A 72089-nucleotide genomic window follows, 5' to 3' on the forward strand; every position below is an offset into this window, starting at 1 on the left:
GGCCTGAGGATCTGCAGACTGGATAAGTGTAGGAGGATCTGTCTGCTGCAGTAGAGGTGCTGACTGGAGAGCGATCTCTGGGTCTGCGGCCTGAATCTGGTGTGGCTCCTCCTGCTGTGATGCGGCCTGCTCTGGTCCTGCCTGCTCAGCCTCTCTCTGTGCATGTGTCTCATCCTCATGATCATCTGCCTCCTCCTCAGATGGCTCTGATGGTGTGTCAGGCTCGGAGGGGATGTCGCCGCCAGGTCGGATCATCAACTTGAGGTGCTCATAGAGTCACTTGTTGCAACGCTCAGATCTCTCATATCGCCGTCGGTTGCGGTGCTCCATCTGGTCCAGCTGCTAAAATAAGCGGTGCACGAGGTGATAAATGGGCTCTGAGGCAGGTGGAGGTGTAGTGGGTGGGGTTGGTGCATCAGTAGAAGAAGAAGGGGCAGCTGATGGTGTGGCTGTCTCATCAGAAGCGGTGAGGAATGGAGGTCTGTTGCCTAAAGCCTCAAACTTCCTGCTTTGAGGGATAATCTTCTTACAGTCTGCAGCAGGTGGCTTCTCATCAGCCAACTCCCAAGGCACATCAGCTCGACGGCCGAGTTGGGTAATCAGATATGGGAAAAGGGAGAGTGCCTCTGACATGGACCCTGGCCATGTAATAATGGATAAATCGTGGAAGATACAGGTCCTTACCCTACATCACACACCAGAGGAGGGTGATCATAGGAGCAGGCAGCTCCGTCTCATGAGTGCTCGGCATAACAAAGTTGCTCAGGATTTGGTGCCAGAGCCGAGCTTCATCATTCAGATACATCAGCTTGATTCCCTTAGGCATTGCTGTGTTCTTTCCCATGACCCATGGGACAGTAAGGTCAAGTGCTATCCTCTACTTGATAGCATCCCAGTCAAATCTCAGAAAGTGCATGTCCTCTTCAGCCTTTTGGTAACCATCAGGCTGATCTGATTTAGGTTGAAGCTGCAGAATATCCTCAATGGCTTCTTCAGTTACCAATATCTGTTTCCCTCGGAGGTGCACTGCATCCAGGGTAGTCTTGAAATAGTTGCAGTAAAACTCTCTGACCCAGGAAGCATTAACCTCTGTCAGGTTTCTCTCTAAGAAGAACCAGCCTCTTTGTTTTATTTGATCTGAGGTGTACTGCTGTAGTTCTTTTGGAATTTTTAGAGTTCTCTCCAGGTACAGGTTCCTGGAGGTGGCAAACATTGGATACTTCAGCTCACAGTATTTGTTTGCAAATTTTACCGGATCATTGGCAGTGAAGAGCTGGTCAGCCTTCTCTTGCGGGGTAAAGTGCTTTTCCTGCCAGAAGTCATCATGCATAATGTCCAAGATAGACATAGAGGATTCACCTCGTTTCCTTTTACCAGTGGTTGCCTTTCCTTTTCCTTTTTGTTGAGGGTCAGACATCCTGGTAGGCGTATGAATGAAGGTAGGGATCAGAGAGATGGCGGTGGTGAAGTGGCGGTGCTGGGAGGGGGCACGGTGGCGCTGTGGCGGAACAGGGCGGTTGGCGCGGCGGTGGGCGGCTGTTCGGTGGTAGGGGGTTCGGATAGGGTTTAATGGTGGAGGGGTAGGTGGGTAAGAACAAAGGGGGTGAGGGTGGTGGTGGTGGGAGGCGGCGCTGGTGGCGGGGCGGTCGTGGCTGGTCGCGGTGGGGGGCAGTGGCGGAAGGGAGAGAAGAGAAGGGAAGAGAAGGAGGGGAGAAGAAAGAAGGAGGGGGGGTGCGCGTCGCGGTGGGTCGGGTGGTTGGGGGTGGTGTAGTGGGCGGAGTGGTGGTTGGGAGTGGTGGTGTTTGGGTGGGGAGCAGAGAGGGAGCAGAGGGGAGGTTGGGGGGGAAGAGAAAGGGGGCGCGATGGGGTTAGGGTTTCGCGTGACTGGGGGTTAATGGATTTGAATCCACGCGAACGCGTGGAGCACGCGATTGCGTGGCTAGGGTGAAATGGGGTTGACGCGGTCGCGTGGTTGACACGATCGCATGGAATGGGTAAAAGATGAATGACGCGGTCGCGTGAGGCATGCGACCGCGTCGCTGAAAATTGTGCTAAACGCACAATTTCGGCGTCATTTCAGCGCAACTCTCTGTCTCCATTTAGGGTGCCATGCTATCCATGCGACGCGGACGCGTCGCTCACTCTTTCGCGTGGGATGGGTGTTTTGCAAGTGATGCGTTCGCGTCAAGGATGCGAACGCGTGGGCCGTTTTGTGCTAAACGCACACCAGCCGCACGATTCCAGCCCAAATTTCTGGGCATTAGATTTTTACGCCGATTTCCAGATCACGCGTTCGTGTGAGTGACGCGGACGCGTGGGTGGTATTTTTCGCGACTGACGCGAACGCGTTAGCGACGCGGTCGCGTCGCACGCTTTATTTTTTTTTTGGTAATTATGCAGTATGCTATGCTGATACAAATGTTATGAATAATATTCAGGTTCAATAATATAACATAAAAACAAACAACATGAAATAAAATTGAAAAAGAAATGACCATACCATGGTGGGTTGTCTCCCACCTAGCACTTTTAGTTAAAGTCCTTAAGTTGGACATTTGATGAGCTTCCTGTTATGATGGCTTATGCTTAAATTCATCCAGAAATCTCCACCAATGTTTGGAATGCCGATAGCCTCCGGGGTCCCAAACTAGGCATGTAAAGCTTTTGAGCAGCTTCAAACAGATTCTCAGACTCCCGGGGTGACGAATGTCAGAATAGATTCCAGGATCCCAAACTTTGCTTTTAAACCCGCCGTTGTCTTGATCTATATTCTTCGATCCGGGCGGTTTAGAAATTGTATTCTCACCAAGATGACCAAACGTCTTCCGAGACCCATTTAATTGAACTTGATACCAATCCTTGCACTTCGAATCGAAGCGCGGAACCTTATTGAATCTTGCACACCAGCTCTGAGTACGAGCCATTTCCCTCTTACTCCTAAAGCCGCAGAGAGTACTAAGCTGGCCATCTATTTCAAGCAAACCATATTCAAGTAGAAAGGTAAAGATAAAGGTTAAGGATTGTACCCACTTGAAGCTTGTGTTAGGTGGTAATGGCCTTGGGATAGGTGTTTTCAGTGGTTTTGTAAGTTCTACTCCCTTGTATTCTTCTGTGAATTTCTCCACTTCTTTGCAAAATTTTTCAACTGCAACTACGTCCTGATCAAAATCTTCTATGTCTTCCTCGTCACTCAAGTCATACGTTGGAGGTTGAGAGAAACCTACCTCGACATCGTCTTCGTATTCACTTGGATAAAATTCTTTAGGCTCAAGGAGTTCAGTTGCGGATGTGAGTTCGTGATTAGGAGAGCTTAATTCATGATCATCATTGCCTATGGAATCAACTTCTTGGTCTGTTCCGTCCAATTTTTTACAAGGTATATGCTTTGGAGGTTGTGCACTGTCCTCTTTGGCATCAATTTCTAACTTCTCAGCAGAATCCTTTACAGTTCTCGATTCCCATGGAGGTTCAGCATCGCCTAAATCTTCAACCACTTCTTCCTCTACAACTATCATGGCTTCCTCCACTTGTTCCAATACAAAGCCATGCTTCTCATTGTCCACCGGAGTTTCTAGTGTTTTCCTCATGATACGCTCTTCTTTTGATTCTCCACATGCAGCCATGGGAGTGCTTTGAGCACTCAGATGTCGGGAAGCTATTATATGTACTACCTCAGTTAAGGCAGTAGTGAGTTCCAGTACACCCTTTTGCATCCTCGCTTGCCCTTGAAGAAGAACACGAAGTTTGTCATTCATTGGAGGTTGGGGTGGGTATAAGGGTCCATTGGTTGGGGAAGAGGGCTCAAAATTAGAATGTGGTGGTTCTTGGGAGTAATTGGATTGGAATTGTGGTGGATAAAGGTCATATGGTGGTGAATGGTGAAAAGGAGCTTGTGAGTGTAGTGGTTCAAAGCTACATTGAGAGGATGGTCTATAAGCATAGGGTGAGGCTTATTGGTAATTACAAGGGGGTCTACCATATCTATCAGCTTGGTATGCATTGTAGAGTGGTTCTTGCCTATGATATCTTGGAGGGTGTTGTTGCCTAAAGGATTGATCAAGTCCTCGTGGCTCCATCCATCTTTGATTGCTCTGACCTTGATGCATGTTCCTGCTATAGCTTTCATTCCCTTCAACAATATTAGAATCAAACTCAAAGCGAGAGGGGTGAGAATTCATAGTAGCTAGTTGAAATAAAAGGGAAAAACAAAAACAAATAAACAAATAAAAAGAAAAATATTTACAATAACCAATAATAAGGCACACGTTTGCAGTTCCCCGGGTCACAAGTGATTTATGATAAGAGATGTGTTGCAATGCCTAAGGGAATCAAGCTGATGTATCTGAATGATGAGGCTCGGCTCTGGCACCAGATCCTGAGCAACTTTGTTATGCCGAGCACTCATGAGACGGAGCTGCCTGCTGCTATGATCACCCTCCTCTGGTGTGTGATGGAGGGTAAGGACCTGTATCTTCCACGATTCATCTGGTATTAAATGGCCAGGGTCCATGTCAGAGGCACTCTCCCTTTCCCATATCTGATTACCCAGCTCGACCGTCAAGCTGACGTGCCTTGGGAGCTGGCTGATGAGAAGCCACCTGCTATAGACTGCAAGAAGATTATCCCTTATCGCAGGAAGTTTCAGGCTTTAGGCTACAGACCTCCATTCCTCACCGCTTCTGATGAGACAGCCACACCATCAGCTGCCCCTTCTTCTTCTACAACTGCACCAGTCCCACCCACTGCACCTCCACCTGCCTCAGAGCCTGTTTATCACCTCGTGCACCGCTTATTTCAGCAGCTGGACCAGATAGAGTGCCACAACCGACGGCGATATGAGAGATCTGAGCGTCGCAACAAGCGACGCTATGAGCACCTCAAGTTGATGATCCGATTTGGCGGCGACATCCCCTCAGAGCCTGACACACCATCAGAGCTATCTGAGGAGGAGGCAGACGAGCATGAGGATGAGACACATGCACAGAGAGAGGCTGAACAGGCAAGACCAAAGCAGGCTGCGTCACAGCAGGAGGAGCCACACCAGATTCAGGCCGAGACCCAGAGATCCCTCTCCAGTCAGCACCTCCACTGTAGTAGACAGATCCTCCTACACTTATCCAGTCTGCAGATCCTCAGGCCACCTCAGAGACTCCAGCAGCCCATCCTTCCAGTGTTGACACTCCTTCACACCCAGCTTGAGTGAGCATCGAGGACGATACTTTATTTTAAGTGTGGGGAGGTCGCCATCCCTGGTGTATTTTTTTGGTGAACCACTACAGACTCTTTTATCTTATTTTGTTATTTTCTGTATTTTAATCTTTATTTTTATTTTTATTTTTCAGTACTTATACATTGTTCTTTTGCTATATTTTTACTTTGTTTCCACATTTTGCACTTTAGTTCATATTTTAGCCATTTAGTTTAGTTTGCAATTCTAAACTTATTAGTTATAGAATATGTGGATTCATTAGTATAGTTTACCCTTTTAGCATATGATAATTTGGTTTAATTGAAAATAAAAGGAGTAAACCAGAAACTTTAGTAAATTAAAACAATCCACACACCTTGTATATATAGCATTACATGTTAGTTAGTTAACAACATTTCATCAATGAACAACACTAAGATTTTAAGGGCCACCCTAAGATTTACATTGAGAATAATGGGAACTCCTAATTTTTACTTGTATGACATGTATAACTGATATATGATTTTTGAGCTAGAGAACACACAGCCTGTGAGTTTTGAGCTTAATTGTATGGTTACATTCAAACCATAAATTTCATTCCTGTATGTTTTGCCCTTCTTTTTCATTCTGACGTTTTTTACTTTGTTTTAATCTATATGTCCAATTATAGAATATAAATACATACCAATAGATGATTGAGGCCATCATTTGAATTTTTCCTCACTTATCCCAAATCAGCCTACCTTTTACATCACCCTTGTTAGTCCCCTTTGAGCTTTTTAATCCCCTCTTGCTCTATAAACAACATTACTAGCCTTAAGCAGAAAAACAAAATAAAAATCCCAAGTTGAATCCTTAGTTAGCTTAAGATAGAATTTGTGTATTGTTTAAGTGTGGAGAATTTTATGGGAACATGGGATGATAGAAACAAAGTAGGAATTTAAAAAAAAAAGGAATGAGTTGTTGCAAAAACAAAATTTGGGAAGCATGCTCATGTGAAATCAAGACAATTGAATTACCATGTGCATTCAAAATTTTTTTTTCATGTATTTAAATAAAAGGGATAAAAAAATTCCCTAATTGTAAAATAAAAAAGAATCAATGCACATGGGACAAAATTAAAATTTAATGAGTTTGCAATACAAGGAGGAAAATTTGGGCAAATAGGTTAAGAAACTTTGATTTATAAAATATGTATGTTAGGTGAGATCTTAGACTAATCAAGGATTCACTTATTAGCTCACTTAACCTTATACATATACCCTTACCTTTACCTTGGCCCCATTACAACCTTGACAAAGACCTCATGATTTTTGTATGTCTGTATTCTATAATTGTTGATTGGTTAGATGAAGAACAAAGTTATAGAAAGTAAGGATAGAAAAAGAATAAAGTGATTAACCCAATAAACACTGAGTGACTAAAGAATAAACACCAAATTCAGTGAGGGTTCAATAGCTCATCACCATGTATCTCTGCTTAAATTGTTAACTGTCTTGCAAGTTTGTGAAATATTTTGACCCATCTCAATTGTAAAAGTGCTTTAACATTATCTAAGGTTTGGCTATGCATATATGATTACTTGAGAATATGAATTAATTTAACTACATGTAAGCTTTATATACAAGTGAATAACAATTAGAATTGCATGATTCATTTAGGTAGTTGCATTTAGAATAGATTGCATTGCATGAGATTCCACCACTTTAACCTTACCTTACTCTTTATCTTGGATTTAACATGAGGACATGCTATTGTTTAAGTGTGGGGTGGTTGATAAACCCATATTTTATGATATATTTTGTGCTCAATTTAAGTGATTTATTGAATCCTTCACCCACTTATTCATGTGAAATTGCATGGTTTTACTTTCCCTTCCTTATTATGTGATATATGTGAAAAACATGTTTCTTATGCTTTAAAAATAATTATTTTAATTACCCTTTATTACCATTCGATTCCGTGATTTGTGTGTTAAGTATTTTCAGATCTCCTAAGGCAGGAATGATTTAAAGGATGGAAAGGAAACATACAAAAATGGAAGGAAAGCACAAAATGGAGTTTTTGAAGAAATTGGCAGCGACGCGAATGCATGGACGACGCGGCCGCATGCCTAGCGTGAAAAGGCAGTGACGCGAACGCATGACTGACACGGACGCGCGCCTTGAGCAGAATGCAGATGACGCGTACGCGTGACCGAAGCTAACGCGTGATAAGGAAAACTCCCAGATGACGCGACCGCGTGACCCACGCGGACGCGTGACAGACGCTACGCACCAGAAACTGCAGAAAATGCTCCCAGGGATTTCTAAAACTCTTTTTGGCCCAGATCCAAGTACAGAAAGCACAGATTATAGGTTATAAAGTGGGAGAATGCATCCATTCATAAAAAAGTCAAAAATTATTCACTTTTCATACTTTAGATGTAGTTTTTAGAGAGAGAGGTTCTCTCCTCTCTCATAGGTCTTAGGATTAGGATTAGGATTTCTCTCAATTTTAGGACTGCTTATCTTCATTACAAGTTCAATGTTCATTTTCTTTATTTTTCCAATTTAATTTATGAACTTTTCCATGTTAGATTTGGATATTCTATTTAATATAATTTGAGGTATTTTCAGATCTATGATTTGTTTCTTTTATTTATGATATAAATAATTTAGAATTTTCCCTTTTGGCTTTGGTTGATTAATTGGTAACTCTTGAGTTGTCAAACTCATCGTGATTGATAATTGTTATCTTTGCTGATTAATTTAAATTCCTGTAACTCTAGTCTTTCCTTAGGAGTTGACTAGGACTTTAGGTGGTAAATTGATTCACCCACTCTTCCCCAAAAATCCCACCCACCTCACAATTCAAATTCAAACCCTTTCCCTCCCAAACCCAACCCCCCTCTCCACTCCTATATAAACCCCTCATTCCCCCTTCATTTCCACACATCATAAACACTTCTTTCCCCCTTTGGCCGAACCACTCACACCTATACATCTCCTCCATTTTCTTCTTCTTATACTCCCTTCTGTCTTCTTTTGCTCGAGGACGAGCAACCATTCTAAGTTTGGTGTGGGAAAAGCTAAAGCTTTTTATTTTTCCATAAACATCAATGGCACCAAAGGCCGGGGAAACCTCTATAAAGAGGAAAGGAAAGGCAATTGCTTCCACCTCTGAGTCATGGGAGATGGAGAGATTCATCTCAAAGGTGCATCAAGACCACTTCTATGAAGTTGTGAATAAAAAAAAGGCGATCCCCAAGGTTCCCTTTAAGCTCAAAAAGAGTGAATATCCGGAGATCTAACATGAGATTCGAAAAAGAGGTTGGGAAGTTCTCACCAACCCCATTCAACAAGTCAGAATCTTAATGGTTCAAGAGTTCTATGCTAATGCATGGGTCACCAAAAACCATGATCAAAGTGTGAACCCAAACCCAAAGAATTTTGCTTACAATGGTTCGGGAGAAATACTTAGATTTCAGTCCGAAAAATGTAAGGTTGGCATTCAACTTGCCAATGATGCAAAGAGATACATGCCCCTACGCTAGAAGGGTCAACTTTGATCAAAGGTTGGACCAAGTCCTTATGGACATTTGTATGGAAGGCGCTCAATGGAAGAGAGACACAAGAGGCAAGCCGGTTCAACTAAGAAGGCTTGACCTCAACGCTCAATCATTCCTACTAGCAACCGGTCTGAAGTTACTATAGACCGGGCTATCATGATCCATAGCATCATGAATAGAGAGGAAGTAGAAGTTCATGAGATTATATTCCTAGAACTCTACAAGGTGGCGGACAAGTCCTCTACTTTGGCAAGGTTAGCCTTCCCTCATCTCATTTGTCACCTCTGCAATTTAGCTGGAATTGACATAGAGGAAGACATCCTCATTGATGAGGACATGCCCATCACTAAGAAAAGGATGGAGCAAATAAGAGAGCCCACTCATGGACCTCAACAAGAGCATGAGGAGATTCCTCATCATGAAATCCCTGAGATACCTCAAGGGATGCACTTTCCTCCACAAAACTATTGGGAGCAAATTAACACTTCCCTAGGAGAATTAAGTTCCAACATGGGGCAACTAAGGATGGAGCACCAAGAGCATTCCATCCTTCTCCATGAAATTAGAGAAGACCAAAGAGCCATGAGGGAGGAGCAACAAAGGCAAGGAAGAGACATTGAGGAGCTCAAGCACTCCATAAGATCTTCAAGAGGAAGAAGTAGCCGCCATCACTAAGGTGGACCCGTTCTTTAATTTCCTTGTTCTTTACTTTCTATTTTTTGTTTCTTATGCTTTATGTTTTGTCTATGTTTGTGTCTTTATTACATGATCATTAGTGTCTAGTGTCTATGTCTTAAAGTTATGAATGTCCTATGAATCCATCACCTTTCTTAAATGAAAAATGTTTTTAATTGCAAAAGAACTAGAAATGCATGATTTCAAATTCTATCTTGAAAATGGTTTAATTATTTTGATGTGGTGACAATACTTTTTGTTTTCTTTAATCTCCTTGCTCTTATTTTTCTATTTTTCGAAAATTATGCTTTATGTTTTATTTATGTTTGTGTCTTTACTACATGATCACTAGTGTCTAAGTGTCTGTGGCTTAAAGCTATGAATATCCTATGAATCCTTCACCTTTCTTAAATGAGAAATGTCTTAATTGCAAAAGAAAAAGAGGTACATGAATTTTGAATTTTAAAATAGTTTAATTATTTTGATGTGGTGGCAATACTTTTTATTTTCTGAATGAATGCTTGAACAATGCATATTTTTGAATTTGTTGTTTATGAATATTAAAATTGTTGGCCCTTGAAAGAATAATGAAAAAGGAGAAATGTTATTGATAATCTAAAAAATCATAAAATTGATTCTTGAAGCAAGAAAAAGCAGTGAATACAAAGCTTGCGAAAAAAAGGGGCGAAAAAAAAGAAGAAAGAAAGAAAAAGAAAAAGCAAGCAGAAAAAGCCAGTAACCTTTTAAACCAAAAGGCAAGGGTAAAAAGGATCCAAGGCTTTGAGCATTAATGGATAGGAGGACCCAAAGGAATAAAATTCTAGCCTAAGCAGCTAAACCAAGTTGTCCCTAACCATGTGCTTGTGGCGTGAAGGTGTCAAGTGAAAAGCTTCAGACTGAGCGGTTAAAGTCGTGGTCCAAAGCAAAAAGAGTGTGCTTAAGAGCTCTGGACACCTCTAACTGGGGACTTTAGCAAAGCTGAGTCACAATCTGAAAAGGTTCACCCAGTTATGTGTCTGTGGCATTTATGTATCCGGTGGTAATATTGGAAGACAAAATGCTTAGGGTCACGACCAAGACTCATAAAGTAACTGTGTTTAAGAATCAACATACTGAACTAGGAGAATCAATAATACTATCTGAATTCTGAGTTCCTATAAATGCCAAACATTCTGAACTTCAAAGGATAAAGTGAGATGCCAAAACTGTTAAGAAGCAAAAAGCTAAGAGCCCCGCTCATCTAATTAAGACTGATCTTCATAGATGTTTTCGGAATTTATTGTATATTCTCTTCTTTCTATCCTACTTTGTTTTTAGTTGCTTGGGGACAAGCAACAATTTAAGTTTGGTGTTGTGATGAGCGGATAATTTATACGCTTTTTGGCACTGTTTTTAGGTAGTTTTTAGTATTATTTAGCTACTTTTTAGTATATAATTATTAGTTTTTAAATAAAAATCACATTTCTGGACTTTACTATGAGTTTGTGTGTTTTTCTGTGATTTCAGGTATTTTCTGGCTGAAATTGAGGGACCTGAGCAAAAATCTGATTTAGAGGCTGAAAAAGGACTGCAGATGCTATTGGATTCTAACCTCCCTGCACTCAAAGTGGATTTTCTAGAGGTACAGAAGCTCAATTGGCGCGCTCTCAATTGTATTGGAAAGTAGACATCCTGGGCTTTCCAGAAATATTTCATAGTCTATACTTTGCCCGTGATTTGATGGCCCAAACTGGTGTTCAAAGTCAGCTCAAAACATCTTGGCGTAAAATGCCCAAACTGGCACCAGAATTGGAGTTAAATGCCGGAACTGGCACCAAAGCTGGCGTTTAACTCCGGGAACAGCCCAAGCACGAAAAAGCTTCAAGGCTCAGCCCGAGCACACACCAAGTGGGCCCCGGAAGTGGATTTCTGCATTATTTACTTATTTTTGTAAACCCTAGGCTACTAGTTCATTATAAATAGGACCTTTTACTATTGTATTTTCATCTTTAGATAATTTTTGAGACTATCCTTGTATCACTTTTGATCTCTTGATCACGTTTGGGGGCTGGCCATTCGGCCATGCCTGGACCTTCATCACTTATATATTTTCAACAGTGGAGTTTCTACACCCCATAGATTAAGGTGTGGAGCTCTACTGTTCCTCATGAATTAATACAAAGCACTATTGTTCTTCTATTCAATTCAAGCTTATTCTTATTCTAAGATATTCACTCGCACTTCAACCTGATGAATGTGATGATCCGTGACACTCATCATCATTCTCACCTATGAACGCGTGCCTGACAACCACTTCTGTTCTATCTGCAATAGCTTGAGTGTGTATCTCTTAGCCTCCTAGTTCACGACGCATGGTTGCCTCTCTTGAAAACAGAGCCCTCTATTCTGTGAGATCAGAGTCTTTATGGTATAAGCTAGAATCAATTGGCAGCATTCTTGAGATCCGGAAAGTTTAAACCTTGTCTGTGGTATTCCGAGTAGGATCTGGGATGGGATGACTGTGACGAGCTTCAAACTCGCGAGTGTTGGGCGTAATGACAGACGCAAAAGGATCAATGGATCCTATTCCAACATGAGTAAGAACCGACAGATGATTAGCCCTACGTAACCCGTAGCCAGACCATTTTCACTAAGAGGACGAACGGTAGCCATTGACAACGGTGATCCCCCAACATACAGCTTGCCATGGAAGGAAGTACGCATGATTGGATAAAGGCCATAGGAAAGCAGAGGTTCAGAAGCAACAAGCATCTCCATACGCTTATCTGAAATCCTACTAATGAATTACATAACTATTTCTATCTTATTTTCTGTTTTAATTATATTTCAATTATCAAAACCTCAAAACTATTTGAACTCGCCTGACTGAGATTTACAAGGATGACCATAGCTTGCTTAAAGCCGACAATCTCCGTGGGATCGACCCTTACTCACGTAAGGTATTACTTGGACTACCCAGTGCACTTGCTGGTTAGTTGTGCGGAATTGCAAAAGTGTGATTGTAATTTCGTGCACCACATACTCTATTCTATCATAATGCTTGCTCTCTCCAATGGTATGATATATGTTCTTCCACTGATATAGATTGTAAGTGTACTCCCCATACTTGGCTTAACTCAGGAACAATCTGTCATATGACTCTTGAAAATTTGTTGATTGTTCCCTTTGCCCCTCAAGAACCTTTGTTTGGAATTCTTGTTGTTGAGCCATCATTTGTTGCTGCCAGTTCTCTTGTCGCTCCTCCATTTGGCGCTGCCAGTTCTCTCTTCCTTCTCTATCATTCATGTACTACTCCTGTTGTTGCAAATATAGCTCTTGCTGCCTTAAATACTGCTCTTGTGCTCTCGTGTTTTGTTGAGATATTTCCTCAAGAGCTCTTTGCAATTGGCTCATGTCTATAGCACCAGGAGCTTGCTCTTCCTCCACTTGTGGTCTTTTTCTTCTTGATACGCACAAAACTTGTCTCTCAACAAATTTTCTTCGGCAAGTGTACCGAATTTGTCGTCAAGTAAAAACTCACAATAGAGTGAGGTCGAATCCCACAGAGATTGATTGATCAAGCAACTTTAATTAGAGGAATGTTCTAGTTGAGCGAACCAGAATTTGATTTGAGATTTGCAGAAAATTAAATGGCGGAAGAGTAAATAGCAGAAACAGTAAATGCTAGAAATAAAGAGCTGAATGTAAATGGCGGAAAGTAAATTGCAGAATCTTAAACGGGAATGGGGTAATTGCTCATAAAAGTAAATGGTAGAAATTAAAGAGAATGGGTAAGATCAGAAATGGGGAGTTCATTGGGCTCAGGAGATGTTGCATTCTCCGGATCAAGTTCATTTTCATCTCGTCCTCAATCAATACATTTATTGATCTCCTTGGCAATCTTAAGTGATCGAATTCCAATTTCTTGGTAATTCAATCTCTCAAATCTTGATCAATAGCCAATTCCTTGGTCAATTGCTCATGAGAAGAGATAAAGTATGGTCACTGATTATACCACATGCATTTCCCAAATCAAGTGTTGGTAGGATTATAGTCACATATCCATCCAAACCCAATTTGGTCCAGCATAAGAAAGCATTTCTAGCATGATCTCTTCATTCCTCTTTCAAAGTTCAGAAGAGATCCAAGTATGAATAGCTTCTTTTCCAAGATAACTACCCAATTGGATGAAGATCGAAAGCTTTCTAGTAAAATCAAGAGAAAAGATAGAAGAAGGAGAATGAAAAATAATATTGATCCATCAAATTACAACAGAGCTCCCTAACCCAATGAAAGGGGTTTAGTTGTTCATAGCTCTGGAAAATGAAAACCACGATTGAGAATACTTGATGAAAGTAAAACTAGAAGTGCAGCGAAAGTAAAATACAGAGAGTAGTTCTATGCCAAAGGCTCCCTAAAGTTTCCAACTCATTCAATGCTACTCCTATATATAATGCTCTTCTCATCTTCTAGTTGGCTCTTCAAGTCTTGGGTATGGGCCTCTGAATCTTGAGTTTGAAGCAGTTATCCTTTTCATTGGGCTTAGGTTTGCTTGCAGAGAGAAAAGGTAAAGTAGGCAGAGACTTTGACTAAGGACGTTAGTGGTGTCAACGTTAAGTAAAAGTGTGGGTTCGAGAACGTTAGTGACAATCACCTTTTTCACTAACGTTCCTAACCCAAATATGATCACGTTGACTTCAACGTTAGTGGCACTAACGTGACCACTAACATTGCCTCTTGGTCCTTCGCACACGTTATTGGGACTTACCTTTCCCAATAACGTGGAGAGTCCCCCCTTGTCCCTTCGTTAGAGTCCACGTTAACTAGGTTAACGTGGCTTCTAACGTAGCAGTGCCAATTCTTCGAGAACGTTAGTGACACTTACCTTTGTCACTAACGTTCCAATATGCCCCTTTCCCACATTAGAGTCCACGTTAACTAGGTTAACATGGCTTCTAACATAGTAATGCTAGCCATCCCCAACGTTAGTGACAAAGGTGAGTGTCACTAACGTTGGCTCATCATCTCTTTATCCACGTTAGCTTCCACGTTAACTAAGTTAACGTGGGAGTTAACGTTGCTCATGGTGGTTCACCCCAACGTTAGTGATGAAGGTAAGTGTCACTAACGTTGGCTATCAATTGCTCTCTCCACGTTAGCTTCCACGTTAACTAAGTTAACGTGGGAGTTAACGTGGCTTATGGAGGCTTGGCCAACGTTAGTGACAAAGGTGAATGTCACTAACGTTGGCTTCTCTTTTGCTTCTTAACGTTAGAGTCCACATTAACTGAGTTAACGTGGCAACTAACGTGGCCAATTATGAGCTTGGTCCAACGTTAGTGACAAAGGAGAGTGTCACTAACGTTGGCCTTGTTATCTTCTTCCACGTTAGAGTTCACGTTAACTTAGTTAACGTGACTCTTAACGTGGGCTTATGATGGCTTCGAGGGCGTTATTGGCGATTACCTTTCTCATTAACTTTGCAAGTTAGCACCCATTCCATGTTAGAGGTCACGTTAGTGGGACTAACGTGACTGCTAACGTGGTTCTTCTTTGCTTCCTTTTTCCTGAAATCAAGCAACAAAGTGCATCAAAGTTCTAGTCCAAGTCATGAGTCATGCATCATCCAATTTGTCATATAATTCATGCAAAATTCTCATGAAATCATGTAAAGTGCACAATGTATGCTTGAATCAAGATGTAAGTGAATATCTACCCAAAACTAGCTTATTTTCTAAGAAAATGCATGAAACTACCTTAAAAACAATAAAGAAAAGGTCAGTGAAACTGGCCAAAATGCCCTGGTATCACAACACCATACTTAAAGCTTGCTTGTCCCTAAGCAAGTACTGGAACAAGAGAATGATGAATGGAATGCCAAGAGAAATGAGTCATTCTTGTCGAAGTCATGTTCCTGGTTTTATGGTGGTTTCATGCATAGCAACTTAGGTTCATTCCTTCACTAGCTTTCAGACCATTATCATGTTCTAGAATACTCACTTGATTGCATCCCATGAGACTTTTATTCATTGATCCTTTTGTTGTCAATTCAGGGCTTATTTGTGTTCTTAGGCTAAGTGCTTTGTAAGGGGGCAACTCTTTAGAATAAACTTTCAGCCAACACTCCCGAACCAGTTGGTTCAAGGTGCTAGGTGCTGAAGCACCCCTAAGGACTTACTTCCTCAAGTCTCTCCCCCATACATACACACCACAGGCACATGGTTTGTTTATTTTCTTTCCTTGAGGTCTTGGTGTCCAGCACCTCTTTGGGTTACTAAATGTTCTGTAGCAAAGATTGCTCTTGATAGTGGACTTTCAGTTGATAATCCTGGGTTAGTTAACCCAAGTTACCAGGTGATAAAGCACCCCTGAGAGCTTAGTAATCCAAGCAGATCCTTGGTACAGGAACACCACAGACACATCCCTCAAGACTCAAACCCTTGGTGCCTAGCCTCTTTTCTTGCTATTTTTCTTTTATTCTTCAACTTTGATTGTTCTTTCCCTTTTTCTTATTAGGATCTTGTTATTCAGTTAGTCTCATGGGGTGTGTTCAAGCATATGATTCATGACAGATAGTTGTCTTCCTACCTTGTGGTTGAACCAACTTAGCTAACTTATGACCACACCACAAACTCAGGAACTTACTCCATAGTATGAACTCCACTCTGGTCTTTTATAAAACACTCATTCTCTTTTCATTTGATTCAAAAGGACAAGTATATAATTAAGTAAGGAAATGATGCAGTAATGACATTCAGACTAGAAAACACAGCTCTAATCAACAAAAAGTTTAAAAGACAGAATTGAAAAAGGTTCAAACTAACATGGAAGCATGTTCTATTTCATACAAGATCTTCCTTATTTAAAGCATAGAAAAAAATGGACCAAAGAAGGAACTCCACCACCTTTTACTCATGTGGATGCCCATGCTCCCCTCCTTGTTTGTCCTTTTTGTGTCCCTCTTGAGTGCTTGTACTCCCACTCCCTTTGCTTTTTCCAATCAACTTCTTCCAGAAACCACCATCTTCCATCTTCTTCTTTAGTGTTTCCTTCTGCTGTTTCACCTTCCTTTCTTCTTGTTCTACAAAATCTTTTTGGACCTCATCATATGTGGGGATAGCATAGTGTAGATGATGCATATGACTAGACATGTAGTTCAACTTGGCTTGAGTGTTTACGTTGAACTCCTCCCTATGTAGTTGCCGTCCTTTATTAAGTACATTGAACTCATTGAATGCTTTCATCTGAGCTATTTGCCGCTGGTTGAGTTCTTGCAAGTGCTTATCTTGACGTTCTTGCCTCTCAGTAACTTGGTGGATGGCTTGAGTGAGTTGGGAGTAGTGTTCCTGTTGCTGCTCCATTTGTTGTTTCTGCCACTCCTCTTGTTGTGTCCGAACCTTCCTCGTTTAATTGTCCAATCAATTCCCTTCAATGCTCCTTTCCCTTTTCCTATAAAAATAAGGAAAATTAATATCATTGAGAAATTAAACTTTATGGCTAGAATAATAAAGAAAACGAACTAGATTGTTTATTCATGAACACCAACTAACTAACTAACTGTGTATCCTTATATGCACATTGGTGGCACCTTGGGTGACACCAAACTTAGTTTGTAACACTGTGATGAAAAAGTTTTGTTCAAGGCTCCAAGATTAGCATGCTCTGGTTTGCATTCATGCTCTCTCGGCATGCTTTGAACACCAAACCTATTCTTCACTATATACTGCCTAATAAGGATTTCACCAAGTATTTGTCAAGTTTGGGTTGGAATTCATGAATATTGACTTATTCACTATTTTCTAAAAGCATATAAAACATGGATTTCCTCCCATGGAGCGCTTCTTTAGCGTCACTAGCTTGACGGTTCTCCTTCATCAGGGAGGTTGATAATGCTTCAAGTCTTCTCCTCTGGCAGTAGACCTATATCCAGTGGTTGTATCAATGATCTCTACATGTTCCAAGGAGAGAACTCTGTTGATAGTGAAGACCTTAGGTAACTGAGATGGTACAGTGGGGAGATTAGGGGGGATATCTGGGAAGTAAGCTGAGATCACTTTATCCCCTGGAGAGAAATCCTTGGTAGGGATCTTTTTGTTCTTCCACCTCCTTGGTACCTTCTTCTTCGTTCCTTGTGATGTTGTATTACTCTTTGTGACCTCCTCCTCTAAGGAAATGTGGTTACTGGTCTCATATGATTCTGGTGGTTTGGGTTCCTCCTGATTTTCTTTGAGCTATGGCAATTGCTGTTTGCCTTGTTCATCAATCAAGGGAGTTCCCAGATGTGCTGGTTGTGCTTCAGTGCTTGTTTCTTCCTTCAGTATATCACTGTGATTCTTCCTTGGTTCCTTGTTCTCTTGATCTGTTTCTTGTGAGAGTTTGAAGACATTAAAGCTGAGTTGTTCATCATGGATCCTCAAGATTAGCTCCCCTCACTCTACATCTATGAGTGCTCTGGCTGTAGCTAGGAATGGTCTTCCCAATATGATTGGGTGAGTGTGACTCTCTTCCATGTCCAATATGACAAAGTCTGTTGAGAGGAAGTATTTCCCAACCTTTACCAACACATTTTCCACCACTCCTATTGCTTGCTTTTGAGTTTTATCAGCCAGCCTGATGACTACATCCGTGGGCATTATCTCATTGATTTGCAGCCTCTTCATAAGGGATAAGGGCATTAAGTTGATGCTTGCTCCCAAATCGCAGAGTCCCTTATCAAACATGGTTTCTCCGATGGCACAAGGGATGTAGAAACTCCCTGGGTCCTTTCTTTTTGTAGGCAACTCTGGTTGAATGAGGGCGCTGCACTCCTTGTTCATCACTATAGTTTGGCCTCCCTTGAGTGAGCTTTTCCTGGGAAGCAGTTCCTTCATATACTTGATGTATGCAGGCATTTGTTGGATGGTCTTGATGAATGGTATGTTTACATGCAGAGATGCAAACAAGTCAAGAAATTTTGAGTATATTCTCTTCTCCACAGCACCATTGAGTAGTTGGGGAAAGGGTGCGTAGAATCTCAGCAGCTCCTGTTGTGAGATTTTTGGTTCTTGGTGATCTTTTTCCTTCTTCTCTGCTGAGGTATCTCCAGGTTGTTCTGACGGCTTGTTTGGCTTGTCCTCAGTCTCCTTACCACTTATAGTGACCATCTTGCAATCTTCCCATCTTACTTTCTTTGTTTCACCTCTCGGATTTGTCTCTGTGTCACTTGGAAATTCATCTGTAGGTTTGGGAATCTGCTCAGAGAGATACCCCACTTGAGATTCCAACCTCTTGATGGTGTCTCCCTGGTTCTTAAAATTTGCTCGTACTTCCTCCTTGAACACCTTGTTGTCTTGAATCTCTTTGCATATGCCTTCAAGCAGGTTCTCAATCCTTGAGAGTCTGTCATCAGATGATGGTAGGTTGGGATTGGAGGTAGAAGGATGAGGAGTGTTATTTTGGTTTTGATATGGATGTGGAGAGGTGTTGTTATGGTGGTGTTGATATGTTCTCTGTGTGAATTGTTGGTGAGCTGCATTGTTGTTGGGGTTGTGACGTCTCTGATCTTGGCTTTGATCTTGTTGATTCCCCCACCCAAAGTTTGGGTGATTCCTCCAACCAGGGTTGTAGGTCTTGGAGTATGGGTCATGATTTTGTCTAGGTGAATTCTCAATGTAGTTGGCTTGCTCCTGTTCACTCTCTGCCTCTGCATTCACTCCCTCTTGGGTTGTTGATGAGGTGGTGATTGCAACTACTTGGTTCCTCTCCATCTTCTTGGTGAGGTCAGCTAATTGCTTGGTAATGAGCTTGTATTGTGCCAGCAGAGCATCTACATTGTTTAGCTCCATCACTCCTCTAGTGTTCCCTCTTTCGGAGGCATAGAAGTAGTCATTCTCTGCTACAGTTTCAATGACATCTATGGCCTCCTCAATGGTCTTCTTCTTGTTCAGAGATCCCCCGGATGAGTGGTCTACTGCTTTCTTTGATTCATAAGAAAGGCCTTCATAGAAAATGTGTAGCTGCACCCATTCATTGAACATATTTGGTGGACACCTCCTTGTTAGGTCCTTAAACCTCTCCCATGCTTCATATAGAGTCTCACCATCCTGCTGCCTGAAAGTTTGAACCTCAGCTCTCAGCCTGTTAATTCTTTGAGGAGGATAGAATCTAGCTAAAAATTTGTTCACCACATCTTCCCAGGTTGTCAAACTCTCCTTAGGGAAGGATTCCAGCCATTTAGATGCCTTATCCTTAAGTGAGAAAGGGAACAAAAGTAGTCTATAGGTGTCAGGATGAACACCATTAGACTTCATAGTATCGCATATCCTCAGGAAGGTGGTTAGATGTTGATTGGGGTCTTCTTGGACGCTCCTCCGAATGAACAGTTGTTCTGAACAAGGGTGATGAGTTGTGGTTTTAGTTCAAAGTTGTTGGCATGTATGGTTGGCTTTTGAATGCTACTCCCACAGTTTCCTGGGTTTGGGTTGATGTAGGAGCCTAGAACTCTTCTCTCTTGCCCAGCATGATTTGCTAGACCTTCTCTGCCATGGTTGTGAGCCTCTTCTTCATGAATGTTCTCTATATTCTCCTCCATGTCTAGTTCAAAGTACTCTTCCTCTTCCTCAGCACCCACTACTCTTTTTCCTCTTGTTTCCCTCCTTAATCTAAGGAAGGTCCTCTCAGGTTCAGAATCAAAGGAAGTTGAAGCCCCGCTTCTCCTCCCTGTCATACAATCAACAAAGTACAAGCAAGGAAACAGATCCAGAAAGTATTCTGTTAGAATTACTGTTAGTGTGAGTGATGCAATATATCAAACAGTTAGTGAACTGAATTGTAAATAACTAAAAAAAAGTAAACGCAAAAGTAGGGGGAAGGGAAGAAATTAACTAATACTGAAAGCGAATTAACTCAACAGAAATTTAAATCAAACAAAAGAAAAATGCTCAATCTAGTTATCCTCCAATTTAATCATTGTTGATTCAAAATCAATCCCCGACAACGGTGCCATAAACTTGATACGCACAAAACTTGTCTCTCAACAAATTTTCTTCGGCAAACGAATTTGTCGTCAAGTAAAAACTCACAATAGAGTGAGGTCGAATCCCACAGAGATTGATTGATCAAGCAACTTTAATTAGAGGAATGTTCTAGTTGAGCGAACCAGAATTTGATTTGAGATTTGCAGAAAATTAAATGGCGGGAGAGTAAATAGCAGAAACAGTAAATGCTAGAAATAAAGAGCTGAATGTAAATGGCAGAAAGTAAATTGCAGAATCTTAAACGGGAATGGGGTAATTGCTCATAAAAGTAAATGGCAGAAATTAAAGAGAATGGGTAAGATCAGAAATGGGGAGTTCATTGGGCTCAGGAGATGTTGCATTCTCCGGATCAAGTTCATTTTCATCTCTTCCTCAATCAATGCATTCATTGATCTCCTTGGCAATCTTAAGTGATTGAATTCCAATTTCTTGGTAATTCAATCTCTCAAATCTTGATCAATAGCCAATTCCTTGGTCAATTGCTCATGAGAAGAGATGAAGTATGGTCACTGATTATACCACATGCATTTCCTAAATCAAGTGTTGGTAGGATTATAGTCACATATCCATCCAAACCCAATTTGGTCCAGCATGAGAAAGCATTTCTAGCATGATCTCTTCATTCCTCTTTCAAGGTTCAGAAGAGATCCAAGTATGAATAGCTTCTTTTCCAAGATAACTACCCAATTGGATGAAGATCGAAAGCTTTCTAGTAAAATCAAGAGAAAAGATAGAAGAAGGAGAATGAAAAATAATATTGATCCATCAAATTACAACAGAGCTCCCTAACCCAATGAAAGGGGTTTAGTTGTTCATAGCTCTGGAAAATGAAAACCAAGATGGAGAATACATGATGAAAGTAAAACTAGAAGTGCAGAGAAAGTAAAATACAGAGAGTAGTTCTATGCCAAAGGCTCCCTAAAGTTTCCAACTCATTCAAAACTACTCCTATATATACTGCTCTTCTCATCTTCTAGTTGGCTCTTCAAGTCTTAGGTATGGGCCTCTGAATCTTGAGTTTGAAGCAATTATCCTTTTCATTGGGCTTAGCTTTGCTTGCAGAGAGAAAAGGTAAAGTAGGCAGGGACTTTGACTCAGGACGTTAGTGGTGTCAACGTTAAGTGAAAGTGTGGGTTCGAGAACGTTAGTGACAATCACCTTTTTCACTAACGTTCCTAACCCAAATATGATCACGTTCACTTCAACGTTAGTGGCACTAATGTGACCACTAACGTTGCCTCTTGTTTCTTCAAACACATTATTGGGACTTACCTTTCCCAATAACGTGGAGAGTCCCCCCTTGTCCCTTCGTTAGAGTCCACGTTAACTAGGTTAACGTGGCTTCTAACGTAGCAGTGCCAATTCTTCGAGAACGTTAGTAACACTTACCTTTGTCACTAACGTTCCAATGTGCCCCTTTCCCACGTTAGAGTCCACGTTAACTAGGTTAACATGGCTTCTAACGTAGTAATGCTAGCCATCCCCAACGTTAGTGACAAAGGTGAGTGTCACTAACGTTGGCTCATCATCTCTTTATCCACGTTAGCTTCCACGTTAACTAAGTTAACGTTGCTCATGGTGGTTCACCCCAACGTTAGTGACAAAGGTAAGTGTCACTAATGTTGGCTATCAATTGCTCTCTCCACGTTAGCTTCCACGTTAACTAAGTTAACGTGGCTTATGGAGGCTTGGCCAACGTTAGTGACAAAGGTGAATGTCACTAACGTTGGCTTCTCTTTTTCTTCTTAACATTAGAGTCCACATTAACTAAGTTAACGTGGCAACTAACGTGGCCAATTATGAGCTTGGTCCAACGTTAGTGACAAAGGAGAGTGTAACAAACGTTGGCCTTGTTGTCTTCTTCCACGTTAGAGTTCACGTTAACTTAGTTAACGTGACTCTTAACGTGGGCTTATGATGGCTTCGAGGGCGTTATTGGCGATTACCTTTCTCATTAACTTTGCAAGTTAGCACCCATTCCACGTTAGAGGTCACGTTAGTGGGACTAATGTGACTGCTAACGTGGTTCTTCTTTGCTTCCTTTGTCCTGAAATCAAGCAACAAAGTTCTAGTCCAAGTCATGAGTCATGCATCATCTAATTTGTCATATAATTCATTCAAAATTCTCATGAAATCATGTAAAGTGCACAATGTATGCTTGAATCAAGATGTAAGTGAATATCTACCCAAAACTAGCTTATTTTCTAAGAAAATGCATGAAACTACCTTAAAAATAGTAAAGAAAAGGTCAGTGAAACTGGCCAAAATGCCCTGGCATCACATCTTTAGGGTCTTTCTTCTTGATCATCATCTTCAGTGATGCCTTCCATGCTTCTCTTTGTGATTCCCTTTTCTCCTTTTACTTTCTCTGTGTCCTCATCTTCAAAGAGCACCCCAGCCCTGTTGCATAGCCTTAGAATGGTGCTTGGATGACCAAGCCTACTCGATTTGTTTGTGCTTTCAGCCATCTCCTGAATACTGTCGGTTATGAATTGTGAGAGGTTAATTTCTCCTCCATGTAGGATGCAGTATGTCAAGAGTGCTCGCTTGACTATGACCGCTTAGGTGTTTCTAGTAGGGAGTATAGATCTCCTTACTATCTTATACCACCCCTTGGCCTCAGGAGTGTGATCTAGTCTTTTTAAGTAGCTTGGGACTCCCTTTGAATCTCTTTCCTAGTCTGTGCCTTCCAAACATATCCCCTGTAATATCTCATCGGGGTCATTTTCTCCCTGCAGTCTATCCTCAAAGCTAAGCTCTCCATAGGTTATGGTTCTCAACTGTAGGACCCTTGTAATTGATGATGGACTAAAATCCACCTCAACACCTCTGACATAACTTTTATAAGGGGGGCTGTCCTTGCTCTCTTTCACAGCATTGGCATAAAATTCCCTTATCATAACCGCACTAATGTCAGTGAGAGGATGGCATAGAAGCTCCCACCTCCTTTCCTTAGTAATTTTCCTCATGATGGGATACTCCCCCTCCCTCAATCTGAAGCCCATCTCAGGAAAGACATGCTTTGATTTCATGAGCCTATGATATCTTGCTTCATGAATCTGAGATTTAAATTTCTTTGTATCATAGGTTGGGGGTTCGGCCACCATTGGTGCTTTTCCTTTTCTTCTACTAGAACCTGATGAGGCCATGAGTTGGGAGAGAGAAGTGAGGAAAGGTGGGTTGTGTTTTAGGCCACGGTTTAGCTATGGAGGGAATGGAAAGTGGAGAAGGCAATGTTGCTACTGAGTAAGGACGGGAACGTGTTTTTGGATGAGTGAAAGGTTAAACAAAGGCTTACAGATGTGGGGAAAGCTTGTATGAATGTGTATCTCATGAAGTGTCTCAAACTATTTATAGACAAGGCATCAAGGTTTTGAACAAAAACACACTTGAAGGCAGCAATTCAGTTAAGAACATGAAGGGTGAGGATTGAGCTGAACATTATGGGAAACTCATGAGATGAACGGTGATGAGCGGATAATTTATACGCTTTTTGGCATTGTTTTTAGTATGTTTTTAGTAGGATCTAGTTACTTTTAGGGATGTTTTCATTAGTTTTTATGTTAAATTCACATTTCTGGACTTTACTATGAGTTTGTGTGTTTTTCTGTGATTTCAGGTATTTTCTGGCTGAAATTGAGGGACTTGAGCAAAAATCAGATTCAGAGGTTGAAGAAGGACTGCTGATGCTGTTGGATTCTGACCTCCCTGCACTCAAAATGGATTTTCTGGAGCTACAGAACTCAAAATGGCGCGCTTCCAATTGCGTTGGAAAGTAGACATCCAGAGCTTTCCAGAAATATATAATAGTCCATACTTTGCCCGAGTTTAGATGACGCAAACTGACATTCAACGCCAGCTCTCTACCCAATTCTGGCGTTCAGCGCCAGAAACAAGTTGCAAAGTGGAGTTCAACGCCCAAAATGGCACAAAAGCTGGCGTTCAACTCCAAGAATGACCTCTCCACGTGTAGACTTCAAGCTCAGCCCAAGCACACACCAAGTGGGCCCCGGAAGTAGATTTATGCATCAATTACTTACTTCTGTAAACCCTAGTGACTAGTTTATTATAAATAGAACTTTTTATCATTGTATTCGTAGTCTTGGTTACTCCGGTTCCCCTCTGGGGCCGAGACCAATGAACTCCATTATCACTTATGTATTTTCAACGGTAGAGTTTCTGCACTCCATAGATTAAGGTGTGGAGCTCTGCTGTTCCTCAAAGATTAATGCAAAGTACTACTATTTTCTATTCAATTCATCTTATTTCGCTTCTAAGATATTCATTCGCACTTCAACCTGAATGTGATGAACGTGACAATCATCATCATTCCCTATGAACGCGTGCCTGACAACTACTTCCATTCTACATTAGATTGAATGAGTATCTCTTAGATCTCTTAATCAGAATCTTCGTGGTATAAGCTAGATTGATGGCGGCATTCATGAGAGTCCGGAAAGTCTAAACCTTGTCCGTGGTATTCCGAGTAAGACTCTGGGATTGAATGACTGTGACGAACTCCAAACTTACGAGTGCTGGGCGTAGTGACAGACGCAAAAGGATAGTAAATTCTATTCCAGTATGATCGAGAACCTCCAAGATGATTAGCCATGCAGTGACAGCGCATCGGACCATTTTCACAGAGAGGAATAGGATGCAACCAACGACAAGGGTGATGCCTCCAGTCGATTAGCCGTGCTGTGATAGAGCATTTGGACCATTTTCCCGAGAGGATTGAAAGTAGCCATTGGCACCGGTGACATCCTTACACAAAGCCAGCCATAGAAAGGAGTAAGACTGATTAGATGAAGACAGCAGGAAAGCAGAGGTTCAGAGGAATGAACGCATCTCCATACGCTTATCTGAAATTCTCATCAATGATTTACATAAGTATTTCTATCCTTATTTTAGTATTAATTTCGAAAACTCCATAACTATTTTATATCCGCCTGACTGAGATTTACAAGGTGACCATAGCATGCTTCATACCAACAATCTCCGTGGGATCGACCCTTACTCACGTAAGGTTTATTACTTGGACGACCCAGTGCACTTGCTGGTTAGTTATGCGAAGTTGTGAAGATATGTGTAGACCATGGTTCTGTGCATCCGTTTTTGGTGCCATCGCCAGGGAATCAATTTCGAACAATAATTCACAACCTGAGTAACAATTTCGCATACCAAGTTTTTGGCACAGTTGCCGGGGATTGTTCGAGTTTGGACAACTGACGGTTCATCTTGTTGCTCAGATTAGGTAATTCTCTTTTTGTTTTATTTTCAAAAATTTTTCAAAATTCTTTCAAAAATTTCTCTTTTGTTTTCGAAAAAAAAATTTAAAATAAAAATGTTTTCAAAAAAATATATTTTTCTTCAGAATTTTTAAGAATGAATTCTAGTGTTTCATGAAGCATGTGGAAACCTGGCTGGCTGTAAAGCCATGTCTAATTCTTCTGTGTAGGGCATGTCAGGCGTGTCATGTCTGAGTTACATACTAAAGCTTGGCTGGCTATTAAGCCATGCCTGACCCTTTGATTGGAGCTTTAGGCTAAAGAGCATAAGATTCCTGGAATTCATATTAAAAATTTTGGAATCCATATTTTTCTTTTTCAAAATAATTTTCGAAAAAAATTCCAAAAAAATTTAGAAAATCAAAAAAAAAATTCAAGAATATTTTTTATGTTTCTTGTTTGAGTCTTGAGTCATGTTATAAGTTTGGTGTCAATTGCATGTTCATCTTGCATTTTTTGAAAAAATTCATGCATTCATAGTGTTCTTCATGATCTTCAAGTTGTTCTTGGTAAGTCTTCTTGTTTGATCTTTGCATTTGCATGTTTTGTGTCTTTTCTTGTTTTTCATATGCATTCCTGAATTCTTTATGTCTAAGCATTAAAGAATTCTAAGTTTGGTGTCTTGCATGTTTTCTTTGCATTAAAAATTTTTCAAAAATATGTTCTTGATGTTCATCATGATCTTCAAAGTGTTCTTGGTGTTCATCTTGACATTCATAGCATTCTTGCATGCATTCATTGTTTTGATCTAAAAATTTCATGCATTGCATCATTTTTCATGTTTCCCTCTCTCATCATTAAAAATTCAAAAATCAAAAAAATATCTTTCCCTTTTTCTCTCTTAAAAATTCGAAAAATAGATTTGACTTTTTCAAAAATTTTAAAAATCTAGTTGTTTTTATGAGTCAAATCAAATTTTCAATTTAAAAATCTCATCTTTTTCAAAATCTTTTTCAAAAATCAAATCTTTTTTCAATTTTTTTAGTTATTTTCGAAAATTTCAAAAATTTTTTTCAAAAATTTTTTTCTTAATTTTACATCATATTTTCGAAAATAACATCATCAATTAATGTTTTGATTCAAAAATTTCAAGTTTGTTACTTACTTGTTAAGAAAGATTCAAACTTTAAGTTCTAGAATCATATCTTGTGATTTCTTGTGAATCAAGTCATTAATTGAGATTTTAAAAATCAAATCTTTTTTCAAAAACTAATTTCTATCATATCTTTTCAAAAATATCTTCTTATCTTACCTTTTTCAAAAAAAAAAAGTGATTGGAAAATATCTTTTCTAACTTCCTAACTTCTTATCTTTTCAAAATTTGTTTCAACTAACTAACTAACTTTTTGTTTGTTTCTTACCTTTTTCAAAACTACCTAACTAACACTCTCTCTCTAATTTTTGAAAAAATCTTCCCTCTTTTTCAAATTTTTTTTAATTAGACTAATTATTTTATTTTTTATTTGAATTTTCGAAAAACTACTAACCTTTTTTCAAAAACTATTTTCGAAAATCACTAACTCTTCTTCAAAAATTATTTTCAAAAATTCTCTCCTCCTCTCATCCCTTCTATTTATTTATTCATCTACTAACATCTCTTCCTCACATCACTCACCAAATTCGAACCCCCTCTTCTATCTGTGTTCGAATTTTTTCTTCTTTTCTTCTTCTACTAACAATAAGGAACCTCTTTACTGTGACATAGAGGATTCCTCTTCTTTTCTTTTTCTCTTCTCTTTCTTATGAGCAGGGACAAAGAAAAAGGCATTCTTGTTGAAGCTGATACAAAACCTGAAAGGACTCTGAAGAGAAAACTAAGAAAAGCTAAATTGCAACAATCCAGAGACAACCTGATTAAAAATTTCGAACAAGTAAAGGAGATGGCAGCCAAACCCAACAACAATAATGCAAGGAGAATGCTTGGTGACTTTACTGCACCTAATTCCAATTTACATGGAAGAAGCATCTCCATTCCTACCATTGGAGCAAACAATTTTGAGCTAAAACCTCAGCTAGTTTCTCTGATGCAGCAGAACTGCAAGTTTCATGGACTTCCATCTGAAGATTCTTTTCAGTTCTTAACTGAATTCTTGCAGATCTGTGATACTGTTAAGACTAATGGAGTAGATCCTGAAGTCTACAGGCTCATGCTTTTCCCTTTTGCTGTAAGAGACAGAGCTAGAATATGGTTAGACTCTCAACCCAAAGACAGCCTGAACTCTTGGGATAAGCTGGTCACGGCTTTCTTAGCCAAGTTCTTTCCTCCTCAAAAGCTGAGCAAGCTTAGAGTTGATGTTCAAACCTTCAGACAGAAAGAAGGTGAATCCCTCTATGAAGCTTGGGAAAGATACAAGCAGCTGACCAAAAAGTGTCCTTCTGACATGCTTTCAGAATGGACCATCCTAGATATATTCTATGATGGTTTATCTGAGCTATCAAAGATGTCATTGGATACTTCTGCAGGTGGATCCATTCACCTAAAGAAAACGCCTGCAGAAGCTCAAGAACTCATTGACATGGTTGCTAATAACCAGTTTATGTACCCTTCTGAGAGGAATCCTGTGAGTAATGGGACGCCTATGAAGAAGGGAGTTCTTGAAATTGATACTCTGAATGCCATATTGGCTCAGAATAAAATATTGCTCAGCAAGTCAATATGATTTCTCAGAGTCTGAATGGAATGTAAGCTGCATCCAATAGTACTCAAGAGGTATCTTCTGAGGAAGAAGCTTATGATCCTGAGAACCCTGCAATAGCAGAGTTAAAATACATGGGTGAACCATATGGAAACACCTACAATCCATCATGGAGAAATCACCCAAATCTCTCATGGAAGGATCAAAAGCCTCAACAAGGCTTTAATAATGGTGGAAGAAACAGGTTTAGCAATAGCAAGCCTTTTCCATCATCCACTCAGCAACAGACAGAGAATTCTGAGCAGAATCCATCTAGCTTAGCAAATTTAGTCTCTGATCTATCTAAGGCCACTGTAAGTTTTATGAATGAAACAAGGTCCTCCATTAGAAATTTGGAAGCACAAGTAGGCCAGCTGAGTAAAAGGATCACTAAAATCCCTCCTAGTACTCTCCCAAGCAATACAGAAGAAAATCCAAAAGGAGAGTGCAAGGCCATTGACATAACCAAAATGGCCGAACCCAAAGAGGGAGAGGAGGACATGAATCCCAAGGAGGAAGACCTCCTGGGACGTCCAGTGATCAATAAGGAGCTTCCCTCTGAGGAACCTAAGGAATCTGAGACTCATCTAGAGACCATAGAGATTCCATTGAACCTCCTTATGCCATTCATGAGCTCTGATGAGTATTCCTCTTCTGAAGAGAATGAGGATGTTACTGAAGAGCAAGCTGCCAAGTTCCTTGGTGCAATCATGAAGCTAAATGCCAAATTATTTGGTATTGAAACTTGGGAAGATGAACCTCCCTTGTTCACCAATGAACTAAGTGATCTGGATCAACTGACATTGCCTCAGAAGAGACAGGATCCTGGAAAGTTCATAATACCTTGTACCATAGGCACCATGATCTTTAAGGCTTTGTGTGACCTTGGTTCAGGAATAAACCTCATGCCCCTCTCTGTAATAGAGAAACTGGGAATCTATGGGGTGCAAGCTTCTAAAATCTCATTAGAGATGGCAGACAATTCAAGAAAACAGGCTTATGGACAAGTAGAGGACGTGTTAGTAAAGGTTAAAGGCCTTTACATCCCTGCTGATTTCATAGTCCTGGATACTGGAAAGGAAGAGGATGAATCCATCATCCTAGGAAGACCTTTCCTAGCCACAGCAAGAGCTGTGATTGATGTGGACAGAGGAGAATTGATCCTTCAATTAAATAAGGACAACCTTGTGTTTACAACTCAAGGATCTCTCTCTATATCCATGGAGAGGAAGCAGAAAAAGCTTCTCTTAAAGCAAAGTCAACCAAAGCCCCCACAGTCAAACTCTAAGTTTGGTGTTGGGAGGCCACAACCAAACTCTTAGTTTGGTGTCAAACCCCCATATCCAAACTCTAAGTTTGGTGTTGGGAGGTCTCAACAAAGCTCTGCACATCTGTGAGGCTCCATGAGAGCCCACTGTCAAGCTATTGACATTAAAGAAGCGCTTGTTGAGAGGCAACCCAATGTTTATTTATCTAATTTTATTTTTGTTTTTCATATTTTCTTAGGTTCATGATCATGTGGAATCACAAAATAAACGAAAAATTTAGAAACAGAATCAAAAACAGCGGAAGAAAAATCACACCCTGGAGGAAGCACCTGCATGGCATTCAACGCCAGAACAGAGCATGGTTCTGGCGCTGAACGCCCAAAATGGGCAGTATCTGGGCGCTGAACGCCTAAAATGGGCATTATCTGGGCGCTGAACGCCAGAATTGCACCCTGGAGAGGAGCTGGCGCTGAACGCCCAGAACAAGCATGGTTCTGGTGTTCAACGCCAGAAATGAGCAACAAATGGGCGTTGAACGCCCAAAATGGGCATCAACCTGGTGCTGAACGCCCAGAGTTGTGTGCAAGGGCATTTTACATGCCTAATTTGGTGCAAGGTTGTAAATCCTTGAACATCTCAGGATCTGTGGACCCCACAGGATCCCCACCTACCTCCACTCACTCTCTTCTCTCTTCTCAATCATCCTCTATTCCCAATAAACACTCTTCCCCAAAACCCTTCACCTATCACCTCCATCTCTTTTCCCTATTAACCCTTCACCACTTACAACCACCCACTCTTCCCCATAAACCTACCCAATAAACTCCACCTACCTTCAAAATTCAAATCAATTTCCCACCCAAACCCACCCATATGGCCGAACCTTAATCCCCCCTCCATTCCCTATATAAAGCCTTCCATTCTTCCTCATTTTCACACAACACAACCCTCTCTTCTCTTCTTGGCCGAAACACACCTCCCCCCTCTTCTCCATCTTTTCTTCTTCTTCTTCATCTAATTCTTTATTTTCTTGCTCGAGGGCGAGAAATATTCTAAGTTTGGTGTGGTAAAAGCATAAGCTTTTTGTTTTTCCATTACCATTGATGGCACCTAAGACCGGAGAATCCTCTAAAAAAGGGAAAGGGAAGACAAAAACTTCCACCTCCGAGTCATGGGAGATGGAAAGATTCATCTCCAAAGCTCATCAAGACCACTTCTATAATGTTATGGCCAAGAAGAAGGTGATCCCCGAGGTCCCTTTCAAACTCAAAAGAAATGAGTATCCGGAGATCCGACATGAAATTCAAAGAAGAGGTTGGGAAGTTCTAACAAATCCCATCCAACAAGTCGGCATCCTAATGGTTCAAGAGTTCTATGCCAATGCATGGATCACCAAGAACCATGATCAAAGTAAGAACCCGGATCCAAAGAACTATGTTACAATAGTTCGGGGGAAATACTTGGATTTTAGTCCGGAAAATGTGAGGTTGGCGTTAAACTTGCCTATGATGCAAGGAGATGAACGCCCCTACACTAGAAGGGTCAACTTTAATCAAAGGTTGGACTAAGTCCTCATGGACATATGTGTGGAAGGAGCTCAATGGAAGATTGACTCTAAAGGCAAGCCGGTTCAACTAAGAAGATTGGACCTCAAGCCTGTGATGGTTGGAGTTCATCCAACGCTCCATCATCCCCACTAGCAACCAATCTGAAGTTACTGTGGATCGGGCCATCATGATCCATAGCATCATGATTGGAGAAGAAGTAGAGGTTCATGAAGTCATCTCCCTTGAACTCTACAAAATAGCTGAAAAGCCCTCTCCTGGGGCAAGGCTAGCTTTTCCTCATCTTATCTGCCATCTATGTTACTTAGCTGGAGCTTCCATAGAAGGAGACATTCACATTGAGGAAGAAAAGCCCATCACTAAGAAAAAGATGGAGCAAGCAAGAGAGCCTATTCATGGAGCTCAAGAGGCGCAGGAAGCTCATCACCATGAGATCCCGGAGATGCCTCATATGCATTTTCCTCCACAAAACTATTGGGAGCAAATCAACACCTCCCTAGGAGAATTAAGTTCCAACATGGGACAACTAAGGGTGGAACATCAAGAGCACTCCATCATCCTTCATGAAATAAGAGAAGATCAAAAAGCAATGAGGGAGGAGCAACAAAGACAAGGAAAAGACATAGAAGAGCTCAAGGACATCATTGGTTCCTCAAGAAGGAAACGCCACCATCACTAAGGTGGACTCATTCCTTGTTCTTACTTTCTCTGTTTTTCGTTTTCTCTATGTTAAGTGCTTATCTATGTTTGTGTCTTCACTACATGATCATTAGTAGTTAGTAACTTTGTCTTAAAGTTATGAATGTCCTATGAATCCATCACCTCCCTTAAATGAAAAATGTTTTAATTCAAAAGAACAAGAAGTACATGAGTTTTGAATTTATCCTTGAACTTAGTTTAATTATATTGATGTGGCGACAATGCTTCTTGTTTTCTGAATGTATGCTTGAACAGTGCATATGTCTTTTGAAGTTGTTGTTTAAGAATGTTAAATATGTTGGCTCTTGAAAGAATGATGACTAGGAAACATGTTATTTAATAATCTGAAAAATCATAAAAATGATTCTTGAAGGAAGAAAAAGCAGCAAAGAACAAAGCTTGCAGAAAAAAAAAAGAAAAAAACAGGCGAAAAAAATAGAAAGGAAAAAAAAAGCAAGCAGAAAAAGCCAATAACCCTTAAAACCAAAAGGCAAGGGCAAATAAAAAGGATCCCAAGGCTTTGAGCATCAGTGGATAGGAGGGCCTAAAGGAATACAATCCTGGCCTAAGCGGCTAAACTAAGCTGTCCCTAACCATGTGCTTGTGGCGTGTAGGTGTCAAGTGAAAACTTGAGACTGAGCGGTTAAAGTCAAGGTCCAAAGCAAAAGAAGAGTGTGCTTAAGAACCCTGGACACCTCTAATTGGGGACTTTAGCAAAGCTGAGTCATAATCTGAAAAGGTTCACCCAATTATGTGTCTGTGGCATTTATGTATCCGGTGGTAATACTGGAAAACAAAGTGCTTAGGGCCACAGCCAAGACTCATAAAGAAGCTGTGTTCAAGAATCATCATACTGAACTAGGAGAATCAATAACAATATCTGAACTTTGAGTTCCTATAGATGCCAATCATTCTGAACCTCAATGGATAAAGTGAGATGCCAAAACTATTCAAGAGGCAAAAAGCTACAAGTCCCGCTCATCTAATTGAAGCTATGTTTCATTGATAGTTTGTAATTTATAGTATATTCTCTTCTTTTTATCCTATTTGATTTTCAGTTGCTTGGGGACAAGCAACAATTTAAGTTTGGTGTTGTGATGAGCGGATAATTTATACGCTTTTTGGCATTATTTTTAGTATGTTTTTAGTAGGATCTAGTTACTTTTAGGGATGTTTTCATTATTTTTTATGTTAAATTCACATTTCTGGACTTTACTATGAGTTTGTGTGTTTTTCTATAATTTCAGGTATTTTCTGGCTGAAATTGAGGGACTTGAGCAAAAATCAGATTCAGAGGTTGAAGAAGGACTGCTGATGCTGTTGGATTCTGACCACCCTGCACTCAAAATGGATTTTCTAGAGCTACAGAACTCAAAATGGCGCGCTTCAAATTGCGTTAGAAAGTAGACATCTAGGGCTTTCCAGCAATATATAATAGTCCATACTTTGTCCTAGTTTAGACGACGCAAACAGGCGTTCAACGCCAGCTCTCTACCCAATTCTAGCGTCCAGCGCCAGAAACAAGTTGCAAAGTGGAGTTCAACGCCCAAAATGGCACAAAAGCTGGCGTTCAACTCCAAGAATGACCTCTCCACGTGTAGACTTCAAGCTCAGCCCAAGCACACACCAAGTGGGCCCCAGAAGTAGATTTAAGCATCAATTACTTACTTCTGTAAACCCTAGTGACTAGTTTATTATAAATAGAACTTTTTATCATTGTATTCGTAGTCTTGGTTACTCCGGTTCCCCTCTGGGGCCGAGACCAATGAACTCCATTATCACTTATGTATTTTCAACGGTAGAGTTTCTGCACTCCATAGATTAAGGTGTGGAGCTCTGCTGTTCCTCAAAGATTAATGCAAAGTACTACTGTTTTCTATTCAATTCATCTTATTTCGCTTCTAAGATATTCATTCGCACTTCAACCTGAATGTGATGAACGTGACAATCATAATCATTCCCTATGAACGCGTGCCTGACAACCACTTCTGTTCTACATTAGATTGAATGAGTATCTCTTAGATCTCTTAATCAGAATCTTCGTGGTATAAGCTAGATTGATGGCGGCATTCATGAGAGTCCGGAAAGTCTAAACCTTGTCCGTGGTATTCCGAGTAGGACTCTGGGATTGAATGACTGTGACGAACTCCAAACTCGCGAGTGCTGGGCGTAGTGACAGACGCAAAAGGATAGTAAATTCTATTCCAGTATGATCGAGAACCTCCAAGATGATTAGCCATGCAGTGACAGCGCATCGGACCATTTTCACAGAGAGGAATATGATGCAACCAACGACAAGGGTGATGCCTCCAGACGATTAGCCGTGCTGTGACAGAGCATTTGGACCATTTTCCCGAGAGGATTGAAAGTAGCCATTGGCACCGGTGACATCCTTACACAAAGCCAGCCATAGAAAGGAGTAAGACTGATTGGATGAAGACAGCAGGAAAGCAGAGGTTCCGATAAAATACGCTTATCTGAAATTCTCATCAATGATTTACATAAGTATTTCTATCCTTATTTTAGTATTAATTTCGAAAACTCCATAACTATTTTATATCCGCCTGACTGAGATTTACAAGGTGACCATAGCTTGCTTCATACCAACAATCTCCGTGGGATCGACCCTTACTCACGTAAGGTTTATTACTTGGATGACCCAGTGCACTTGCTGGTTAGTTATGCGAAGTTGTGAAGATATGTTTAGACCATGGTTCTGTGCATCCGTTTTTGGTGCCATCGCCAGGGAATCAATTTTGAACAATAATTCACAACCTGAGTAACAATTTTGCATACCAAATGGTTTGCATGCATAGTTGAAGGTTGACAAGGATTCCTTCCCCATTGGATGCATGAGGTTCGGTCTCTAAGGGTGCATACATGCAGATTTTGTTTTCCAAGGGGCACGTTTCTCTAAGCACATGTGATCACCCTCCCTTGGCTTGTCATAACCGTGCCTTTCCTCCTCTTTTGTCCTCTTCTCAATCTTCTTTTTCCTATTCAATTAAATCAACAAAATAGTGAGCCTTAGGATTCAAAAGTGGCACGGTGGTGTGGTGATAGTCATTTAAACAATTTAACATGTTCCTTATTCATAAAGAAACAATTGTGCTCCTTAGATAGTGAACCAAGATTTGGTGAACACCAAACTTGTCCCTTGCTAAGGGATCAATGTAAAATGCAAATAATCCATCACAATTCGTACCTTCATTATAAGAAACATTTTATTTTCTAGCATAAATTCCTAAAATGAAACAATTTGTGATCCATCTATTCATAAATTTGATTTTATGAACAAAATTGATTTCTCTGCAATTTAATGTGTATGCAGACACCAAAATTAATGTTTGGCTATATTTTCCATCAAAATGAACGAGCATATAGTCTAAGAAAGCTAGAAAGGCTATTTTGGAGTGCCTGCAGGCACACCAAACTTAGAAGTCTAGCATATGCTTAAAGATCATGTATGCAGGTATCAAATATATTCATGAGCACTCAAATTCATGCTAGAAGGACCATTGATTATTGGAATTAAAATCAAAGCAAAAATCTTAAATCATGGGTTGCCTCCCATGGAGTACTCTTTTATTGTCATTAGCTTAACATTAAGCCTTTATTAGGGTGGTTGATGACTATAGTGTCTCAGCTTGTCTCTACTCACTGTGAGCTTCCTTCCAGTGCCTTGATGTTCAATTTCTGCATGATCCAATGAGAGTATCCTGCTAACAGTGTAGTAGTCATCAACTTGTTGGTTTGTCCCCAACTGTTGGTAGATTAACTTTACTTTATCTCCCTTTGAAAATCCCTCAGTCGGGATCTTTTTGTTCTTCCATCCTTTTTGAGCCTTTTTCTTGCTTTTCTTTCTTCTTTTTGGTGATCCTTCTCCCTTGACGATGGGCTACATTTCATTTTTTTCTTACTTTCCCTCATCACTCTGCACAAGTTCATTTTCCTTCTGTCCTGCTTTGTTGCTTATTTCTTGCTTTGGAAGGGAATTAATGAGTGTCTTGTTGGTTTCTTCCTTCCACTGCAAGTCTTCTTTATTGATCTCCATGCAGTCTTTCTTTTCATCAGAGTGATGTGTTTCTGGAAAGACATTTAGAGTAATGCTTTCATCGTTCACTCTCAAAGTCAATGCCCCTTGTTCCACATCTATAATAGCCCTTGCTGTAGCCAAGAATGGTCTTCCTAGTATGATGGAATTACCTTCTTCCTGATCTAGGTCCAGAATCACAAAGTCTGTAGGGAATATAAACTTATCCACTTTGACCAAAAGGTTTTCAATCACACCTTTGGGAAACACCACAGACTTGTCTACTAGCTCTAGTGTTATCTGTATGGGCTTTACCTCTTCTATGCATAGCCTTTTCATCAGAGAAGAGGGCATTAGATTGATGCTAGCTCCTAAGTCACACATTGCTTTATTGATGCTTATGTCGCCAATGGTACAAGGTAGGAAAAAGCTTCCAGGGTCCTCAAGTTTTGGGGGAAGCCCTTTCTGGATTAATACACTGCATTCTTCAGTGAGCATAATGGTTTCCTTCTCATGCTAGCTTCTCTTCTTGTTAATGAGCTCTTTCAAGAATTTTTCATATAGTGGCATCTGCTCTAATACTTCAGCCAAGGGACTATTAATTTCCAATTTCTTGAAGACTTCAAGAAACTTGGGGAAGTGTTGATCATTGGTTTCCTTGTTGAACCTTTGAGGATATGAAAAGGGAGGTGTGAAAGCCTTCTCCACTTGCATCTGTCCTTGAGATAGTCCTTCTATTGCTTCCTTCCCTTTTCTTAAGTTTTGTGGCTGGTCATCCTTCTCTTTGAGCTTCTTTGAAGTTTGCTTGCTTGCTGTCACTTCTTTGTTGCTGGCTTCCTCTTTCTCAGCTTGCTTCTTGTCATTCTCCTTTGGCTTCTTGGTTGCTTCTTCGTCTTTCACCAAGATCTTTCCACTTCTTAGCTGTATGGCATTGCATTCTTCTTTAAGATTTAGAATGGTGTCACTTGGGAGTGAGCTTGATGGCCTTTCAATTACAGCTTGCTTGGAAAGCTGTCCAATCTGCCTTTCTATATTTCTTATGGAAGCTTCATTGTTCTTGTTTGTAAGTTCTTACTGTTTCATTATTTTTTCCATCAATATCTCCAAGTTAGAGATTCTCTGAAAGTCTTGTGGAATTTGTGGTTGGTTGTGAGCTCGTGAGGGTGAATAATAGTTGTTTAGGTTGGTGGTTTAGTTATTGGATGGATAATGGTTGGAATTGGGGTAATTATTTTGGGGTTTTCTATATGGATTTTGGTTATTGTTCTGCTGGTTGTTTCTTGAGTTGTTTTTATTTGAATTTTTTTGCCATGGCTACTGATTTTGATGGTGATTATCTCCCCATCTAAGGTTGGGGTGGTTCCTCCAAGATGGATTGTAAGTGTCACCATAAACTTCACTTGATCCAGAACCTAGGTTGTGCACATATTGAATTTGTTCCTGCTGCTGATCTTCTTGGTTCTCTTCATTCTGCCCCCATGTGGTTGATGGTTGGCTTGTGACATTTACTGATGCAACTTGTAAGCTATCAATCCTCTTTGCCATTTGTTCAAATTGTTGCTGAAATTGTTGCTGCATCATCTTGTTTTGAGCTAGGATTGTGTCTACTCCTTCCAACTCTAGCACTCCTTTCCTTTGTAATGGTTGGCGTTGTCTCTGATGGCCAAAGAAATATTGATTGTTTGCCACCATATCAATGAAGTTTTGAGCCTCCTCTGCTGTCTTCATCAATTGTAAGGAGCCTCCTGCTGAATGATCTGGTGCCTCCTGAGCCTTGAGAGTCAAACCTTCATAGAAATTTTGAAGAATGTCCCATTCATTAAACATTTCAGGAGGATATTTTCTAATCAGAGCCTTGTACCTCTCCCATGCCTCATAGAGAGATTCTGCATCCATCTGTATAAATGTTTGTACCTCAGTCTTGAGCCTGATGATCCTTTGAGGTGGGTAGAACTTGGCCAAAAATTTATTCACTAGATCCTCCCAGCTAGTGATGCTTCCTTGTGGAAAGGTTTCAAGCCATTGAGCAGCCTTATCCCTCAATGAAAATGGAAACAGCAGCAATTTATATGTTTCTAGATGCACACCATTAGACTTCACTGTATCACAAATCCTCAAGAAGGTAGATAAGTGTTGGTTTGGATCCTCCAAGGGGCTTCCTCCATATGAGCATTTGTTCTGTACCAATGTGATGAGCTGGGGCTTCAATTCAAAGTTATTTGTATTGACATTTGGGGTAAGGATGCTACTCCCATAATGCCATGGATTAGCAAATGTATATGAAGCCAATACTCTCCTTTATGGTTGACCATTGTTGTTAGCCACTCCTACTGGTGGATTTGTTGGATTTGTTGAGTGTTCCTCCATTTCATGAAATTCGTCTTCAAAAAGTTCTTCCTCTCCAACAATTCCTTTTTCTCTTGCTCCTCTTCTTATCCTTCAGAGAGTTCTTTCATCAGCCTCACAGAAAGTAGGGGTTTCCCTCCTTACCTCTGGCATAAAAAAACAAGAAACACACAGACACAGAACCAGAAAATAATTCACTCTATTGATAGAGCAAAGTTGATGTTAGCTTAAGCAAAAATACAAATAGTTAATGTGCTTGTTAGAAACAAATAAAGTAAACAAAGATAAAGAAAAAGTGCTTAATCTAGACCACCACCTTACTTAATCATTGTCAATCTAATTCAATCCCCGGCAACGGCGCCAAAAACTTGATGGGTTGAAAACGGATTCCAATACAAAACTCACTGGCAAGTGTACCGGGTCGCATCAAGTAATAATAACTAACATGAGTGAGGTCGATCCCACAGGGATTGAAGGATTGAGCAATTTTAGTTAGGTGGTTGATTTAGTCAAGCAAACAAGTGTTGATTTGAGTGATTTGTATTCAACAGAAGCTAAATTGCATGAAATTAAAAGGGAGAGGGAGAATTGACAGTAAATTAAAGGGCAAAGGAAGTAAAAAAGCTGAATCTTAAAGTGCAAGTAATATAAATGATAGAAGCTTAAATTGCAAGAAATGTAAATGGCTGAAACTTAGAGTACAAGAAATATAAATTGCTTGAATCATAAAGGGCTTTGGGAGCTGGATCTCAGAAATTAAACAAGAGAGTGTAAATGACAATCAACAGAGAAGTAACAGATGAATTAAAATATAGCAGATCTAAACAGAAAAGAAGAATTGCTTGAAGAAGCAAAACAGAAAGTAAATTCAGCTCAATTGCACAAGCTAAAAGAGAAGTTGAAGATCTCAGGGGTTGAATGAGATTAGAAAATAAGTCTAGATCTCAATTCCTTCCTTGATCCAATAGAGAGTAATTATAGAAGAAATAGAGATGAAAGCAGTAAAGAAAACTTGAATCCAAATCACAATTCCTTGAAATGATGCAGAAAGTAAATAAAGAGAGATCTCAGATCAAGAATGAAAAAGAATTCCTTCAATTCTCAATCCAAGATTCCAAACAAAAAATGAAGAGTGTAGTAGTAAGAACAAAGAGGAAGAGAATTCAATTCTCAATCCCAATTCCCAAACCTAAAGCTAAAATCTAAAATAAGCTCCAAAAATGAAAAGTAAAAGTGTCTCCAAGGTGAAAAAGTAAAAGTCCCCTCTAAATCAAACTAACTTCTATTTATACACTTCCTATTTTTAGATTTTAGAATTTAGAGTGGGCCTTTTAATTTGGTGAAGAATTGAATTAAATTGGAATTTTAGTTGAATTTGGACCATGGGTCACACTCCCAGGGCACGGCTTGGTTGATGGAGTGAGTGCAGCACTCCCCCTTGCCTTGCCCTTCCAATTTTGTGTGACAAGCTCATTGGACCAAGCATCAGGGTAGCGCTCGGTTGTCACAAAGAGCGCAGCGCTCCCTGGGCCTTGGCCTTGTCAAGTCTTGATGCGCACCAAGCCTTCAATGTTGTTGCGTTCCAGTCTTGTCCGTGTCAAGTTTGCTAGCGCTCAGTGAATGGAGAGAGCGCAGCGATTCTTTGCTTGGGATGGGAGCCTCTCTTCGAACCTTGGTGGAAGCATTTGGGGAGCAATTTCTTTTGTGAAGCAAAGAGAGGTAGTGCCTTGCCTTGTGTGGAAGGCCTCAAGTTCGAATCCCAACAAAGCTATTTTGGCTTTGCTTCTTTGCCCAAGCGCTCCTTCCTTGAGTGTAAGCTCCCAAGTTCGATTCCTAGTGAAGCCATGTTGGCTTATTTTCCTTGCAAGTAGCGCTCCTTCCTTCCCTTGGTTCATGGGTTCGAAACTTTGTGGCTTCACTAGCAAACATTGCCCCTTGAATTTTCTTGAAGTGGAGCCCGATAAAGTTAAGTGAGTTAACTGAGCTCTATGTTTGTTGCCTTGTTTCTTTGGATTGTTGTAGCGCTCGGTTAAGGGGGAGAGCGCAGCTTCCTTGCTTTTTGCTTTCTTGGATTTGGGTAGCGCTCGAATAGAGAGCGCTGAGCTCACTGAGGGAGCACTGCTCCTTGGTCTCTTGATGCGCCATGCTTTTCTTCTTCCTTAGGCCACGCTTTCCTTGTTTCTTTCTTTTCTTCACCTATAAGTAATCAAAACAACCAATCAAAGTATCACCAAATTCACAAGGTTTATAAATCACTCAAAAACTAATTAATTTTAGCTTAAACCTCATGATTTAGTGTCAAATAAAGGATGGTTGATTGATTCAACAAAACCATGCAAATCCACTCCAAATCACTTACTTACAATGCAAGAAAGTGCATAAAACCTAATAAAACAAGTGAAAAATGCTTGAAAAGCTAGCATAAGATGACTTGTCATCAGCGATTATCTATGTTCAGAAACTTCATAAATAGGCAACAGCATCAATTCACTACATGATAGGCCATATTGGCACCTAAGTTAGGCGCCGGAAGAAGAATCAAGACTCCAATTGCGTTCGGCCAAGGTGAAGTCTAACTTCATTTTGGTGAAGTTAGACGCCAGCCAAGCATAAATCAATGGTCCCAACGCATGATCAAGGAGCATTTGAATATTTATTTAGATTTTGATTAAAATTTTTTTATTTTATTTGCAAATAGGAAAAGATATTATTTAGTTTTAGAAAATATATTTTACATTAATTAGGATTAGATATAAAAGGGAAAAGAATCAGCCCTTCGGGCTCTCTTCTCTTCTCTCTTACCTCATTTCTCAATTTACAGTTTTTCAGAATCCTTGTTTTCTCTCTAAACCATGAGCAACTAAACCTCCACTATTAAAGTTAGGAGCTCTATTTATTCTATGGATTAATACTATTACTGTTGTATTTTAATTCGAGATCAAGTGCATTTAATAGAGTATGCCAAAGGCTTTGAGCACCACTATCTAGGAGTAACTGAAAGAAAAATCATATCCTAAAGAGTGTTCCCCAGTTAAGTGCCTGTGGTATTTTTGTGTCAAGTAAAGCTTGAGACAAAGCATTTAAAGTCACGGCTAGGCTCAAGGTTCAAAGCACCAAGGAAAAGAGAATGAAAGAAATTTTGTTGTGTTCAAGGATTAAACCAAAGTATAAAGGCCAAAGAATTCATAATATTGTCTGGATTCCAATTCCAAATGACAGTGACATTCCTCTTATTTAAAGGATAGTGAGATGCCAAAGCTATTCAGGATTGTAGTGTATAAACCCCACTTAAAGAAGAGATAGGAGCTTAATTTAACACTCACTTCTCATAAAAATTCACATCCTAAGCCTATATTAGTTTTGGTTGCTTGAGGACAAGCAACAATTCAAGTTTGGTGTTGTGATGCGTGAGCACTTTTTCTATCTTTTCCTAGTGAATCTGCATTTGAATTGATAAGTTTAACCAAGATTTAAATATATTTTAGCCACTATCGATGCTACTTTGAGTTGTGTGTAATTCTGTTTATTTCAGGTAGCATTCGGATGGATTTGATAGAGTTTCTGTAGAAAAAGAGAAGAAAGTGAGTGATGCTGTCAACCCTGACCTCCCTGCAATCCAATAAGAATAACTTTAGTTACAGAGGTCCAATAGACGTTCTTCTAGTGGCATTGGAATGCTAACTTTTAGAGCTTTTCAACGATGTATAATAGTATACACTTCTTCCAATTGCATTTGGCCAAGGTGAAGTCTAACTTCATTTTGGGGAAGTTAGGTGCCAGCCAAGCATAAATCAATTGTCCCAACGCATGATCAAGGAGCATTCAAAGATTTATTTAGATTTTGATTAAAACTTTTATTTTATTTACAAATAGGAAAAGATATTATTTAGTTTTAGAAAATATATTTTACATTAATTAGGATTAGATATAAAAGGGAAAAGAAGCAGCCCTTTGGGCTCTCTTCTCTTCTCTCTTATCACATTCCACAATTTATAGCTTTTCAGAATCCTTATTTTCTCTCTGAACCATGAGCAACTAAACCTCCACTGTTAAGGTTAGGATCTCTATTTATTCTATGGATTAATATTAATACTTTTCTATTTTAATTCCTGTATTGATTTCAATTTCATGAATTGTTTTCGTTCTTTATCTTATGAACCTGGGTGGAACAGAAGTATGACCTTTGTTCTAATTGAGTTCTTGTAAAACTTGGAAAAGCTCTTTGCTTGAACAACAGCTTGAAAACAATTTCTCCTAAATTTTTAATTATCTAGACTTAACGGGATATGTGACATATACTCCTCTTATATTTGGATAATTAGAATTTCTGTGGCATATAAACTAGAATTGAACTTAACTTTCTAATTGGAATCAAGTGACCAAGGAATTGGTGGTTGATGAAGGTTAGAGGAGACTAAAAAGGTCTAAGGAATTAGGATTTAGTCACATATAGTTTGCCATAAATTGAATCTTGCATGATTAAAATAGTTGGTAAGAAAAGTTAATCCGGAAAATAAATATCTCTGAAGCCTTAACTGTTTTCTCCATATATTTCACAACCTATTTACTGCTTGCTTTCTGATTTTCTGAATTTACTGTTTGATGCAATTGAGCTCTCAAAACACCATTTTATATTTGTCTAACTAAGTAAATCATGCAATCATTATTTCTTAGTCCATCAATCCTCATGGGATCGACCCTCATTCACTTGAGGTACTACTTGGTACGACACGGTGCACTTGCCGGTTAGTTTGTGGATTATAAATTTCGCACCAGTACACTCTCCAATGGGTCTCATAATTAATTCAAGTAGACAAAACTTGGGATTAGACACTCATTCAAGAAATTTTCAGCCCAACAATCGTAGCATCTATATTCAGAACTTCAATTAGAGAGGGAGATGATAAAATTACCCGGATAAGACATAGAAAAGGAGTGTACATAGTAGCATCGGGTTATAGATTGACATTCCAATTTTTCCACCATTCTCTTAAATTCCTCCCCGAACAATGTCACAGCAAAGAACTTTGGTCTACAATTTAGGGCTCAAATATCAACCAAAAATCAAGAATTTTTTAAGGAAAGTGATGTATGATGGTTTACCTGTGAAGTTGAAACTACACAAAAGAATCCATTGGATACAACCAATTTGCTCACGGTGCCAAGTAGAAGATGAGTCGGTTTATCACTATCTTTGGGGATGTCCAAATGCAATTGAAGTCTGGAAAGCCAACTCCATCCCTATCTCAACTCAACCTGAAGAGTCATGGAGGTGGTAGTTAACATTTTTTCATACGATTGGAAACAGAAGAAGAGGAGAAGGCAGAATAACTCTGGCAACTTACTCTACATGGTGGATTTGGAGAACAAGAAATGAACTCACCTTTGAAGAAATCAGAAGATCTCCCTTATTGGTTGCAAATGTTACTTCTCAAGCTTTGAAGGAAGAAAGTAGACCCACTTGAGCTCACTCTTCCTTCCCCTCTTTGTTTGTCATTCTGATTCTTAGAAGAAGATGGAAATCTCATCTGATTACTCTCTCTCTCTCTCTCTCTCTCTCTCCCTGGATCATTTCTATTTTTCTCCCTTTGCTTATAGTCCTAAGTGGACCATACATTTCATTTCACTTTGAAATAAAATTATCTGATTTATGTTTGAGAAAAAAATTAACAGAATTTATCAACTATCACTGAATATGTTGACTTATATATAGCTATATGATTGCTTGCAAATTATGGAGGAATTTTTTCTTTTTTTCTTTGACGAAATTTTGAAACTGGTCCTGAGGAACATATTTCAAATAAAGTCATTTTTTAAAAAATAAATTTTCTTATTACAGTTCTCAAAAATCAAAAATATTAATCAAATTAATCTCTTTTTCAGGAATTATTTATTCGTACAGTAAAAAGTTGTGAAAGATAACTCCGTTAGACCTATAACAGAACAAAAATTTTAATTATCATGATCAGTGATTAGGCTAAAAAAATTGGATATGAAACTTTTTTTTGGTGTTATTCTCAAAGATGGGAATATATGGTGTTGAACTTTGGAATGGTGAGATCACTGACGGAGGATAAATGTCGGTAAAAAATTTCTCAATAAAATCGCGTTGAAAGTATCGTTCTAAACTGACATACAATCCTCGGTCAACGTTTAATTTGTTTGTCACAATGCAAACAAATAAAAATTAACCGAAGTATTTAAACCTCGGGTCATCTCTTAAAGGAATTGCAAGGAAGTGTACTTATTATTGGTTTTGGAAAAGTATTTTTGGGGTTTTTGAATGATGAACAAGGAATGTAAATAACAAGATAATAAACCAACAACTAAGAAAAGTCCTTGCAAGGGTTGAGAATTGGAATTCCTATCCTCATTATCATCGTCAATTTTGATGGTAATTACCTTTTGCTTTCACTTAGTTAACCTCTAACAATTGAAGGAAAGTCAAGTGAGCAAAATCAACATAAGTTCACAAGTCCTAATCAAAGACTAGATTTAGTGAAGCTCAAGCCAACTAGCAAGTTTTAATCACCAATCAACAATAGACTTTGACAATTCAAGAGTCTCCAAATTACTCAATCCAAGCCAAGAACACAAAAATCTATTTTAAAATCCGACCAAGTATTTTATCAAACAATTGGAAGGCACAAAATAAAAACATAGAAAATTAATAAGGAATAGTAAAATCTAAGACTAACAATTGCAAGAAAACAATGACAACAAATTAAAGAAGGCGACAATAAACATAAAATACCTCAAAATGCATTAAAAGGAAATTGGAATCAGCAATGAGTCATGAACAATAAAGCAACAAGGGAAAGGAAACAACATATAAAACTAAGAAAGCAAAGAGGTAATAACAACGAACTAAAAGAAGAACTTGAATCAAGATAAGAAATAAAATCTAAACCTCGATGAAACTGAAAATAAAAGAAGAAATCCTAAAACCTAGAGCCTCTCTCTCTAGAATCCTACATCTAAAACTAAAGTGTGTATAAATGAATCGAATGATTCCTTCCTCCTTCACTCCCAGCCTTTAATCTGCAGACTGGGCTCGAAACTGGGCCAAAAATTAGCTCAGAAATCACTCCCAGTGTTTTCCTTTTATTGACGCATGTGCCACTTGTCACGCGTACACGTTATCCACGTGCACGCGTCACTTTGATAATGCACTGGCCATGCATACGCGTCAGTCACGCGTACACGTCAGGTGGTCAATACTCCTGGTCACGCGCACGCATCAGCCATGCGTTTACCTCATTGGACTATGCCTTGGTCACGCGTATGCATCATCCATGCATACGCGTTGAGACCAGCTTCTCAAATCTCTAAATTCTTGTGTTCCTTCCACTTTTGCATGCTTTCTTTCCATCCTCTAAGCTATTCCTGTCTATAAACCTAAGATCATTGAACGCACATATCACAGCATCGAATGGTAATAAAAGAGGGTTAACAATTAGTGATTTTAAGGCCTAGGAAGCATGTTTCGAATCAAAGCACAAAATTAAGAAGGAAACTTGATGACTTGCATTATCTACCTCTTTCTCTCATCAAAAAGGGCCATAAAAGTGACAAATCCTCATTGATTTAATGCATTGACAAGAGCTATATCATGAATTTATGGGACACTGCTTTGAAATGAGTTCTTGCTTGCATTTAGGTGAAAAGAGTAACAAAAGATGAAGAAAACAAGCAAAAGTGACTGGCGTGTGCGTGGGCGTGCCACTTCAAGCAAACGCCAAGATTTTGAAGTAGGTGTGGCACGCCAGTTATACTTGCCAGAGAAAAACCCTTGAAGCTTCACTATGGGCGTGGCACGCCAAGGTTGGGCATGGCATGCCAGTTATCTAACCCAGAGAAGAATCCTTGGAGCTCTACAAGGGATGTTGCATGCCATTGCTGGGCGTGGCACGCCAGACACAGTGTCCAGAGGAGGTTGTCCAAGATCCAATATGGGCGTGGCACACCATTATTGGGCGTGGCACGCTAGTTATGTTCTCCAGAGGAAGATTCCCAAGCTTAACAATGGGCGTAGCACGCCACTACTGGGCAAGGCACGACAGCCATATAGACCAGAAAGGAGTATTTGAAGATTCACAATGGGCGTGGCACACCACGAATGGGCGTGGCACACCAAGTCTAGTTTTCAGAAAAGGTTACTCACAGTTAACTATGGGCGTGGCATGCCACTGCTAGGCATGGCACGCCAGGCATAACATCCAGAGAAGAATCCCCCAAGTTTCACAATGGGTGTGGCACGCCACTGTAGGGCATGGCACGCCAACTATCTTTTCCAGTGGAGAGTTTTTAAAGGTTCATTATGGGTGTGGCACGCGACTGCTGGGCGTGGCACGCCAGGCATTCTGACCAGAGGAGAGTTCTTAAAGATTCATCTGGGCGTGGCACGCCAAGCCAACAATCATCATGGGTGTGCCACTTGAGTCCTGCGCGTGGCACGCCAGTTCACTTAACTAGAGAAGAAGATTGAAGACTTCATTATGGGCGTGCCACTTGAGACCCTGGGCGTGGCACACCAAGTTAATCCTCTTTGTGGGCGTGCCACTTGAGACCTAGGCGTGGCACGCCAAGCCAACATCCATTTTGGGCGTGCCACTTGAAGCTCTGGGCATGGCACGCGAAGTCAAGATCTCACCTTGGACATGGCACGCCACTCACACGCCCCTCACATGCCACTAATGAGCTTTTATTAATTGTAATTTCTTTCTTTCCTTTTTATAATTTTTCTTATTTTCTAGTAATAGGAGTAGTATAAATACCCCTTGAAGAGTACTGAAAGGGGGCTTGGAACTTTTTACTTCACTTTACTTTTACTTTCATCTTCTTTCATCTCTTGTACTTTCTCTAAGCTATGAGTAGCTAAACTCCCTCTCATTAGGGGAGGGAGCTCTGTTGTGCTTGATGGATTAATGCTAGTGAATTTCTTCTTCTCTTCATCTCTCTTTGATTTGTTAAAAGGAATTTCGTTCTTCATGTCTAGCATTCAATTATCTTGGAAAAGAGATTGAATACAACTTGGGTTTTATGGGAACCTCGGAAGAGGAAACATAAAATTAGGCTTGAAATCTCTTCTCACATTGAGTAGATCTGGGTTTTGGGATTGGATATGGTGACATTAAATCTATCCACTACTTATATCTATAAGAATGTGTGGTAAAATCAGGAACCAAGCTTATCTCTCTCCATGAGTAATTAGTCCAAGGAATTGGCTGATTATCAAGATTTGAGAGATTTAATTACCAATGAATTGGGATTCAATTAATCATGATTGCTAAGAGGTCAATGAGTTGCATGATTGAAGAAGAGATCATCTGAAATTAATCCTGAGAATGCAACATCTCCTAATCCCAATGAATCTTCCCCATTCTTATCTTCCCTATTCTTTATAGCTTTGTTTAATTTCTATCAGCAACCCATTCTCCTTTACAATTCAGTTATTTACATTTCTGTCATTTATATTTCAACAATTTATCTTTATACTCTTTACAATTCAACACTCTACTGCTTTCTTTATTTCCAAGTCTTTTACAATTCTGCTATTTAGAATTCTGCACTCAACATTTATTCTTGATTAGCTTAACTAAGTTACCCTACTAACTAAAATTGTTCAATCAATCAATCCCTGTGGGATTCGACCTCACTCATTGTGAATTTTTACTTGACGATAATTCGGTATACTTGCTGGAGGGGTTATTGTAATCATACAGTAATTACTCATCATCAAGTTTGTGGCACCGTTACCGGGGATTGATTATGAATTGACAATGATTAAGTTGATGGGTACCTAGATTAAGGATTTTCTTTATTTTGTTAATCATTTTACTTTCAGTTCTTCAATTTTTATTCCTTCTAGCACTTGAATTTTCAAATTATTCATTGTATATACTGTCATTTTAACTGAGGCACACTAACTGTTTGATGCTTTGCATCATCCAAGTTTAACTCACCCACTCTTTCTAACAAGAGGGTGTTCACTTTTGCCTTGGACTGTATTTGTGCTGTGTATGATAGGAAGGAGAGGAGCTCTTACGATTCTGAATCTGAGAGGACATTTCTAAGATTGAAAAGAGAGGCAGTGGCAAGAGGAAAAAGGGTAGTTGGTGAAGAAGAGGAAGAAGAGAATCAAACCCAAAACATTGAGGGTGAAGCACACAATTATCAAGAGGAGGTTATTGGTAATCATGCTCCCCCATAAGAAAGAAGAGTGCTAGGCTCTTTTATCATTCCCAATCCTGAAAATTATGGGAGCAGCATCTTGAGACCCACCATACATGCCAACAACTTTGAGCTCAAACCACAGTTAATCACCCTTGTTCATAATAGTTGTTCATTTGGAGGAAATGCTCAAGAAGATCCAAACCAACATCTGTCAACCTTCCTGAGAATCTGTGACACTATAAAAGCTAATGGAGTTCATCCTGACACTTATAGGCTGCTTTTGTTTCCTTTTTCTCTTAGGGAAAAAGCATACAAGTGGCTCGAATCCTTCTCAAAGGAGAGTTTGACAACTTGGGAGGAAGTGGTGAACAAGTTCTTGGCCAAATACTATCCCTCCCAAAAAATTATCAAGTTGAGAACTGAGGTACAAACCTTAAAGCAACAAGAAGGAGAGACTCTCTATGAAGCTTGGGAGACTGACAAGAAGATGCCCTCTAGATATGCTTAATGAGTGGGTACAGTTGCACATTTTCTATAAAGGACTTTCTCAAGAGGCAAATAAGGCCTTAGATCACTCTTCATGAGGTTCCCTCAATTCCAAGAAGACAATTGAAGAGACCATAGATATCATAGAAACTGTGGCCAACAATGAGTACTTCTATGCTTCCAATAGAATTCCAAGAAGGGGAGTGATGGAGCTAAACCAGATGGATGCTCTGCTGGCTCAGAACAAAGTAATTACAGCTCAATTGGCAGCTCTAACCAAGCAAATGGAGAAGAATCAGGTCTCAGCAATCAGCACTCAAGCACCAGTGCAAGAAGGAACTAGCTCAGAAGGTTAATATGACTGGGAGCCGGCCAATTATGTGAACAATCCACCCAGACAACCATATGACCCCCATGCTAAAACCTACAACCTAGGTTGGAAAAATCACCCAAACTTTGGGTGGGAAAACCAACAAAACCAATCCCAAGATCACAAGCCATACAACTCTAACCAATACAACAACCCCAACCATCAATCAAACCATCATAGACCTTACCACAACTCATACAATGCCCCTTTCCAATCCAACCACCAATCACATAGCAACCATCTTCAAAATCCAAGCAATGGCAACATGTCATCTTCAACCTCATAGCCAAGTGATGATAGTGATAAATTTGCAAGAGTAGAGGCAATGTTTGCAAAGATGGCAGAAGATATAGCAGTGACACAAGCAAAAATGGACAAGAAGTTGGAGGCCTACCAAGAAGAAGTCAGATCCAATTTGAACAACCAAGGAGCAGCAATAAAAAAATTGGAAGCACAATTTGGATACCTGTCCAAGCAAATACCCATGTCTACAAATGCATTTTCCAGCGATACCATGACCAATCCAACGGGGAATGCAAGGCCATCATATTAAGGAGTGGGAAGGTGGTGAAGGAGGCATCTTCAAGCCACAACTTGCAGAAAGAAGAGGCTGACAGGAACTCAAAAATCAAAAAGGAGGAAGAGACACATGCTCCTACCCCACCAAAGGAAGTCTTGAAGCCCTATGTACCAAGAGCACCCTACACGCAGAGGCTAAGAAAAGATGGGAAGGATAGCCAGTTTTCTAGGTTCTTGGAGATCTTCGAAATGCTTCAAATTAATATCCATTTTGCTGAAGCATTAGAGCAAATGCCATTCTATGCCAAGTTTCTAAATGAGCTCATGACCAAGAAAAGGAACTAGGGAGAAAAGGAAACTGTAGTGCTCACAGAGAAATGCAATGCCATTATACAAAAGAAGCTTTCCTAAAAGATGAAAGATCCTGGAAGCTTTCAATTCCCATGCATCATAGGAGACATTAGTATTGAGAAAGCATTGTCTGATCTGGAAGCTAGTATCAACCTTATGTTCTTAGCCATGATGAAGAGAATGAGAATTAAAGAGGCCAACCCAACAAGAATGGCACTTCAACTAGTAGACAGAACATTCAAGTTCCCTCATGGAGTAGTGGAGGACTTGTTGGTTAAGGTGGGTGACTTAATCTTCCCAGCAGATTTTATAGTACTTGACATGGAAGAGGAAGCTAACGCATCAATCATATTAGGAAGGCCATTTTTGGCAACAGCTGGAGCTATAATTGATGTACAGAAAGGAGAATTAGTCTTAAGGCTTCATGAAGAAAAGATGGTATTCAATGTTTTTATTGCCATGAGTACCCAAAGGAGTCTATTAGAGAGTGTATGATGGTAGACACAATGGAGACACTAGTCCAAGGAGTTCTAGAAGAAGACAAGCTTGAAGATGCAATGGAGAAAGAGCAATAAACATGTAGTGAACTACCACAAGAAAGCATAGACAACTCAATCATGTTAGACAAGGCAAAAGGGGAGAAAGTAGAAGCACCCAAGCTGGAACTAAAAACTCTACCCCCAAGCTTGAAGTAGCCGTACTTGGGAAGAAATAACACTTATCTAGTAATCATCAATTCAACCCTAAGCAAGGATCTAGAGGAGGAGCTCATTAAGGTACTGAAACAACACAAGGATGCCATAGAGTGGACACTTTCAGATTTGAAGGGGATAAGCCCTTCAATGTGCATGTAAAAAATCCTTCTTGAGAAGGATGCCATGCTCTCAATCTAGCCACAAAGAAAATTGAATCCATCAATGAAGGAAGTGATGCAAAAGGAAGTGTTCAAGATCTAGCATGGGTGATTTACCCCATCTCGGACAGTCCTTGGGTGAGCCCTGTTCAAGTAGTCCCCAAGAAAGGGGGGATAATAATTGTGCTAAATGAAAGGAATGAGCTAATACCAACAAGAACAGTGACTAGATGGCGCATGTGTATAGACTAAAGAAAACTCAATGAAGCCACAAGGAAGGATCACTTCCCTCTACCCTTCATAGATCAAATCTTGGAGAGACTTGCTGGGCATGAGTACTACTGTTTCTTATATGGATATTCAGGCTACAACCAGATTGTAGTAGATCCCAAGGACCAAGAAAATACATTTTTCACTTGCCCTTATAGTATTTTTGCATACAAACATATGCCCTTTGGTTTGTGCAATGCACCTATAACATTCTGAAGGTGCATGCTGTCCATTTTTTTTATATGATTGAAAAATTTATTAAGGTTTTCATGGATGATTTCTCAGTGTTTGGTGACTCCTTCCTTAATTTCTTACACCATCTTGCCTTGGTGCTCAAGAGATGCCAAGAAACTAACTTGGTTTTGAACTGGGAAAAGTGTCATTTTATGGTTACCGAAAGAGTAGTCCTTGGCCACAAAATCTCTAAGAAAGGCATAGAGATGGATAGAGCAAAGGTGAAAGTGATTGAAAAATTACCTCCACCTTGCAATGTCAAAGCAATTAGGAGCTTCTTGGGACATGCTGGCTTCTATAGAAGGTTCATTAGAGACTTCTCAAAAATTGCTAAACCTTTAAGCAACCTGCTTATCTCTAATGTACCCTTCATATTTGATAGAGAATGTATGCAAGCTTTTGAGGAGCTCAAAAGTAAGCTCTCCTTTACACCTATTATAGCACCACCAAGTTGGGACTTGCCTTTTGAATTGATGTGTGATGCATCAGATTTTGCCATTGGTACTGTATTAGGACAAAGCAGAGACAAGCTAGTGCATGTCATTTATTATGCCAGCAAGGTTCTTAATGAAGCCCAAAGGAACTACACCACCACAGAAAAAGAACTCCTTGCTATACTCTTCGCTTTTGATAAATTCAGGTCTTACCTTATTGGTTCTAAAGTAGTTGTATTTACTGACCATGCCGCTCTCAAATACTTGCTAACCAAACAAGAGTCCAAGCCTAGATTGATCAGATAGATCCTATTACTCCAGAAGTTCAACATTAAAATCAAGGACATAAGTGAAGCAGAAAATAAGGTGGTTGACCACCTATCAAGGATCCCACATATGGACAATGAAGCTCATAGCCCTGGTGTAAATGAAAGCTTTCTAGATGAGCAATTGATGATGCTTCAAGAGGCTCCATGGTTCGCAGACATAGCCAACTTCAAAGCCATTGGAGAGCTACCTTCCAACATCAATAAGCACTTAAGAAATAAGCTCATCAATGATAACAAGCATTTCATTTGGGATGAACCATACCTCTTCAAGAAGTATGCTAATGAAATTTTAAGAAGATGCATTTCTCATGAGGAAGGAGAAGAGGTCCTTTAGCATTGCCATGGATCTACTTATGGAAGGCACTTTAGTGGAGAAAGAACTGCAGCCAAAGTGTTGCGGTATGGATTCTTTTGGCCTACTATATTCAAAGATGCAAAGGAATTTGTGATAAGGTGCAATGTGTGTCAAAGAGCTGGCAACCTACCCAAAAAGAATGAGATGCCACAGAGGTTCATCATGGAGTTAGAGTTGTTTGATGTTTGGGAGATTGACTTCATGGGACCTTTCTCACCCTCATACTCAAATAATTACATATTGGTGGCTGTGGACTATGTATCCAAATGGGTAGAAGTTATAGCAACATCAACTAATAACAACAAAGTAGTGATTAACTTCTTGAGGAGGAACATATTTAGCCGGTTTGGGGTTCTAATGACTCTTATAAGTGATGGAGGAAGTCACTTTTGCAACATGCAACTAGAGACACTCCTCCTCAAATATGGTGTTAAGCACAAAGTAGTCACCCCATACCACCCACAAACCAACGGTCAAGCAAAAATTTCAAACAAAGAGCTCAAGAGAATCCTTGAGAAGACTGTTGGGACCTCAAGGAAAGATTGGTCCAACAAGTTAGATGATGCTTTGTAGGCTTATAAAACAGCTTTTAAGACACTTATTGGCATGTGTCGATATTAATTGGTGTATGGGAAAGCTTGTCATTTGCCTGTGGAGCTTAAGCATAAAGCATTTCGGGCTCTAAAGATGCTAAACTTTGACAACCAAGCTGCTGGAGAAAGAAGGTCATTACAGCTCAATGAGTTAGATGAATTCAGAACTCAAGCCTATGAAAATGCTAAAATTTATAAAGAGAAAATAAAAAAATGGCATGATCAAAGGCTAATGAAAAGGGAATTCGCAGAAGGTCAAAAGGTTCTCCTATACAACTCAAGACACAAATTCTTCTCAGGGAAGCTAAAATCAAGATGGTCAGGACCCTTCACAATCATAAAAGTGTCACCTTATGGTCATGTGGAACTCAGGGAGAAGAAAACACAGAGGACCTTCACTACCAATGGCCATAGGCATAAGCACTACTTGGGAGAATCACTGGACGAGTGGTGCACATGTACGCAAACCCCACACTGTTTGACAGCAGCAGTACCAGCAGGTGCACTGGGTCGTCCAAGTAATACCTGAGTGAGTCAAGGTCAATCCCACGAGGATTGTGGCTTGAAGCAAGCAATGGTTGTCTTACAGATCTTAGTCAGGTGGAATCAGAAGGGTGTTGGATTATATCATGTAAACCTTGAATGATTAAATGTCATATATGGAATTTGTAGTAGGGTTGAAAGTAATAAAAAGAATAGAGTTGAGAGTCAGAGTTGCTTTGTCTTTCTGAATGAACTCTGGTATTACTGTCTTCCTTGCTTGTGAATGATCTTCTTCTATGGTAGGCTGTAAGTGATCAAAGCCATTGCCCATGGTCATTGATCTCCTCTGCTACAGGTCAAATGCCATTGCCCTTGGTCATTCAATCTGAAGGAGGGTGAAGCTCTAGCAAGTTATTCTCTTGGCGATCCTACTCAAAATGCCATAGACAAGGTCGAATCTTCCGGATCAGAGAACGCTGCTTCTTTGGATTCTAGCGTATACTACGGAGACCCTAATCTCCCTAGAAATTTCCTGAACTGGTGTCTCGAGAAGTCTCCAACGAAATCACAGATTAACCGTCTGAGAGATGTATAAACATAACTGTTGGCTCGTGCTTTCCTTCCAAGTATTCACACGAAAGCAAGTAGACGCGGGTGTTTGTCAGGCACATTCGTCTTAATGTAATGAACAGAGCTAATTTGTCAGATCATCCTATTTACCACGATGAAGATTGGATATACATCTTAGAGATAAATCAAACACGGATTGAAGAAGAAACAGTAATACTTTTATTCATTCATAGGACTCAGCAGGGCTCGTCCCCTCAACCTAGGAGGTTTAGAAACTCATACTAAAGTAAAATACAAAGTAAAAACAAAAATAGGACTGAATGGAATCGAAAAAGTCTTTAATTACATAAATAAAATCCCTTAAATACTAAACAGATGACTAGTAAGGGCAAAACAGTCTATTTAGTGCTAAAATTCACTTTTGGGGCCCACTTGGTGAGTGTTTGGGCTGAGCTTTAGTGAGATCCACGTGCTATGAGATCTCTTGGGCATGGAACACTAGCTAGGGGTCCTCTTTGGGCGTTTGTAAATTGGTTTCTGCTCTTTGGGCACTGGACGCCTAGAAGTGGGTAGGATGCCGGCGTTGGACGCCCGGTTTGGGCCTTCTAATCCGAAGCAAAGCATGAACTATTATATATTGATGGAAAGATCTAGAAGTCAGATTTCCACAGCCGTTGAGAGCGCTCCATTTGAAATTCTATAGCTCAAGAAAAGCTCTTCCGAATGCAAGCAGGTCAAATCCGAACAGCATCTACAGTGCTTTCTCTGTCTCTAAATCAGACTTTTGCTCCAGCTCCTCAATTTCAGCCAGAAAATACTTGAAATTATCCAAAAACACAAAAACTCATAGTAGAATCCAAAAATGTGATTTTAACACTAAAACCTATAAAAACTCAATAAAAACTAAACAAAAACTACTAAAAACTATATGAAAATGATGTCAAAAAGCGTATAAAATATCCGCTCATCACAACACCAAACTTAAACCGTTGCTTGTCCCCAAGCAACTAAAAACACAGTATGATAGAAAAGAAAATTAAGATACAATAAATTTCTAAGTTTCCAACGAAGCTTAGTTACAATAAGATGAGCGGGACTTAGTAGCTTTTTGCTTCTGAATAGTTTTGGCATCTCACTATCCATTGAAACTCAGAGATGTTGGCATCTTTAGGAATATAGAATCCAAATAATATTGTTGACTTTCCTAGTTAAGCTTATTTTTATTCTTGAACATAGCTTTCAGAGTCTTGGCCGTGACCCTAAGCACCTTGTTTTCCAGTATTACCACCGGATACAATAATGCCACAAACACTTTAACTGGGTGAACCTTTTCAGATTATGACTCAGCTTTGCTAGAGTCCACAGATAGAAGTGTCCAGAGTTCTTAATAACACTCTTTTTTGCTTTGGACCATGACTTTAACCGCTCAATCTCAAGCTTTTCACTTGACATCTTCACGACACAAGCACATGGTTAGGGACAGCTTGTTTTAGCCGCTTAGGCCATGATTTTATTCCTTTGGGCCCTCCTAACCACTGATGCTCAAAGCTTTGGGCCCTTTACCCTTGCCTTTTGGTCTAAAAGCTTACTGGCTTTTTCAATCTGTCCTCGTTTTCCTGTATTTTTGGGCAATAATGGATTTTTCTGCTTTTTTTTTCTGCCATTTTTTTCTTTCTTGCATGCATATATATATATATATATATATATATATTTTTTTTTTCTATTGCTTTTTGCTGATTTTCTTGCTTCAAGAATCAATTTTCAAAATTTTTAGATTATCAATAATATTTTTCCTTTTTCCTTATTCTTTCAAGAGCCAACATTCTAAAATTTCAACTTCAAATATGCACTATTTAATCATACATTCAGAAAACAAAAGCAAATGACACCACATCAAACTAATTAAACTAATCTTATTTTAAACTTAAAATTCATGCATCTCTCAGTTCTTTTCAGATAAAAATTTTTATTTAAGCAAGGTGAGAGATATGTGGAACGTTTTACAACTTTTTATGACATCAATTCAGATGATCATTGATGAATAAATTCTTGACGGTCTAAAATTTCACAATTGAAATCTCGTTGCAAGTATAGTTTCTAAACTAAACAATAATCATTTCATACAAAAGATTATTTGTCACTAAAACAAACCCCTAAATTTATAAACCGAAGTATTGGAACCTCGGGTCGTTCTACATAGGAATTGCAATAAAGTGTCTTGTTGTTCGTTATGAGTTGTATTTTGGGGTTTTTGGGATAAAAGACATGAAATGTAAATGACAATGAAAATAAACTAACAAATAAAAAGGTCTTGGCAAAGGTTGGTGGTCAAGGATCTCTATCCTTATCACTAACCAAAACATGAAAATTGGCAAGGATCAATCTCACTAAGTTATCCTCTAACTCATAGTAGAGGAAAGTCAAGTGAGCTATATCAATCCAAGTCCATAAGTCCTAGTTCTCCACCAAATCAATTAGTGAGATATAGCGTTAATGGCTCCCAATCGTCAATCACTTGGACATTAGTAACTCAAGAGTTCCTAAGTTACCTTCCCAAGCCAAGAGCATAAAATTCTACTCTAAAATCCAACCAAGCATTTTATCAAACACTTGGAAGGCACAAAAGGAAAGCATAGTAAAATTGCAAGAAAAGTAAATCTACACTACTCAATTGCAAGGAATTAAATAACAACAAATCAAATGAGCAATAAAGGAACATGAATCATAAATTGCATTAAAGGAAAATGGAAGAACAAAAATGCATCAACATAAAAGTAAATGATTACATGAATTAAAAGAAAAACTAGAGAGAGGAAGGGTAGAAGAAGAAGAATTACAAAGAAAAAAGTAAATCAAAGCATGAAATTAACCTAGATCTAAGAATTCCTAATCTAGATCTAACCTACTCCTAATTCTAGAGAGAAGAGAGAGCTTCTCTCTCTAGAAACTAACTAAAGCATGATAAAACTAAAATAAAACTCACTAACTAACTAGATGTCCCATTGATGTGCGGAAAACGATCCGACACAAAACTCACCGGCAAGTGCACCGGGTCGCATCAAGTAATAATAACTCACGTGAGTGAGGTCAATCCCACAGGGATTGAAGGATTGAGCAATTTTAGTTTAGTGGTTGATTTAGTCAAGCGAATCAAGATTTGGTTGAGTGATTTGTGATTAACAGAATTTAAATTGCATGGAAAGTAAAGGGAATGGGTAAATCGCATGAAATTAAAGAGCAGAGAAGGTAAATGTGCTGAATCTTAAAGAACAAGAAATTAAATAGCAGAAACTTAGAACGCAAGAAATGTAAATTGCAGAATCTTAAATTGCAAGAAATGTAAATGGCTTGAATTGTAAAGGGAATTAGGAAGTGGATTTGCAGAATTTAAACAAGGAAAAGTAAATTGTATTGATCAGACAAGTAGAAGGTAACTTGAATCGAACCGGATCTAAAACGGAAATGTAAATGAACTTGGAAAGCTTTAAACAGGGAATTTAAAATGCAACTTCAGATCTCAGGACCCAAGAGACTAGATAACCGAGTCTAGATCTCAATGCCTTCCTAGATCCAACAAGAGAAATTGCAAAGAAAATGTAAATTGCAGAGAAAGTAGAAGAAAAAGCAATTATCAGAAATTGAAATTCAATTGTGCAGTAAAATTAAACAAGATCCCAAGGTGAGATTGAAACAGAATTTCTTCAATTCTCCACCCAAGATCCGAAGCAAGAAAAGTAAAGAGTATTCAAGCAAGAACAAGGAAGAAGAGAGATCAATTCTCCTCCCCGAATTCTCTTGAATTAAAACAACAATGCCAAAATGTAAAAGTGAGCTCTCTACAAAACTACTAAATCAAAACCGAAAAGAAAGCTCCCTAAAAACTTAAATCCTATGCTATTTATACACTTTCTTCAAATGGTCTTCAAGCCTTCAATTGGGCCTTTGCTCTTGATGGAATTGGGTTGATAGAGGCCTTGGTTGATTGCTTTTGGAGTTTGGAGAAGAACCGAAGTGAACCGGGTTTGGAATCATGTAAGCTTGAGTAAAAGTTTGAGTAAAAGTTTGAGGCAAACTTTTACTCAAACTTTTCATATCAGCCACCCCATCCTTGCTGCTACCAACGTTTGAGCCAAAGTTTGGGGTCAAACTTTTGCTCAAACGTTGGCTCCCCCTTGCACACTCATGGCGCCAACGTTTGCCAAAAAGTTTGAGGCAAACGTTGGCGCAAACTTTTGCTCTCCAGGGTGTGTTGTTCATGGCGCCAACGTTTGCCAAAAAGTTTGAGGCAAACGTTGGCGCAAACTTTTGCTCTCCAGGGTGTTGATTTGTGATGCCAGCGTTTGCCAAAAAGTTTGAGGCAAACGTTGGCTCAAGCTTTTCTCCCAAAAGTTTGCCAAAAAGTTTGAGGCAAAATTTTGCTCAAGCTTTTTGCCCAAAAGTTTGTGCAAAAGTTTGAGGTCAAGCTTTTTGCTCCCTGGTTCGTTTTCACTTATTCCAAAAGTTTGAGCTAAAGTTTGAGGCAAACTTTTGCTCAAACTTTTTGTCCTCTCTTCCTCCTAGCCATTCCTTCTTGCTTCAACCTTTCTCCAAGCTTTCTTCACCTATCATTAATCAACCAAACACATCAAAGCTATGCTCAAAATCATGAGATATTCATTCTTTCATAATATGTGACAATTATAGCATAAAACCTCATGAAATTGCATTAATTCATCTATGGTTGATTAAATCAAAGGAAGCATGAAAATCTACCCAATTGGCTTGCTTATGGCTCAAGAAAGTGCATAATTCATTTGAAAACAAAAGAAAAAGACTAGTGAAACTAGGCTAAGATGACTTGTCATCACAACACCAAACTTAAAGCTTGCTTGTCCCCAAGCAAGAAAAGATTTATTGAGAAGAAAGAATGAAATGGAAGAGGATGTTCATGCTAGTAAAGTGTTATTGGTAGTTCATGGGGTTTTATGTGGATATGTAAACACTCACTTCTTATTGACTCTTAAGCCTAGAAAGTCTCCTTCAAGCTTCAAGTAACATACTGCTATGACCTCTCATTATTCCTTTATCCTTGGCTATTATTTTGTTCATAAGCTTTATTTGAGTGTCATGTGTAGCAAGTTCATTTTCTTTTCTTTATACTTGACACATTATTCACTATAGACACTTGGCTCACATTCCTTCTTAAAACATTGATACCCAGCACCTCTTTGGGCTACTAAATGCCTTGTAGTTAGGTTGCTCTTGATAGTGGACTTTCAGCTGATGATCCCGGGTTAGTTAACCCAAGTCACCGAGTGTTGATGCACTCCAAAGAGCTTAGTAGTCCAAGCAGATCCTAATACAAAGACACCACAGGCATATATTCTAAGGTTCAAGCTATTGGTGTCCAGCTTTGTTTCTTTTTGTTTTCTTTTGTTCTGCCACTCTTTGGCTATTTCTTTTTCTCCCCTTTTTTCTTTCTTTTTGTTTTTCTTTCTAACCAAGGATTTTTATTTGATTGAGATTCATAGACAGTAGGCCACTTTATACTTAGAAGGAAACATCCTAGTTCTTTTATTTACTAAAAGTGAGCTATTATACAATCACACACACATACCACCACTTACTTTTATTGTACTTCTATCTAACAGAGAACTATCTTACTTCACATTCAAACATTTCTTTTTATTGAATTAAAGATGCAGGGGACAAAGCATGCAGTTAGTTAAGTGAAAGTAAACATACAAGCACACACTTGGACTAGCTTACTTATTGCAAAAGAAAATTGAATCTACTTGAACTAGATGAACACTTTAGCAAGACATAAATCAAAGCATTTCTCAACAGCAGAAGTTAAGTATAAATACAACCTATTGGTTTGCAGTTCTTTTGTTCTTCCTTCTGTTGTGCCCCTTTTGAGTCATGATGCATAATGTCTTCAAATGGTGGTTCGTTCCCTGCACAATTCTCAAAAGTTGCTTGCTTCTCAAGCCCTTAGGTGACTGGTTAGTATGCATGAATTGAGTGTGGCTTATTGGATTCAATTTGGTGTGGGAACACCAAACTTAATTCCTTGCCACTGTCTCTAATGCAACAGGTTGTACATTTATAAATTCTTTTGGCCTTGCTAAAGGTTATAGAACCAAACTAAGAAGCAATTAACTGGTTGAATAATTTGTCTAATTGCTTGGAGCTATCATTATGCAAGAGGTGAGAGTATGCTTTTAAATGAGATTTTGGTGGAACACCAAACTTAGAATCATTCATTCTCCCTTAAATTGTTTTGGTGTGCAACACCAAACTTAGATCCTTGCAATACAGACAAAACTACTCAACCTTTTTATTGAAACAGCTATGAAAAGAAAACTACCTCATGTTGGGTTGCCTCCCAACAAGCGCTTCTTTATTGTCACTAGCTTGACATCTCGTTCTTTGATTATGGAGGCTGAAAAGCATAGTGCCTCAGCTTTTCTCCTCTTACTGTGAACTTCCTTCCGGTCTCCTTTTTTATGATCTCTAGGTGTTCAAGTGAAAGGACCCGATTCACAGTGTAGTATTCAGATGATTGTGGAGACACCTTCATTGGTTGGGTGTTTAACACTACTTTATCCCCTGGTGAAAAGCCTTCAGTAGGGATCTTCTTGTTTCTCCACCCTCTTGGCCTCTTCTTCTTTTCTTTCTCAAAAGATACTCCCTGCCATGGTGGTTCCTTATCTGAGATGTTGAATTTCTCATCTGGAGGTTTTGGATCTAATTCCTCCTTGATTTCTTTGGTCTGTTGCACCATCTCTACTTCTTTCAAGCATGGATTTGGAAGTCTTGGAGCTAACTCATTGACTACCTCCTTCAAACTTTGATCTCTGGCCTTATCCTCCGTACACTCTTCTTCTTGAGTGGGCTCATGTGGGATTTTAAAAACATGGAATGCTAGGTGCTCATCATGCACTCTTAACAACAATTCTCCTTTTTCAACATCTATCAATGCTCTGCCCGTAGCCAGGAAAGGCCTCCCCAGGATGATGGGAGTGTTAGGGTCTTCATCCATATCCAGGATGACAAAATCAGCTGGGAGAAAGAATTTTCCCACTTTTACCAACACATTCTCCACAACTCCCAGTGCTTGCTTAATGGATTTGTCAGCCATTTGGAGAACTATTCATGTGGACTTCAGCTCAGAAATTTGAAGTTTCCTCATCAGAGACAAAGGCATCAAGTTTATACCTACACCGAGGTCAAAAAATGACTTCTCAATTGTTATGTTTCCTATGGTGCAAGGTATGTAAAAACTCCCAGGATCATCTTTCTTCTCTGGCAACTCTCTTTGGAGGATAGCACTACATTCCTTTGTCATCTCAACAATCTGTCCTTCCTTCAGGGATCTTTTCTTTGTGAGTACTTCTTTCATAAATTTGGCATATAATGGCATCTATTCAAGTGCTTCTAAGAAAGGAATATTGATGCTGAGAGTCTTGAATATATCTAGGAATTTTGAGTATTGCTTATCCTCGTTTTCTTTTTTGAACCTCTGAGGGTACGGAAGTTTGGGGACATCTGGCTTCACCCCTTCCTTCTTCTCTTGTAGCTGTGTTTCAAGGATGTCCTCATCTTTCTTTGAGCTCTTTGCATTCTTGGTCTTTCTCTCCTCTTCACTTCTCTCTTCTGTCTCTTCTTGTGGAACTTCTCTGTTGTGTTCTTCTTGATTGATGGCTTCCTTCTCCCTAGTCTTTTCACTTCCCACTATGATTGCTTTGCACTCCTCCCACTTTGTAGCTTTTCCTTTGTCCTTTGGATTGGAGATTGTATCACTTGGGAGAACATTGGTTGGCCGTTCAGCTTGTTTGGCCAATTGTCCCACTTGTCGTTCAAGGCTCTTCATGGTAGCTTCATTTCTCTCTTGCACTTTGACCAAGCTTTGAGTGGACTGAGCAATTGCTTGTATGGCTGCCTCAAGACTTGAAATTCTACTTTCATGATGGTCTATTGGTGGTATGATGGGGGTGAAATGTGGTTGCTGGAAGTTATTTGTAGGGGTAGTGTGGTAGTTTTGGGGGTTAGATGTTAGTGCGGAAATGCTATTTTGATGAGTTTGTGGATTGTGGTGGGGTGGTTGATATGTATTTTGTGGTTTCTTGTATTGATTATTAGTGTTTTGCTGGTCGTGGTTTGAGTAAGTTGTGTTTCTTGAGTTGTTTTGGTTTGAGTTTTCTGCCACGGTTGCTGGCTGTGGGTGTGGTTATCTCCCCATCTGAGATTTGGATGGTTCTTCCAGGATGGATTGTAGGTGTCACCATAAACCTCATTTTGGCCTGAGCCTTGGTTGTGCACATATTGAGGTTGTTCCTGCTGCTGATTTTCTTGGTTTTCTTAATTTTGTCCCCATGTGGTTGATGGTTGGCTTGTATTCACTGCTGCAACTTGTAAACTATCAATCTTTTTAGCCATCTGCTCAAATTGTTCTTGAATCTGCTGCTGCATTATCTTGTTTTGAGCTAGGATGGTGTCCACCCCTTCCATTTCTAACACTCCTTTCCTTAGTGATGGTTGGCGTTGTCTCTGATGAGCAAAGAAGTATTGATTGTTTGCCACCATATCAATGAGGTTCTGAGCTTCTTCAGCTGTCTTCATAAGTTGCATCGAGTCTCCTGCGGAATAGTCAAGTGCCTCTTGAGCTTTCATTGTCAGTCCTTCATAGAAATTTTGGAGTTTATCCCATTCATTAAACATCTCAGGAGGGCACTTCCTGATTAGAGCCTTGTATCTCTCCCATGCCTCATAGAGAGGTTCAGCATCCATCTGTGTGAATGTTTGTACTTCGGTCTTCAATCAAATAATCCTCTGAGGCGGGTAAAATTTAGCAAGGAATTTGCTCACTAGATCTTCCCAATTGTTGATGCTATCTCTTGGAAATGACTCCAACCATTGAATGGCTTTGTCTTTGAGGGAAAATGGAAATAGCAGCAATTTGTAACTGTCAGGATGCATACCATTGGTCTTCACTGTGTTACATATCCTCAGGAAGGTGGATAGGTGCTGGTTTGGATCTTCCAAGGGGCCTCCTCCATAGGAACAGTTGTTCTGCACCAAGGTGATGAGTTGGGGCTTCAATTCAAAGTTATTTGCATCGACATTTGGGGTAAGGATGCTACTCCCACAATGCCTTGGATTAGCAAGTGTATATGAAGCCAAGACTCTCCTCTGGGGTTGACCATTGTTGTTGGCCATTCTCACTGGTGGATTTGTTGGATTTGTTGAGTGTTCCTCCAATTCATGATATTCTTCATCTGATTCTTCCTCTCCAGCAACATTTTTTTCTCTTGCTTCTCTTCTTAGCCTTCGGAGGATTCTTTCGTCAGTTTCATGAAAGGTAGGGATCTCTCTTCTTGTATCTGACATACAAGCAAAACACAAGAATCACACAATACCAGAAAAGCCGGGAATCAAGGAATTGAGCATCGAACCCTCACCGGAAGTGTTTGCACTCTCGTCGCTCAAGTGTATAGGGTCGATTCTCTCAACTCTCCCCTAATCATGCTTTCCAAGATTTGTTTTTCATCTAACAATCAACATTTATTTCATGCATGCATACAACTATCATGAGGACTTTTCATAGGTTGTAATGGGGCTAGGGTCAAGGTAAGGATGCATATTTGGTCAAGTGGACTTGAAATTTGAATCTTTGATTACCTTAAACTTCCCACTTAACCTATATAGCAACCTATACAATTCTAAACAAACCTTACTACCCATTCTTCACTTTTTCACATACTCATGCAATTTTTTCTTGATCACAACACATATGCATTGATTTTTTATTGAGCTTCACTTGCTTTGGGGCATTTTGTCCCCTTTTTATTTCTTTCTTTTTCTTCTTTTTCTATTTTTTCTTTTCTTTTCCATATTATTTTTTTATTTTATTTTTTTTGTTTTTCTCATCAATTTTTTTCTTTTTTAATAAGGTATATACAAGAGCATCAATGCATAAGGTTTTGCAATTGTTTAATACATGAGCATGTACCCAATTCCCAATATTTATAAAAAAATTACCTAACTACCCTTTTATTCACCCAATGTCCCAAGTTTTTCCACACTTGGATGATACTCACACTCACTAGCCTAAGCTAATCAAAGATCCAAATTAGGACATTTATTGTTTTTTCGCTTAAAGGCTTGTAATGTGCTAAAATTAAGAACAAGTGGGTAAATCGTAGGCTCAAATTGGCTAACAATGGAAAGTAAAAGGTAGGCTATTTGGGTAAGTGAGCTAATTGAAATAATAGCCTCAATCATATAAATGCACGAATACACAAAATAATGGACATAGAGAATCAAACAAATCAAAGATTACAATCATAGAAAGAGAACAATTGCATACAAGAAGGGAAAATAAGTGGTTATAAGATGTAACCACACAATTAGGCTCAAATCTCACAAGCTTGAGCCCTTCAATCTAGATGCTCCTGATTTTGATGCTATTGGCTTTGTTGACCAGCAGATTGCTCCTTATGGTGTCATTCCCACTGACGATGTCTCTCTTCTTCATCATTTGGATTTTATTACTCGGAGCAGCATCAAGATGGCACATATGGGGGCAGCTCTATATCGGACCACCCAAGATCTTCCTATCCATGCAACAAAGGCCTTTATGGAGGAGGCCAAGTCAGAGTTCGACCGGATCAAGGGTTTGAAGGAGGAGCTCGAGGTGAAGGTGGCCAGATTGAAGAAGGAGTTGGAGGGTGAGAAGACTTGGGCTATTTCCTTGGCAGCTTCTGCAAAGTTGTCTGAGGATATGGTGTTGAAGCATACGGAGAGCTATGTCACAACTTATAGGGAGATGATGGGTCTCAGGGAGAGTTTGGAGTCTGTCCGAGCTGATTATACCGAGCTTCAAGGTCATCTCGTGGGCAGTGTGAATGCTGCTTATGAGAATTTAAAGGAACAAATTCGAGTTCTTGCGCTCGAGCTTGACCTTACTCTTTTCAGCTTGGACAACATTGTGAAAGATGGTAAAATTGTCCCTGATGACCTTGATGATGATGACGATGTCGAGCCTCTTCCTGTGCCTGCTGCCAAAGTCTCTGTTGCCCCGCCTTCCTTAACTCCGGCAGCTGAGGCCGGTCAACCTGAGTCTGATCCTGACGTCCAGATCCTGAATCGGGATGATGGGACGGTGGATGCGGTACCCCTCCAGACTCGTCCTCCTTCCCCTCAGGATGCTGCTGCTGGGGAGTCTTTAGGTCCTCTATAATTATTTCGGATGTTTTGTATATAGCCCGACCTGTGGGCTTTGAACTCTTTTTATTTTGTAATTCGTGGTTTCTGACTGCTGGATACTTTGAGTTGCTTTTCTGTTAGCAACTTTATTTTTTGGGAAAAACAAAGTAGTTTCTCTGGCTTTTGGGGTCGACTTCAGGTGGCCTCTTGAGTCTTGTTATTATTATAACCTTGTTTTTTTTTTGTGACATGCTTGTCTGCACCTATCTGACACCTTTTATGTTTTTGAAAGTGTTGGAGCCTTGTTGTCCGATCTCTTTTGATTGCCTTCGTACTTTTATACTTGTAGCTTGATTCTTTTGAGGTCGTAGATCTTTGGGTCCAACCGGTGTGCATTCTGTCGGCCGACTTCTTCATTTCAACATGAAGTTATTTCTAGTAATCCATTTTGTTTGGGCCATTGTTAAGTCTCTTCTATGGATTTACCTTTTTTATAACTTTTGATAGCTTGATCGGGCCGACTTTGTCATGTCGGTTCTTTCTAAGTTATTTTTAGTAATCCATTTCATTTAGACCTTTGTCAGGTCTCTTTTAGGCTGAGTCAGAGGCTAGTTATGTTGTTCCTTGGCTTTTCTTTATCCCTTCGTTTATTGCTTTATCATGTTCCTATTAGGTTTCTTAGCATGCAAGTAATCATTTCCTGAGCGTTGCGCTTTTTGTTTTGCGTTTTTGTTTTACCCATTTTTCAAGGCTCCTAGTTAAGTATCTTTTCTCTATTATTATATATATATATATATATATATATATATATATATTACTATTTTTAGAGGTCGTAATACCTTACTATCTCAGTCTTATGACTTAAGCATAAGATTAAGTATGGTAGGGTGTTACTAAGTTACTTTTAGTAATCCATTTCATTTGGATCTTTGTCAGGTCTCTTTTATGGATTACTTTGGTAACTTGTGATTTTGTTGGGACCACTTTGTCATGTCGATCCCTTCTAAGTTATTTTTAGTAATCCATTTCATTTGGACCTTTGTCAGGTCTCTTTTATGGATTACTTTTATAACTTGTGATTTTGTTGGGACGACTTCGTCATGTCGATCCGTTCTAAGTTTTTTTAGTAATCCTCTTGTTCAGGGCTGGCCAGGCCTCTTTCTTAGGGATTTACTTTTTATAACTTTGTCATAGTCGACTGGTCTGACTTCTTTATGTCGGTCCGTATTTAAGTTATTTCTAGCGACCCACTTTTATTAAGACCTCGTCAGGTCCTTTCTTATGGATCACTTTTTATAACTTCTTGCATTTAATCTGTTTTATCGCTTTTCATCTTTGCCAATTTCGTAGAAATTGAGCTTTGAGCCTCGCTTGGTCGACCTTTGATGAATTGGGTTTTCATCTTTGTTGGCCTTTATCGTGATCGGGCAGCGAATTTGGTTTTCACTTTTGCAGATCTGTAGCTTTATAATCGGGCGATGAAATTTTGCGTTTCAAATTAATGCGTCTTGATAAAGGATTTGTAGAAAATATGAAAAAACTTTATTCAAAATAGAAAATATGCAAATATATACAGGTGGGAGTTTTACCCCCTTTAAGTTAGGTATTTTATGGATCTTGGCTTGGTGCCTCGTTAAAAAACCCTTTTAAGAAAAAAGAGTGCACCTCATCCTAAGATCTTTATTACCTCCTAACTGTAGTACCTCCTTAAGTTGCAGGCGTGTCATGACCTTGGGAGCTCTTGCCCTTTGAGTTCGGATAGCTTGTAGTAGCCTCTTCCGAGTACTTTTATGACTTGGTAGGGACCCTTCCAGTTTTCTGCTAGCTTTCCTTCTCCCAGTCGAGTTGTTCCGATATCATTTTGGATTAAGATGAGGTCGTTCTCGGCAAAGCTTCGCGGCACTACCTTTTGATTGTATCTTGAATCCATTCAACATTTTAATGCCTCTTCCCTGATTCGAGCTCTTTTTCGAATTTCTGGAAGTAGGTCGAGTTCTTCCCTTTGAAGTTGGGAGTTGGTCTCTTCACTGTAGTGGATCACTCTGGGCAATCCTTCTTTGACCTCCACTGGGATCATTGCCTCCATTCCGTAAGCTAATCGGAAAGGTGATTCCTTTGTGGTGGAGTGTGGAGTTGTTCGATATGCCCATAGGACTTGCGGGAGCTCTTCAGCCCAGGCTCCCTTTGCATCTGTAATCTCCGTTTTAACCCGGCTAATATGACTTTGTTAGCAGTTTCTGCTTGTCCATTGGCCTGGGGATGTTCTACGAATGTGAATTGGTGTTTTATGTTCAGATCGGCCACCAATTTTCTGAAGCCTGCATCTGTAAATTGAGTGCCATTGTCTGCGGTGATGGAGTATGGAACCCCAAACCGTGTGGCAATATTTCTATATAGGAATTTTCGATTTCTTTGAGCAGTGGCGTTAGCTAGGGGTTCTGCTTCAATCCATTTTGTGAAATAGTCTACCCCCACAATGAGGAATTTGACTTGTCCAAATCCTTGAGGGATAGGACCGAGAAGGTAGAGTCCCTATTTTGTGAATGGCCAGGGTGAGGTTACACTGATAAGCTCCTCTGGTGGGGCGATGTGAAAGTTGGCATGTTTCTGACATGGTGGACATGTCTTTACGAATTGTGTTGCTTCTTTTTGTAGAGTCAGCCAATAGAATCCGGCCTGGAGTACTTTTTTGGTAAGAGCCTGTGCTCCGAGATGGTTGCCACAGATGCCACTGTATACTTCTTCTAAAACTTCCTTTGTGTTGGAAGTCGGCACACATTTTAATAGAGGTGTTGAAATCCCTCTCTTGTATAGATTATTATTTACGATGGTGTAGTATTGTGCCTCCCATTTTAACTTCTTTGCCTCCTTCTTATCTATAGGGAGTGTTTCTGTTTTGAGGTAGTTAATTATGGGAGTCATCCATCCTTGATCCATACCTGTTACAGCTAGGACTTTTTCTTCTTCCGAGATTGATGGGTTCTGCAGCATTTCCTGGATGAGGCTTCTATTGTTAACCCCTTGATTGGTGCTGGCTAGTTTTGAGAGTGCATCAGCTCGAGCATTCTGTTCCCGAGGTATGTGGCGGACCTCATATTCCCCGAGTTGTCCGAGCTGTTCCTTAGTTTTGTCCAAGTATTTTTTCATGGTGGAATCCTTGGCTTGGTAGTTCCCTGTTATTTGTGAGGTGACTATTTGTGAGTCGCTGAAGATGATAAGCTTTTGAGCTCCAACCTCGTTAGCCAGCTTCAAACCAGCTAGTAGTGCCTAATATTCAGCCTGGTTGTTTGAAGCAGGGAACCCAAATTTGAGAGAAAGTTCGATTTGGGTTCCCTGATCGCTTTCTATTATCACGCCCGTGCCACTTCCAGTTTTGTTTGAGGAACCATCTACGTAAAGATTCCATTCTGTTGGGATTTCTGGGGTATCCATAAATTATGCAATAAAGTCGGCCAGATACTGTGATTTGATGGCTGTCCGAGCTTCATACTGAAGGTCAAATTCAGACAACTCGACTGCCCATTGCAAGATTCTTTCTGCTAAGTCTGTTTCTGCAAAATGCCTTTTATGGGCTTGTTGGTCCGAACCCTGATAATGTGGGCTTGGAAATATGGGCAAAGTCGTCGAGATGTTAATATAAGAGCATAGGCGAATTTTTCTATTTTTGGGTAGTTCAGTTCGGACCCTTGTAGTGCTTTACTGATGAAGTATATAGGTTGTTCTCCACTGTCGTCTTCTCGGACTAGTGCGGAGGCTACTTCCCGACTTCCTACTGCGAGGTACAATACAAGTGGTTCACCTTCCTGTGGCCGAGTTAGAACAGGTGGTTGTCCCAGGAACCTTTTGAAGTCTTGAAAGGCCTGTTTGCATTCTGTTGTCCATTCAAACCTCTTTCCCTTCCTTAGAGTGGCGTAGAAGGGGAGAGATCTTATTGCTGATCCAGCTAGAAATCTGGACAAGGCCGCCAATCTTCCATTGAGTTGTTGTACCTCTTTGATGCAAGTTGGACTCTTCATGTTGAGTATGGCCCAGCATTTATTCGGATTTGCCTCGATTCCTCTTTGTGTAAGCATAAAACCCAAGAATTTGCCCACTTCTACTGCGAAGGTGCATTTTGCAGGGTTAAGTCGCATGCCATGCCTTCTTATAGGGTCGAATACTTGGGTGAGGTCGGATAGCAACGACTCTTCACTTTGTGTCTTTATTAACATGTTGTCCACATAGACTTCCATGACTTTTCCGATATGGTCTGCGAAGACTTTATTCATTAATCTTTGATAAGTAGCTCCTGCATTTTTGAGTTCGAATGGCATGACGATGTAGTAGTAATTTGCATTCGGGGTTAAGAATGAAGTTTTTTCTTGATCAGGAGTGTACATTGGGATTTGATTGTATCCCGAATAGGCATCCATAAACGAGAGGTATTTGTATCCGGAGGAGGCATCCACCAGAGCGTCGATACTTGGGAGAGGATAGGGATCTTTTGTGTAGGCTTTGTTGAGATCAGTGTAGTCGGTGCACATGCGCCACTTCCCATTTGATTTTTTCACTAAGACGACGTTAGCTAGCCATAGCGAGTACTTGACTTCTCTTATGAATCCTGCCTCCAGTAGAGCTTGTACCTGTTCTTCCATAGCTTGGGATTGTTCTAGACCGAGCTTTCTACGTCCCTGCTGTACTGGCCGAGATCATGGGTAAGCTGCCAACTTGTGGCACATTAACTTAGGGTCTATGCCCGGCATCTCTACTGGGCTTTCCATGTAAAGAGGTCGACATTATCTCGCAGGAAACGTATAAGGGGACTCTTTTTTATCTCCTTTTAGGACCGTACTAATATTGGTCGTTTTATCTGGAGTATCCCCGATTTGAATTTTTTCTATTTCGCCTTCAGGTTTTGGACGAAGTTCTTCCCGTCCTCGAACTCTCTCGAGCTCGATGGTGTGAATTTCTTCTCTGTTGCCCCTGAGGTTCAGACTTTCATTGTAGCAGCGGCGCGCTGTCTTTTTGTCTGCCCTTACTGTTGCGATTCTTCTGTGGTCGGGAACTTCATGCACAGATGTGGGGTCGAGACTACTGCACCGAGCTGATTCAGCGTTATCTGACCTATCAGGGCATTGTAAGCTGTACTTACGTCGACCACAATGTAGTCTATGTTGAGTGTCCTTGACCGATTTCCTTTCCCGAAGGTTGTGTGCAATGAGATGTATCCAACTGATTGGATTGGAGTGTCTTCCAGCCCGAATAGGCTGTTTGGATATGCTTTGAGCTCTTTTTTCTCTAGGCCCAGTTTGTCGAATGCTGCTTTGAATAGTATATCAGCTGAGCTTCCCTGGTCTACCAGTGTGCGGTGGAGATTAGCGTTGGCTAATATGATAGTGATGACCATGGGATCGTCATGTCCTGAGATGACGCCAACTGCGTCCTCTTCGGTAAAGGTGATAGTGGGGAGTTCGGGCGCTCCTTCCCTTCCTTCGACATGATATACTTCCTTCAAATGTCTTTTGCCAGATGATTTGGAGATTCCTCCTCCTGCAAATCCTCTATGTATCATGTGGACATGTCTCTCCGGGGTACGAGGTGGTAGTTCAGTTCGTCCGACCTCTTCGTCCCTTCTTCTTTTTCTAGGCTCATCTGATTTGTTGGCTAGGTACCGATCTTGTCTCCCTTCTCTTACCAATTTTTATATGATGTTCTTCAAATCGAAGCACTTGTTGGTGGGATATCCATAGATTCGATGGTATTCACAGTATTCTGTCTGATTTCCTCCTCCTTTCTTGCTTTTGAATGGACGAGGTGGGGGTATCTTTTCAGTGTGGTATACTTCTCGATATACATCCACAAGAGACACCCGAAGAGGGGGTGTAATTGTGGTATTTTTTTATCTTCTCTCCATGCTGATCTTCTTTTTTCTTGGTCTCTTTTTCTTTATAAGAAAATCCAGATTTTAAAGTCTCTCCTAGTCAGGAGTTTTCCTCCATGTTAATGTACTTTTTCTGCTCGTTCTTGTACTTCATTTAGAGATGTGGCATATTTTTTTGATATGGAGTGACTAAAGGGTGCCTCTCATAGGCCATTGATGAGGCCCATAATAGCTGCTTCTGTTGGTAGATTTTGTATGTCCAAACATGCCTTGTTGAATCTTTCCAAGTAATTGCGAAGGCTTTCCCGATCTTCTTGCTTGATCCCTAGTAGACTTGGGGCGTGTTTAGTTTTATCCTTCTGGATGGAGAATCTGGCTAGAAACTTTTTGGCCAAGTCGTCAAAGCTTGAAATGGACCTGGGGGGCAGGTTGTCGAACCATTTAATTGCCGTCTTTGTTAGAGTAGTTGGGAAGGCTTTGCACCGAGTTGCGTCTGAGGCGTCGGTGAGATATATTCTGCTTCAGAAGTTGCTAAGATGATGGCCGGGGTCTGTGGTACCATCGTATAGAGTCATGTTGAGAGGTTTGAAGTCTTTTGGGATTTTGGCTTTCATGATTTCTTTGGTGAACGGGTCTTGGTCTTTGCGGGGGCTATCTTCGTGGCTGGATCTGGTAGTTTTAGCTTTGAGATCGGCTTCAATTTTTAGGAGCTTGTCCTCTAATTCGCGACGTTGC

General features: G+C 39.9%; 3 non-coding genes across 3 annotated transcripts; 2 read left to right on the forward strand and 1 right to left on the reverse strand.

Annotated features, from left to right (window-relative positions):
• The first annotated feature begins 19403 nt into the window (after positions 1-19403).
• Positions 19404-19510, forward strand: LOC148571149 (small nucleolar RNA R71). The gene has a single exon (XR_015907982.1). It is a non-coding gene; the product is annotated as a small nucleolar RNA R71 (small nucleolar RNA).
• Positions 19511-27974: 8464 nt separating this feature from the next.
• Positions 27975-28082, reverse strand: LOC148571150 (small nucleolar RNA R71). The gene has a single exon (XR_015908238.1). It is a non-coding gene; the product is annotated as a small nucleolar RNA R71 (small nucleolar RNA).
• Positions 28083-37760: 9678 nt separating this feature from the next.
• On the forward strand, positions 37761-37864 carry LOC148571151 (small nucleolar RNA R71). Its single transcript, XR_015908766.1, has one exon. It is a non-coding gene; the product is annotated as a small nucleolar RNA R71 (small nucleolar RNA).
• Positions 37865-72089: the final 34225 nt, after the last annotated feature.

The sequence above is a fragment of the Arachis ipaensis genome, chromosome B3, assembly GCF_059453495.1.
Source record: "Arachis ipaensis isolate K30076 ecotype BB chromosome B3, ASM5945349v1, whole genome shotgun sequence".
Taxonomy (NCBI): Eukaryota; Viridiplantae; Streptophyta; class Magnoliopsida; order Fabales; family Fabaceae; genus Arachis; species Arachis ipaensis.